General features: G+C 66.3%; 4 protein-coding genes across 10 annotated transcripts in view; 2 read left to right on the plus strand and 2 right to left on the minus strand.

Moving 5' to 3' along the window:
• The first annotated feature begins 243 nt into the window (after positions 1–243).
• Positions 244–20,066, plus strand: PCGF3 (polycomb group ring finger 3). Of its 2 annotated transcripts, none has more exons than XM_037529409.2 (10): positions 244–268; positions 4,047–4,368; positions 5,798–5,915; positions 6,589–6,685; positions 7,118–7,173; positions 10,253–10,363; positions 10,867–10,955; positions 13,001–13,138; positions 16,626–16,706; positions 16,835–20,066. In XM_037529409.2, the coding sequence occupies exons 3-10, from the start codon at positions 5,807–5,809 to the stop codon at positions 16,880–16,882; spliced, it is 729 nt and encodes a 242-aa protein (XP_037385306.1). In that variant the 5' UTR covers positions 244–268; positions 4,047–4,368; positions 5,798–5,806; the 3' UTR covers positions 16,883–20,066. The 2 variants fall into 2 exon arrangements, with proteins under 2 accessions (XP_037385306.1, XP_037385305.1); XM_037529408.2 differs by lacking the exon at positions 244–268 and adding an exon at positions 1,051–3,183.
• A 2,161-nt stretch (positions 20,067–22,227) lies between these two features.
• Positions 22,228–31,043, minus strand: CPLX1 (complexin 1). 3 transcript variants are annotated; one of them, XM_037530267.2, is made up of 4 exons: positions 31,012–31,043; positions 29,936–30,023; positions 24,646–24,821; positions 22,228–23,679 (listed from the first exon to the last, which is right to left on the minus strand). In XM_037530267.2, exons 2-4 carry the CDS (start codon positions 29,964–29,966, stop codon positions 23,482–23,484), a joined length of 405 nt encoding a protein of 134 aa, XP_037386164.1. In that variant the 5' UTR covers positions 29,967–30,023; positions 31,012–31,043; the 3' UTR covers positions 22,228–23,481. The 3 variants fall into 3 exon arrangements, with proteins under 3 accessions (XP_037386164.1, XP_054544181.1, XP_037386165.1); XM_054688206.1 differs by having other exon boundaries at positions 29,936–30,020; positions 31,012–31,038; XM_037530268.2 differs by lacking the exons at positions 29,936–30,023; positions 31,012–31,043 and adding an exon at positions 25,521–25,597.
• Positions 31,044–35,192: 4,149 nt separating this feature from the next.
• GAK (cyclin G associated kinase) lies at positions 35,193–55,355 on the minus strand. Its single transcript, XM_037529485.2, is given in 29 exon segments — positions 35,193–35,365; positions 35,463–35,639; positions 36,017–36,165; positions 36,339–36,425; positions 36,428–36,565; positions 38,476–38,622; positions 39,141–39,233; positions 39,382–39,552; positions 39,771–40,259; positions 40,431–40,577; positions 40,838–41,031; positions 41,946–42,025; positions 42,100–42,217; positions 42,371–42,565; positions 42,905–43,038; positions 43,568–43,690; positions 43,848–43,996; positions 44,271–44,320; positions 44,829–44,952; positions 45,468–45,534; positions 45,939–46,051; positions 46,184–46,319; positions 47,089–47,178; positions 47,830–47,955; positions 48,432–48,574; positions 49,263–49,377; positions 50,019–50,078; positions 50,464–50,525; positions 55,211–55,355. Coding segments are annotated over 29 exon segments (3,924 nt in total). The 3' UTR covers positions 35,193–35,263.
• A 259-nt stretch (positions 55,356–55,614) lies between these two features.
• The window catches only part of TMEM175 (transmembrane protein 175), a 14,775-nt gene continuing 5,080 nt past the window's right edge, over positions 55,615–65,309 (plus strand). Inside the window, exons 1-5 of one of the 4 annotated variants that reach the window (XM_054687970.1) lie at positions 55,615–55,669; positions 61,772–62,146; positions 63,845–63,978; positions 64,191–64,229; positions 64,593–64,690. In XM_054687970.1, the coding sequence (XP_054543945.1) occupies positions 63,853–63,978; positions 64,191–64,229; positions 64,593–64,690 (263 nt within the window). In that variant the 5' untranslated portion in view covers positions 55,615–55,669; positions 61,772–62,146; positions 63,845–63,852. Of the gene's footprint in view, positions 55,670–60,736; positions 62,147–63,844; positions 63,979–64,190; positions 64,230–64,592; positions 64,691–64,902; positions 65,287–65,309 lie in introns of those variants that run through there. The other 3 variants (XM_037529172.2, XM_037529173.2, XM_037529176.2) reach the window with 3 other exon arrangements.

The raw sequence follows: 65,309 nt of genomic DNA on the forward strand, positions 1-65,309 counted from the left end.
GCCCGCCCCGGCCGCCCGCCCCGCCCCCGGCCGCCCGCCCCGCCCCCGACCCGGCGGCGAGGTGGGAGCGGGTCGCGCAGCGCGCATGCTCCTAGCGCGGCGCCCCCGACTCGCCGCTCGGCTCCGCTCGGGCATTTCCGCCTCTTTGTTTTAAACTCCGGACGGGTTTTTTTCTCCGGCTCGTGGGGGGGACCCGGCGGAGCGGCGCCCCCTCCCCCTCCCGGCGCGGCCCCCGCGTGCGCCCCGCTCGCCGCAGCCCACACGGCAGGTCAGTGCGTCCGCGCCCGCCGCGGCCCGCCGCGCCCGCTCCCCGGCCGGGCCTCGGCCCCGCGCCCGCCGGCGCCCGCACCCCCGCGCCGGGCCGGCCGCCCGCCCGCCCGCCCGCCCGCCCGACCGACCGGCCGGGGCCGCGGAGCCCGGGCCGCCACCCGGGAGAGCCGGCGCCCGGGAGTCGGGACCCGGGGAGGCCGGGCCGGGAGTCTGGGCCAAGGGAGGCCGGGCCGGGGAGTCGGGACCCGGGGAGTCTGGGCCAAGGGAGGCCGGGCCGGGGAGTCGGGACCCGGGGAGGCCGGGCCGGGAGTCTGGGCCAAGGGAGGCCGGGCCGGGGAGTCGGGACCCGGGGAGTCTGGGCCAAGGGAGGCCGGGCCGGGGAGTCGGGACCCGGGGAGGCCGGGCCGGGAGTCTGGGCCAAGGGAGGCCGGGCCGGGGAGTCGGGACCCGGGGAGTCTGGGCCAAGGGAGGCCGGGCCGGGGAGTCGGGACCCGGGGAGGCCGGGCCGGGAGTCTGGGCCAAGGGAGACTGGGAGGGGAGGGTCGGGACCTGGGCCGGGACCTGGGGAGGATGAGATGGGGGAGTCAGGACCTGGGCCAGGATGGGGAGGCCGCGTCGGGGAGTCAGGACCTGGGGAGTCCGGGAGGGGGAGTCTGGACCAAGGGAGGCCAGGACGGGAGGGTCGGGACCTGGGCCAGGACCTGGGGAGGCCGGGATGGGGGAGCCGGCCCTGGGGAGGTCGGGACCCTGGCTGGGACCAGGGAGTCTGGGCAAGGGGAGCTCGGACCCGGAGTCAGGGCTGGGGAGGCTGGGACCCTGGGCCCTTGGCAGCCTGGGGAGTCAGGCCGGGGAGGCTGGGGCCCTCCACTGGCAGCGGGGGAGGCTGCGTCCCTCAGCCAGGACTGGGGAGTCAGGACCCAGGTTGCCAGGACTCTTGGGGAGACTGGGACCCTCTGTGACAGGACCTGGGGACTCTGGGCAGGTAGGACCAGGGCAGCTGGACGCAGAGTGGGCCCTGAGGTGCCCCAGGACCCAACTCAGGATTAGCCCAGTAAGGAGACCTGGAACCCCAGAGTGGCCCCAGAGCAGCGGGTTCTGGAGCAGCCTTGGGAGCACTCCTGGGCCCCCAGACAGCGCCCACCTCAGGACCCCGGAACTGCTAGAGGAAGTCTCATGGGGCCAGGGCAACCAGGACCCCGGACTAGAGCTGGGGGTCAGGCTGCTATGGCTGGACTAGGGAAGCTAGACTCAAGGGGAGACTGGCACTCCCCAGAAGCCACTGGGGTCACCTGGACCCAGCAAGTGGCCTGCCAGGGGTGCTGGGGCCCAAGGTAGGCCCCAAGGGGTTGGGCCCTGCGGCAGGACCCCGAGGTGCCCTGAATCCGCCCAGTTGCTCAGCTGGGTCTCGCTGGAATGTGTGGCCCACGTGTCCCGGGTGGGCCCGCAGGTAGCAGCCCCCACCCCCTGCGGCTCTGTCCTCAGGCATCAGGCCAGCGCCACCAGCCCCTTGAGCAGGTGCTGCGGACTGGCGCCCTGGCTGCCAGGCTGACTGCCCATCACGTGGTGTCCAGCCCCGGGCCCGGCCTGCGCCTCGGCCACTGTCACCGCCTCCTTCCGTGGCGTGGGCACAGGCTGCCTCATCCCGAGCTCGAGGTGTTGCGGCAGCCAGGAGGCTGGGGCGGCCCAGTGCTGGGAGCGGGAGCAGGCAGGAGCACTCTGGGGTGTGTGTGGGGTCCTGCCCTGGGCCAGGAGAGTGTGGCAGGATCTGGGGGTGCTTCCACTGGGGCCCTGGGGTGTGCTTCTCCCTGGAGGACAGGCAGGTGGCCTTGGAGCCCTGTTGACTCTCAGATATCAGCTGGTGGCACAAGCTGGCTGTGGAGGAGGCCACTGGGGCTCCCTGCTGGGCTGCGGTCACTCCTTGACGCTTAGGAGAAAGCCTTCCCCCCACCCCCTCCCTATACCCACCCCCCTCCCCCTGCCGGGCCTGGGTGCAGGGCTGAGTCCGGCCTTTGAGAGGCTCTTGCTGTCATGCATCGCCCAGGACCTCCCTGCCTCACAGCCACCGTTTCCCACGTGCTTCTCAGCCTGCGCCTCGCTCCTTAAGGGGCTTAACCTGCCCCGTGGCGGCGCGGAAGATGCCCGTGCCTTGCCTCCAGGCTGTGGGGTCTGGGCCAGTGCCGGCTCTCAGAGGCTAGGGTGCCAGTGCCCGTGCGTGGAGTCTGGGCAGTGCTGGGGCCTCTGCCCCATGGCCCAGGGGCGAGAGGGGACGGGGGCGCACGGGGAGCAGGCAGTGGCCCCCACCCCTACTGAGTGACACTCCTCGCCCCCACCAGTTTTGCTGCAGCCATTGTGAATGGTCCGGGACGTCCCGGGTCCTGGCTCATTTCTGTTTGATTTCATTAGTTTTGTTTTTAAAAAAAACGCTCGCTGTGCGGTTCCCAGTCGCCTCATCCTGGCCCTGGTGGAGCCCGGCACCTGCGTCTGCCTGAGCTGGAGGGGCCGTGCGGGCGCCTGCACCAGCACTGGCTGTGGCCGGCCTCTTCTCTTTGGCCCGGGTCGTGCATCCGAGGTGGCCTGCGTGGGTGTCTGCCCAGGGCCTCGCCATGTGGACACTGGGCCCAGCCATGCGTGCGCGAGCGTGGCTGCCTCTGGGACGACCGGCGCACCCGGCTAGGTGGGTCAGGCAGAGGTCCCGTAGGGCCAAGGGTGACCCTGCTGCCTGTGTGCTGGGTTCAGTCCCGAGCAATGGCGGCCTCGCTTTCCCTTGGTGCTGCGGGGCTGTCCAGGGGCATCCTTGGTCCCTTCTGGGCCTGGGCTGCTGGCTGCAGTGGCTCTCGGCAGAGCTCAGCTCCCGCTCCTCTTTCTGCCGTCCCTGTCCTGGGGCTTCTCTTCCTGGAGACGCGTCTGTCTTGCGTGAGTATCCAGCCTTGCGGCCAGCGCCTCGGTCTCAGGTCACCAGTCGTCCTCTCAGAGCCACAGCCTGGCCCCCGTTGCCCGGAGGGGCTGTGGGAGCCTGTCCTTGGCCCGGTGGTCACGGCCCCACAGCTGAGCCCCGTGCACTGCCTGCACCGGGGACCCCGCGGGTGGGCTGGATGGTAGGGGCCAGGGCACCTGCCTGCCTCTCCCTGTATGGGGCGCAGACCCCTGGAACCCCACCCGGGGCCCACCCTGTTTTCTTCCCTCCCTCTGTTTTTTGGAAAAGGCAGGTTGAGTGTCAAGTCCTAGAACCGTAGGACAGGGAAAGGGTGGGCGGCCAGGCTGCCCTCAGACTGGGATCGGGCCATGTCTGGCTGTCTCAGGGTCTCCCTCCTGAAGCTCCCAGTCGCCCACAGTGGAAACCCCAGAGCCTCTGGGCCTTCCCCCCTTACCGCTGCCTCTTGTGTGCTGGGCCTGCCTGCCACTGCCCTCACCTGAGCTGACTCACCTGAGCACCCTCATCTGAGGTGTTTTCCTGGGCAGAGCCCGGAGGGCTCTCCTGGCCCCAGCAGGTGCCTGCGTGGTGGTGCCCACCCTGCTGGACGCCGCCCCACCCTGCTGCGAGCGCTCCCCTCTGGGACGGGCATCCGCATGGGTCACAGAAAGCGAGTGATTCTGTCCAGCTTAACCTCCAGTTTGCTGCTCGCTGTTCTATGACGCCCCATCCTCTCACATGTCACCTTAGAGCCCCCCTCCTTGGGGGCCGGCACAGACCTGCCTTTGGGGCCCAGAGCCTGCCGCGCCCGCGTCCTGAGGCTGGCCCAGGGAACACAGGTGACGCTCCTTCCTTGTCTCCACAGAGTCCAAGATGTAGCCACGTGGCCGCTGCCCTATCCAGGAAACGCGGAGGCCGCCCGGCTCCTGGCTCCGCGGGCCGGCGCTGCACCCGCTCCTGTACCACACCCGCTCCCACTGCTCCCGCCGCTGCTGCTCCCACACCCGGCCTGCGGGGTGACCGTGCGCGCATTTCTGTGCTGGAGGATGGCCGTGGGGCCCGGGCCAGAGAGGTGCTCGCCCGCGGAGCCCGCGCGCCTGAGCCCGCCCGCCCGCAGCAGCCGCCCTGGGACTGGGGCCTGAGGTCCATGCCGGCGCCGACGCGGGGTCAGCAGACGTCTGGAGGAGGTGAGGCACAGGGCCCCGCTTGGTCCCCGTGTGGCAGCTGAGCCTCACTGCTCTCCTGTGCTCGTGAGACGGTGCAGGCACGGCTGGGCGACTGTCGCCCCGACGCCTCCGCTGGGTGGTCAGCAGCCGAGGGCCTTCCCTGGCCGGGCTGCCACAGTGACCTGTTGGGGTCCCCTGCAGCATGGTTTCGGGGTGCTCTGGCCACACTGTCTTTCGAGCTGCATCTTTGTTGCCAGGAGCTTGTCACCGCCGAGTCCCCACTCTGCCGCCCTTGGTCCCCAGCCCGGGGGGCTCCGGCTGCCTGGGCCCTGCGCCCGGCTGCCCGGCCTTGGCGGGCGCCCTCTGGGTTCTGCATTTAAGTGCTGGTGACCCTATCTGTTCTCTTTGCAACTTTTTAAATTTTTTTTTTTTTTTTTTTATAGAGGCATGTTTTCTTTCTTTCTTTCTTTCTTTTCTTTCTTTCTTTTCTTTCTTTTCTTTTCTTTTCTTTCCTTTCCTTTCCTTTCCTTCCCTTTCCCTTTCCCTTTCCCTTTCCCTTTCCCTTTCCCTTTCCTTTCCCTTTCCCTTTCCCTTTCCCTTTCCCTTTCCCTTTCCCTTTCCCTTCCCTTTCCTTTCCCTTTCCTTTCCCTTTCCTTTCTTTCGTTTATACATGCGCTGGGTACAGTCAGAAGCGCGGGAGGGTGAGAGGATTCACCAGAGCCAGAGCGGGGAGCAGAGCAGGCAGAAGGACCGAAGGACACTGCTGAGGGGAGCAGCGGGCGGCAGGAGAGGTCTGCGCGCCATGTGGGACCCTCCTCCGGTGGCCGGGGAGCAGCCGGGGATCGAACCAGTGCTGCAGAGGCTGCGGGCAGCTTCGCAGCCCAGCGCTCAACCGCTGCGCCACCGGGGAGGCCCGCAACTTTTTAATTTTTAAAGATTGATTTACTTAAGAGCTGGGGTACAGGGCAGAGGCACGGGAGGGTGAGAGGATTCACCAGAAACAGTGGGGAACAGAACAGGCAGATGGACCAAAAGCACCGCTGAGGGGAGCAGCGGGGAGACAGGGGAGGTCTGTTGCGCCATGTGGGCATCTCCCTGGCCGGCCGGGAATTGACTCGCACTGCAGAGGCTGCAGGCAGCTTCACAGCACTGCGATCAACCGCCTACACCACCAGGAAGGCCGTGACCCTGTCTTTGAGCCTGTCTGGCATCAGGCTGGTCTCTGGACACCAGGTTGCGGTGCCCGGGCCTGCGGCCACGTGTCCAGCGTCCTTCTGCCCCAGAGCAGCTGAGCTGTGTACGGCGCAGCACCCAACCTCCCAGCCTCGCGCCCCTGACCACACCAGCTGCCCACCCCGTCCCAGGCAGGAGAGGGCGGGTGCCTCCTGGGGCTGCCGCGGGTCACCTGGGGCGTTGCAGGTCTTGATCCTCATGTGTTTTGTTCTTACAGAAGCCAAAGATGTTGACCAGAAAGATTAAACTCTGGGACATAAACGCCCATATCACCTGCCGCCTGTGCAGCGGGTACCTCATTGACGCCACCACGGTGACCGAGTGTCTGCACACGTGTGCGTGCCGGGGCCAGGGCGGGTGGGTGGGGCGGGGGCCGGGGCGTCCATCTGGGGCACCCGTGTCCCCTACATGGTCTGAAACATGCCTTTGACCGTTCCTAGCCCTGTGCTCTCATTCTGAGGCTTTTTTCTTCGCCCCCCAAAAAACTCTTAATTCTGGCAGGAAGCAGACGTAGGAACTGGGCTAAAGATTGTGGGATAAGCTGGAAGTTATGTCAAATGAGAAGTGCCAGGGGTGGCTCCAGCAGAGAGGAGGCATCACTTAAGGGGGCTGGGCTTGGGGAACCCCACGGCCAGGGGGAGCCCCAGCAGGAGCCCTATGGCCAGGCCCTGTTGCTGGGGCAGGGTGCAGCCCCAGGTGAGCCCCGTGCTTGCGGTTTGGCTCCAGCAACCACGGCGTCTTTGGGGCACAGCCTGGCCCTGGTGAGGGGTCGGGTGTCTGCCCTGCGGGAGGTTCTTGACTCGCGTCTTTCATTTTAGAGATAAGGTATCGGCTAGAGTTGATAGACTTCGTGTAAGGTAACGGCTGTGCGTGCCGTGGTCTCGGTGGGCATAGTTCTGTGTCTTTTTTGTTGTATTCCATCCAACTTGGTAGCACAGAGAAAGCCTTGATCTGGGTGGCCGGAGGGGCGCCACGCCCAGGCTGGCCCTCTGCCTCTCTCCCGCACAGTCTGCCGCAGCTGCCTGGTCAAGTACCTGGAGGAGAACAACACCTGCCCCACCTGCAGGATCGTCATCCACCAGAGCCACCCACTGCAGTACATCGGGTGAGCCCCCGCCCCGGCCTCCTGCCCCCGCCTGCCCCCCACGGGTGTGGCTCTAGGGTCAGCGCTGCATGCGGTGTTCAGATGCCACCGACTTGGGCCATGTGGCCTTGACATCTTCACAGATGGCGTTTGAGAAATAAAATTGACTTAAAAGTTAAGAAAGCTTAAAAAATTCTTATTCTCGAAGGAAATGTATCTTAAACATACTCGTAATTTATCATTTGAAAAGTCGAACCTGAAGTCTCTGGGCCCCGGGCTTTGGGACCTTTCAGAAGCCGCCCCCAGACCTGGGAGGGCCTGGCTGCAGGGCCTTGCTCTGCCTCCCTGAGAGGGGGAGCACAGTGGGGGCTCCCGGCACCAGTTCCTGCCACATCCCTCACGGGGTGAGGAGATCAGCCCAGCAGCCTCTCCTGACCCCCATCCTTCTCACAGCCATGACAGGACCATGCAGGACATTGTTTACAAGCTGGTTCCAGGCCTCCAGGAAGGTGAGTGTCCCCCACGGCTGGGGCTGCCCAGGCGGGGCGTCTGCAGACCTGATGCCCACTGAGAGTGGGGCATGGGTGCCAACAGGCTGCCCCTAGGCGCAGAGACGGCCGCTGCCTGTGCATGGCGCTGGGAACAGGTGCGAGGGCTCCGCCTGTTAGCCCCTAGCGAGGACTTGGGCCGCTCAAGCCCTGTCACTGCCCAGAGTTGCTGCACCTCCCCAGAGTGACGGTGGTTCGGGCCCCGTCTGCATCCGCAGGGACAGACCAAGAACGGACATGCTATGCACGTTCCCCGTCAGACGCGCTGCGGGGGCCTCAGACATGCCAGAGCAGCAGGTCGGGCCCTGGACTGCGCGGTGCCTCCTCTGTCACCGGGGCTGCTCAGGTGCTGCGCTGGCCCGAGCCCTGGGGGCGAAGCTGGCTAGGGCCTCAGGGCCCCACAGCCACTGGCCGACAGCCCTCCAGCCCGTGAGGAGGGGCTTCCTGGGGGAGCCGGCTCTGGTCTGTGTTGGGTCCCTTCTCGTTACTGCCGAGGCCTGTCTCCTCCGTCCTCGCCCTCCCCAGTGCCCCCCACATGATGCCCCCCCTTTGCGCAACATTCCTCGGCCCAGATACCCCATCTTCTGTAGAAGGGGCACAGCCCACCCCGTCTCCAGTGGCCTCTAGTGGCTGTCCCTGCTGCGCAGACTCGCCACACCGCTGAGGGAGGGGCTGCGCTGCAGCCGTGGAGCGTGGGACCAGTGGACGCCATGGCCTGCCCCTTTGTCAGCCGGCAGTTCTGGGTCTTGTTGGGGCTGGAGGCTTCTGCTCGCTCTGGGCCATGCCCGTGCAGCAGTCAGCCCTGGGCGTCCTGCATGGGTTGCGTTGTTGCTCAGGCTTTGGACTAGGGCAAGGTCATGGAGCTTCTGCATGAGGAGAAGCACCTTTAGCCCGTCGAGCCCTGAGAGGCTTTGGAATTGACTTTGTCCAGGAGCAGAAGACGCGTCCGCTGTGCCCCGCCGGCGCCCAGCACACACTGCCGGCACCTGCCCAGGCCCTTGCCTGGGTCCTTGGGTGGCTCCGCCCGGGGGGGTGCGTGAGGGAGAGCTCCTGTATGTCAAGGAGTGCACCCCTCGGCTTTTGGGCAGGGGTGCCTCTCCCTGCCCAGGCCGAGGCCTGCCAGGGCACTGTTCCCTGGGGATGGACGCCTGAGTCGGGCCACAGGTAGCCCGCCTCCATGCAGACGCCTGTGGGCTACGACCCTTTTCCCTGACTCAGTGTCCACACACCAAGAAACAACCACAGGGTTCCCAGAGGCAGGACACAGCTGCGAGACCTTGAGGCCTGAACCGGCCCAGGCTCCCCCAGCCGTGGTGCCCAGGTGGGGCTGGGAAGGCCCAGAAAGAGCAGGAGGTAATGGCAGGAGTGGCTCCGGGTGGCCGGCAGGCGGGGGGGGTGGGGTGGGGGTGGGGGGGGGTGTGGGGAGGAGAGGGTAGAAGGGCAGACCTCTGCCCAGAGCAGAACATCCAGTATTGGGGACCCCAATGCATGTGCCCTACAGGCAGCAGCCCAGGGAGGAGAGAGCAGGGAGGGGGAGCTGGAGGCACAGTGACTGAGTGCAGCCCCCGCAGAGCCTTCCCGGGCTGGGTGCACTCAGGCTGAGCAGTCGGGCGGCCGAGGGCGATGCTGGGGAAGCCAGAGAGGAGCCCACCCGGCTGAGCACTGAGGGCTCCCGTGCCAGGGCCTCTTCCTGCTCATGTGGGGGACACGTGGACAGGCAGGGGGAGGGGGTTGCCAGAGGCCCAGCCTGGGGGACCACACCGAGGGCGGGTGCTGGGCAGGAAGGAGGGGGGCACTGTGTGGGGGGAGCACAGGGCCAGACTATCTCCCTGCCCACCTGCTCCTTCCCCTGGACCAGCTTGTTCAGAACAGCAGTGGGATCTGTTGTCTGCAGGGTCCCTGGGTGTTGCCCCTGAAAGCCCCTGGAAGTGGTTTCTCCTGTCTTGCAAAGGCTGTGGACTCTCCGCTGTGTCACTTGACTCCACACCCTGGGGTCACTGCCTGCCCCACCCCGGCTCTGCTGTGCCCTGCCTTTGGGCAGGGTCCCCTGCTCTCCCTGGTTCGGGGCAGGGCGCCCATGTGGGCAACCCTGCCCTCTGAGTTCTCCACTTGTCAGTGTGGAGAAGGTCCTGGGGGTCACTGTGCAGGGGCTTTTGTAAGCCTCTCCCACTGCCCTGGCCACCCTGGCCCCGTTGGTGCTGCTCCTGGGGGATCGTATCCCGGCCCTAAAGCTGCACAGTGTCTCGGTGCCGTGGCCTGCACCCTCGGCCTGGGCAAGACTGCCCTGTGGGCACCTGGTTTCTGCTGCCGCGGGGCCTGGTCCCAGGTCCTGTCCACTCCCTGCGGACCCCCAGGGCCACTGCCCTGTCTCGGGTGCACCCGGCCCTGAGCATGCTGGCCTGGCCCTGGCATCCATGTGCTGCTGCCGCCCTTTCCATGGCGGGGTAGGGGGCAACTCAGCGGGGTGCTGGAGATGCAAGGGCAGAGGCCTGCGGGGAGCTGGGTCCCAGAGCCACTGCTGGCACTTTGGGGGCGTCCCTGTGCCCTCAACGCGCCTTTCCTTGCAAATCCACAGCTTCCGGACCCCTGGTCTGGTGGGTGCTCTGCCACCCTGGGCCTCACGTTCTCTCTTCTGGCTGCCCACGCACCCTCCAGGCTGAGCCCGAGCGGCTGTTCTACCGGCCGAGCTCCCATGTGTCACTTGCCCTGTGCGCCCCCGCCCCCATGCGCCCCTTACCTTATGTACCCCTCCCGCCCTCACCCTGTGCGGGTCCCCCTGGGCCCCTGAGATTCGGCAAGCTGTGGTGACGCAGGCACCGGGCGCTCTGCCCACCCAGGCCCAGCTCTGAGCAGCAGTTGTGGGGGCTGCCCTTGGTGGCAGGCCAGTGGGTGTCGTCCCTGCACATTGGGGTGGCGGCCAGCTGCCCGGCTCTTGTGGCCCTGGGGGGTGAAGGGCAGGCCAGGGTGGGGGCACCGCGCTGGGTGGAGGGCGCGGGGTTGGCGGGCGGGGCTGCAGAGTCAGGCCGCGTTGCTCTCGCAGCGGAGATGAGGAAGCAGCGGGAATTCTACCACCAGCTGGGCCTGGAGGTGCCTGGGGACGTCAAAGGGGACATCGGCTCTGCCAAACAGCACCTTGACTCCCACCGGAACGGTGAGTGGCGGGCTTGGGCCCACAGGGCCCTGGGGGGCAAGGGCGGGCGCAGGCCCCAGGACACACCTTGGGGCCTCCCTCCGTCCTGCGGCTTCGCTGCAGAAGGGCAGACGGCCACAGCTCTGGGGGGACTCGTGCTGTTTCCAAGTCTGCATTTCCCAGGACTCACGCCGCTCATTCGCACGCGCTGCCCTGGGGGAGGCGAAACGTGAGAGACGTCCCCGCCACGCGCGGCCTCGTGGCCTCCACTACTGGGGGCTTGACTGCTCGGCAGCCTGGCCGAGGGGGCACAGGGGCCAGGCCAGTGCCCGGTGTGGGGGAGTGGGGGCGTTGGGTGCTGGCCAGTGCTTGGCAGGGGTGCTGCTGCCTAGGCAGCTGTCTGGCTCTTAGGTCTCCACGGCACATGCGCACCCGGGGAGCACCTTTAGCATTCCAAGTGTCACGCAGGGTGTAGAGAATGATGTCAGGCCCTTGACTTGGTGACGTGGCGCTTCTGCCTGCAGGTGAAACCAAAGCAGATGACAGCGCGAACAAGGAGGCGGCAGAGGAGAAGCAGGAGGAGGACAACGATTACCACCGCAGCGACGAGCAGGTGGGCTGGCAGTGCTCGGTCCTGTCCTCCACTCACCGCCCCAGCACCCCCACCTCACGTTCCCAAACTGCTGCCGTGGCCCGTGGCCCCGAGGTGCACCTTCCCCACCCGTCCCCCCAAGCCAGGCAGCGGTGGCGTCTGGCCAGGGCCCGGCTGTAGGCAGCCATGTAGTGGTGACCAGCCGCGTGGCATTGGCTGTGTCGTCAGAAGTGGAAGCAGTGGAGCCCTTCGGCCCTGGCCAGAGCCCCTTCACCTGAATCCCAGAACACAACAGCCTCCAGGGGTGGTGGACAGACGGCCGGCTTCAGCTCCAGAAACGAGAAAATGCCCAGATGCCTCTTGGAACATTCAGTCAGTAGGGCAGGAGGCCAGATGGGGGGATAGAACGGCTGCCTACCTGCCTGGGCCCTGGGACGAGAGCCGCCAGAAAGCCCCAAAGGCCAAAAATGCAAGGCAAGGGCTGTAGCAATACAACACGACACCCATAGGGGTCTGTGGCTGCAGCCAGGCAAGGGATATGCCCCAGCAGGGGACAGGGCAGTATCTAGGTCTCACCCGCTAGCAACGGCAAGAGGCCTTGGGCTCCAGGAACAACCACTGCGGGGTTTATACCTCACCTGGATAGTGTCAGGGATGGTCGCCACCAGCCACCAGGAGTCTGGGGAGCAGTGGCCAGTGCGATGGGCACCACTGGCCCCCAGAGGCAGGTCAGAGACCCAGGGTCACAGCTCCTGGGAATTGTCGGGTGACTCCGGCAACAACAGCCCTTAAAGATGCCGGGCTGGGGCCTTGTCGGGATGGAGAGGCAGGATGGAGGCCCGTCCCCACAAGGGTCTTAGGTCCTCTCCCTCCGGGGGGTTGGCGACTGCATGGGTCTTTCTTCTTTGGAGAGGGGAACAGAGTTCTGCCCTCTTCCTTTCTTTGGAGACGGGAACTCTGCTCCCTCTGGCCCTGGCTTCTAGCCTTCAGGGAGCCCCACCCACAAGTCTGATTGGACCATTTTCCAATTCTGTGGCTGCTTGGACCATTTAGCACCAATGAGCTCATAGTTCGCACCTGATTGGTCCATTCCATGATCCAGGCAGCACACAGTTGCATAAAAGGGCTCAGAGGAGCACCTGCCTCAACAGATTTGTGGAGTGGGGAGACACCAGCACCGGTGGTGCTGCTGCCGCCGGTTCCAAAAGTGGTTCCGCAGCTCCAAGGCCCGGCTCCTGAGTCTCTGCAGGCAGAGTCCTGGCGTGGGCAGGCGTTCCCCATTGCTTTTAAACTTCCGATCTGGAGGCTCATTTTTGCCTTTTCTTTTTATCCAAACGTGCTTAAGGTGCATCGGTCAGGGCCAGCCAACAGCTTCCACCAGTCAGTGCCTGAACTCTGCCCGTGGCCCCCAGGGCCCTGTGGCCAGAGCCTTTGCTCCCCCTTTGGCACTTCGCCAGCATCGCTGTCTCTTGCTCATGCAGGAGCAGCTTTTGGGGGTTGGAGCACATGTGGGTCTGTGCTGGGGCTGGCCCGCGGGCCCCGCGTCTGACCCCAGGTGTGGTCTGGTGTGCGGTTGGCTCGGCCTCTGCTCGCTGGGGCGGTGGGTATCCCAGCCCTTGGGCCTCGTGGCTCCAGAACCCGGGCCTGTGCCTGCCGCTCCTCAGGCAGGTGGCTGGGGGCCTTCGCCTCCGCAGGGTCCTGTGCCCCGCCCTTGCTCGCGGCTCCCCCAGCGCCACCCTCTTCCAGAGCCAGTGTCTTGCTGTGTCCTGTGGGAGGCGTGTCCCACAGGGCGGGTGTCTGCTACCATGGTGCCCGGGGCCCGACCCGGCCGCACACAGTGGGCATGGGAGAGGAGCCGCCAGAGCCACTCGGGTCCGTCACATGCCCCTTCAAAGAAACAAACACGTTTTAAAATAACGTGTGTAAAATTGGCTCAAAAAATTGTTTCCCATGTTGAGGTCAAAGCAGGTTTCTCACCCCAAAAGCGCCAAGGCGCTCAGACTCGCGGGCCGGCAGGTCTCCGGGCGCCTGAGGCCGCGCCGCCCGCTGACGCGCGCCGCCCCCAGGTGAGCATCTGCCTGGAGTGCAACAGCAGCAAGCTGCGGGGGCTCAAGCGCAAGTGGATCCGCTGCTCCGCCCAGGCCACCGTTTTGCACCTCAAGAAGTTCATCGCCAAGAAGCTGAACCTGGCCTCCTTCAACGAGGTGAGCTGGCTGCGGTCCTTCCCGCCATGGGGGCGCTTGGGAAGTTCTTGGGGGTGTTGTGTTTTTTTTGTTTGTTTGTTTTTGGTTTTTTTGGTTTTTTTTTTTTTTTTTTTTGACAACTCTGGTCAGAAATTCTTTTTTTTTTTTTAAAGATTATTTATTTATACGAGCACTGGGTACAGTCAGAAGCACGGGAGGGTGAGAGAATCCACCAGAGCCAGAGCGGGGAGCAGAACAGACAGACTGACGAAATACACTGCTGAGGGGAGCAGCGGGCAGCAGGAGGGGTCTTTCGCACCATGTGGGACCCTTACCCTGTGGCCGGGGATTGAACTGGTGCTGCAGAGGCTGCAGGCAGCTTCGCAGCCCAGTGCTCAACCACTGCGCCACCAGGGGAGGCCCTGGTTGGAAATTCTTTATCAGAAAAACCTCGGTTTGTTTTGACTCTCCAAATATCGCGCCAGGAGGTGACAGTGCGGCTGACGGAAGCCCCCGCCCTTGCACTGTGGCCCCCCCCAGCTCCCCCTCAGCAGTGGACTAAGGGGGAGGTATGGAGGCCACGGGGCAGGCCATCGTGGAGGCTCTCTGGGAGACAGGCAGGGGGTGGAGGGGCCGAGACAGGCGTGCAAGCTGCAGGTACGTCAGAGCAGCAGTCTCCCCAGGCACCTGGCACACGCCAGCCCCGGCCCTGGAGAGAGAATCTCTGGACTCCTCATGGGGCACAGGCGGTGGGACCTGAGACCCCTGGAGGGCAGAGGCAGAGGCTGCAGCACGGGGCAAGGACTGCCTGGACACAGGACAGATGGCCCTGGACACAGGATGGACGGATGAGCTTGAACATCTGACCCGGGTGGTATCTTGCACCCTCAGTATTGGAGCCCTGAGCTGCTGCTCACAGCAGGATATGCGAGGGCAGCCTTGTTGCTGCTCGCTCGGGCGTGGGACAGCCTAGATGTCCCTCGACGACGGCTGGGCCCAGAGGTGTGGTCCCCACATACACCCCAGGGAACTACGTTGCTCTAGGGAAGGGTGAAATGCAGCTGTAGTCAGCAGATGGGGGGATTTGAGAGAATTATGTGCAGCAGAGTCAGTCAGAATGATAAAAACATGCTGGACTATAACACGGGCATTTTGATGACGTAAAACACTCATAAAATGAAGCCAGTGGACATCAGTAAACACCCTGAGGGCACTGATATGCTGGGGATGTAGAGATGAAAATTAACATACCCCTCAAACCCAAAATAACCCTCAAGAAAGTGAAAGAATTTGATTGGCAGCAAAAAGCAAGAGAAAAACAAGCTGTGAGAGGGGGCCCAGGAAGAAACTGCTGGGCGGGGGGCTGGTGCTTGCTCTGCAGGACCTGCGGGAATAGCTGACCAGTATGGGGCCAGGGAATGGCCAGGCTTCTCGTCCAGCGGGCACCCAGAGCATGGGCAGCGCAGCTAGACAGCAAGGGCCAGTCAGCAAGGGGCTCAGGACCCCGCAGCTGTGGGCAGACCCACAGCAGAATAAAGGAGGAGCAGCAGCCTCCCGTGGCACGCCAAGTCAGGGCCCGCCATTCAGGAAGCCTCTGCCAGACGCTGCCGAATTTACCTTTTTCTCAAGAGCACACGGAACAGTCTCAAAGACAGATCATATGTTGGGACAAATCAAGTGTCAGTAAATTTATGAATATTAAAATGCCAAGTATTTTTATCTGATTGAAATGCTATTACCCTAGAAATGAACCACAAAAAGAAAACTGGACAAACCTCAGACACATGGAGATTAAAATGCTTGCTTCTCAGAAATCTCTGGTCAACAAGGGAAATAAAGCAAACGCAATACTAGGTCATGAAGGGAAAGGGAAACGCAAGTTTTCAGACCCATGTGAGGGAGCAGGAGCGGCACAGGACAACCGAGAACGACCCCCAGCACCTTGGAAAAGGACAAAGCCAAGGTTAATAGAAGGAAACGGAAAATCAGTGAGACCAGAAAGTGGGAAGACAATGTAGAAGATTGAGGACACCAGGAGTTGGTGTTTCTAAAAACACACATTGAGAAAACTTCAGGCTCACCAAGGAGAGAATGAGTAGGATCAGGATCAGAAGACGGGGACATCAGTGGGTCCCACAGAACCCCAGAGGACATCCCAGACCACGGGTGAGCCCTGCCCACCTGGCTGGCCAGGGACATCAATCAAATAAAGCCTGACCAGCCCAGGACCAGATGGCTTCCAGGTGGGCCCTGCCAAGCCTTCGGCGGGGTGCCTAGGCCTGCGGGGCTCCCTGGGTGGCGCTTTCGGGGAAGCGGGGGCTGCCGGCCTCACCCAGGAGGGGACGTCACAGAACAGGCTGCAGCCAAACGCTGGCGAGCACAGGCACAGGACTCCACAACAGAACGCCACACAGCAGCCCGCGGCCTGCGCAGAAGAGCAAGGGAGGTTCGGCATCCGGCTGGGTTGGAAGCACTGAGGCACGGGAGCACAGAAACCCCGTTGGGAGGTGCTGCTTTATTGAGGGAGACTCAGCCGTGGGCATGGCCTCAGCCTGGCAGCAGGGGCCGAAAGCCTTCTAGGCTCAGGGACTGGGCAGGGCCCTCGGGCCCACAGCTGTGAGACTCGGGGCCGGATGTCCCAGCCATGGCAGTCGGGCAGTAGTGGGAGCCAGGAAGGGTCTAACGGAAGGAGGCTGCGTCGGCCGCGCAGGTGTCTGGTTGCGGTGTGGCGCACCACGTGCGTGCTGCAGGACGCAGGCTCCCTAAGGTCTCGGGACAGATGCAGAAACCTCGTGGACTCTGCCAGAAATCTATTGGAAAGAAAGAATTTGAGCAGTGAGGTGGCAGCTGCAAAATTCTGTCTGTTCCTGTGTACACGTGACCCCACGAGGAGAGGCAAGGAAGCGATTCAGTTCACAGCAGGGTGGTTCGGGCCCAGGGACAAAGCCCAAGGAGGTGGGGGTCTGGACAGCGAGGGCTGTCCCAGTGCAGTGCAGGGGGTTGGAGGCGCAGCGCCGGCCAGGAGAGGTCACCTGGACTGGAGCTGCGAGGACTGGCCACGGGGAGGACTGACTGGCTGCGCGCCGCAGACCCTGGAGCACCGGAGAGACCAGCGTCGGGCGAGGTGTGAAGTGCCGAGGTGTTGAGACGCGGAGTGAGGCGCCGAAGCGGAGTGCAGGCGGGGGTTGCCGTCCCGGAGTGCAGGAACCCGGTGCAGCGGGGCGGGCGGTTGAGGCCCTCGAGGGATGCGCCGGGGGCGCCTCAGCGCTGCAGGCCCGAGGGTGGGAGCCGACCCTGCGCAGGGGAGGGGGCGGCGGCTTGGGCCGGCCCGGTGGGGCCGTTGGGGGGTGCATCCGAGCGGGCCTGGCCGGCTGGGCCCCAAGCTCAGCATGGGGCTGGACACTGCGTTAGACGGGGCTCCTGGCGGCCTCGCGTGCGCGCGGGCGGGAAGGGGCCGCGGGAGCCCGGGCCGGGCGCGCCGGGCCTGACCGAAGCCCCTGTCCGCCAGCTGGACATCCTGTGCAACGAGGAGATCCTGGGCAAAGACCACACGCTCAAGTTCGTGGTGGTCACGAGGTGGAGGTTCAAGGTGAGGTGCAGCGGCTCCGGGATCCGCGGTACCCGCTCTTGGCGGGTGGAGGGGCAGGGAGGGGGCCGGAGTGGGGGGGAGGGGGCATCTGGCCACCCGTGCACCTGCTGAGCCGCGCGCGCCTGCAGAAGGCGCCGCTACTGCTGCACTACAGGCCCAAGATGGACTTGCTGTGAGCACGTCGGCTGGCCCCGGCCTCGGCCTGCGAGGACCGCGTGTCTGAGGAGAACATTCGCGATTCGCCCGCGGCGCCCACGCGGACTCGGCGCCAGCGCTGGAGACAGGAGCCGCCGCGGACGCCCCGCTGTGCCTGGGCCCTGGGGCCGTGCTGCCGGGGAAGCAGGGCCTGGGCGCCCGGGACGCTTGCACGCCCGTTGAGTCCTTCTAAGTTACTGAGAACAGCCCGCGGCGGTGAGTGTTGCCTTTAGACCCCGCAGACCGGGCAGGAGCCGGGCCTGGCACAGCCTGCGGGCTCAGCCGCACGCCAGCCGGGCCTGGTCTCCACGCTGGGAGCGCGCGGGACAACAGGCCCGGCCAGCAGGGTGGCCCCGGCCCAGGGCAGAGGGCCCTGTGCACTGCAGGTGCAGAACCCTGCACCCCCGTGTCTGACGTCTCCCTCCAACCTCGCTTTGCTCAGAAGCGAGAGGGTGGCGGCCACGTTGGGCCTTTCCCGTGAAGGTGCCCTCGGATGGGGCTGAGCCACGGTGTGGACCAGGCAGGCCCCGAGTGCCCGGAGTCACCCAGGGATGGAGGCCCGATCCCAGGCCATGGCTGATGGGCGGGACAGCATGCTGCTCACCTGCCTCCAGGCTGCCCCCTCCTCCCAAATGCTCACATTTTGGTGGAATCAGAGGGAAAACCAGCCCCACCCAGGTCTGTGCTCCGTCAGAACAAGCCCGGGCAGGTGTGGCACTGGCAGGAGGGCCTGGCTCAGGCCGCCTGTCTGCCGTCCCTCCGAGTGAGACGCGGAGCTGGCCGGCATGTGCAGCAGCCAGGGGCGCCGGCCGCTGGGGTCCATGCAGCGGGGCAGGCCTTTGGGGTGTAACAAGGCTTTGCTAGAAACGGGTCTGAACCGTTCCTGCTCAAAGCCCGCGGACTCCCGGTGCCGCCCAAGCCTGCTGTACGCCTGCGGGGCCACGGGCAGACACGGGAGCAAACATTACCTGTCTACCTCAAACGCACGGGCCACCACAGGCCCTCTCTGCGGCCCGAGTCTGTCGGCGCGTCGGTGCCTGTGGGGGGGATAGGGTGCAGCCGGCGGGCGTCCAGACCAGGCGCGGCGTCGCGGTCACTTGGACCGCGTGGTGCTAAGCCGACATGGGCCAGGGCCTGGCTGCCGTGGGCGGAGCTCAGCGCAGAAGTTCCTATTTTTCTAAGACTCCGTCGTCAGACGGGCGCCCGCCCGGCCCGACCAGCCTTACGGCCAGCAGCTACGCGTCCAGCCTGCCCAGCCCGGCCAGCCTTCACTTACCATCGAGGGGCTGACGTGTGTTTTCCTGGCGTGGGAGCAGGGCCAGGCCTGACCAGCCTGCAGAGTCTGGGCCTGTGTCTCCAGCACGGACCCGCTGCCCCGTGGTCTCTCTGGGCACCGTTTTCATGAAAATGGAAATTCAGATAGAATATATAATATTGAATTTAAGATTTGGGGGGGTTAAAAAACTTTATAAGATTATTTATTCTATTTTAAGCTTCTACCATGTTCCCGGCCGGTGGCTGGGCTGGCACCATCACAGGCGAGAGGGGCCGTGGGGCCCGCGGGCGTCTCCGCTTGCCCGGCCAAGTCTGCAGGGGCCCGTGGTCAGGCTGGGCTACGGCCTTCGCCCGCTGCCGGAGCAACGGGGCGCACTTGCAGCTTCTGGTTTGGCTTTCCTGGGCAGTTGTGAGGCGGTGGCTGCCGGGCTGTGGATGCGCCTGCGGCAGCACCTGAACACACGTGCTGGCAGGGCGGGCGGGTGCCCCCGGCGCGGAGTCGTGCGTCAAGCCCCGGAGTGAGCGTCCGGGCAAGGGGCTGGTGTCTGCGTTGTACGTTGATGTCTGATGTGCGCTCAAAACGCAAAATAAACCCAGTGCAGGTGGCTACATCCCAGACGCCGGTTTGTCTATTTCCTCAGGAAGCACGCACCCCCGGCACATGTGCCCTTAGCGTGGTAAGCCCGTGTGTCTGCCTGGAACGTGTAGGTCAGAGCCCAGCACCCAAAGCACACCTGCCCCGCGGCGCTGGTCCCCCGCTCCCTGCCCTGCACGGCAGGCCCCTGGCGAGCGGCCGTGGCTGTGCCGGGCGTTTACACTTCGTGCTTTGTGTTGGTGTGTACTTTTGTACCATTGGTGGCTGGTTTTTGTCTAAACTATTTTTTTGAAAATTGCTTAAATGTTTTGATTTCATAATGGTGGAGCTTGTACTCGGTGTTTTGCCAATTATATGCTTGTAAGAAAAGCAAAAGACAGACGTCGCTGGAATTCTTCCAGGTGCTGCCACAGCTGCCCGGGTCTCACTACCCGCGAGAGCCTCAGCCTGACCTGCTGCCCCGGGTGGACAGCACCGCCAGCAGTGGTGTGGCTGCTGCACACATTGCCACACACGAGCTCCCACATGCACACTCCCACATGCTTGCACACACGCCCCCACATGCATATTCATACACACACACACACACACACACAGAGGCGCCACCCACTGTGCCGTTCCCCCCAGGACCAGCAGTGCGTGGCACACAGACCCCAACTGCAATTCTCGGGGCTGTACCCGAACAGACTTGTTCTGCTGGGAGATGGGCGGCTCCATCTGAGCCCTAGGTCAGCTCAGGTGAGAGAGGCCACCGGCCCCGCCCACCCGGCCCTCGTGAGTCCTGACCTGCCTGGACACTGGAGGTCAGGCCGGGCATGGCAGCCTGGTCTCCGTGGGAGTGAACAGGTCACTGCAAGGACTGGGCCGGGCTCTTGCAGGGATAGCCGTGTCAGCCTAAAGCCCCTGCACACAGCCTGCCCAGCCAAGCTTGCCCCCCAGCACTGTGGGCAGCTGAGCCCACACACGTCCTCCCATGTTACAGTTGCTGGCCGGCATCCCGGGCTGGCATCACCGGGGGTTAAAATCTCCCCTTTGCAAAGTAAGATTCTCGGATCAGCCACGCCCTGAGCTCTGCCCACTAGACCCACCTCGCTGTCCCTGGACTGCGGCCAACAGGGAAGATCTGGGAGCTTTCTGAAAGGACTGGCCCCTCCCAGTCCCCCTGGCCAGGAGGGACCCGCGGAGCCGGTTCCCTGCCCGCCACCAGACTGCAAAGGGCCCTGAGAGCCTGCCCCAGCCCAGGCCCCTCACCTCTGTCACCAGACCCTGGCCCGAGGAGCCCTCAGCCCCCACCCCTGCTCGCTCCCGCATGCACAGCATTCTCCAGGGAGCCTGCGTGGGCCCCGCTTCCCTGCCCGCCCCGGGCAGACCCGCAGTTGGTAGGAACCGCCACCACGAGGGTGATGGACGCCGCCGCCACCAAGAAGACTGAGGCCCAGGCCCCTCAGCCCTCCCCCTTGGGGCACAGCAGGGCGAGGCTGCCTCCTCGAAACTGCTGCCTCGCCTGTTTGGAAAAGCGCCTCCTGCGGGGCTGTGTTTCCTCTGGGCGCGCTTGCCCGGGGAGCCCACGCCCGGGGCCACAGGTCTTCTCGGAGGAGGCTCTGGGCCCTGCAGACAGTGGCCGCCCCCCAGCCTGAGTGCCTGCGGCCCTGCTCCGATGCTGGGCACCCCTCCGCACCTCGTCTGCACGGTGACCCCCTGGGCTGAGAAGCCGGCCCACGAGGTGGAGCCCCCCTTGTGCAGAGCCCGGAGAGTCTTACTCGGGGCAGAAACGAGTCACTGTCTTTAATGGACAGTTAAATGAAGCCTCCAGCTGCGTTTCCAGTTTTCAGGCCCCGTTGGCTCCCGGAACCCTGGGGCGAGGGCTGGGCTGCTGTGGCCCTGCAGCAGCCGTTGCCCCTGTCAGGAGCCCGCAGTGGGCGCGGCACCTCTGCACGTGGGCAGGCCCCTGGCCGCCGCCCCCAGCCAGGCCGTGCGCGCCTCCGCGGCCAGTGCCCCATGACATGCCAGGGCCCGCTCCTCCCTGAGCAGCACAAGGGCCTGCGTGGAGCATCCCTGGTCTCGGGGCGGCGTCCCGGCCTGCCTCAGCTGTCTACCTGCCCAGACCACGGGACTGCGGGGAGAGGCTGGTCCATGCGCAGTCGTTCGGGGCGAGCAGAGCGGCGGAAACAAACCTGAGACAACACGCGCCGCTATCCTGCTCAGACGGCCGAGGGCCGGCAGCCCAGAGCCCTGGCAGGACCCCCTCAGGCAGCCGGGGTCAAGACAACTGACCACCACCAGAGGCGGCGGGAGGGCAAGGCTGGGGGCTGATGCTGCCTGCCTGACCTCAGGGCTAAAGCCGGCGCCAGGTGGGGCCGCAGAGGCAGCTGGGAAAGACGGGCTGGGGCGCCGGAGCAGCGGGTGAGAGACCTGGCTCGGACACAGTCCCCTCGAACGGGGTCAGAGGCCCACGCATGAAAAGCAGAGTTTCTAGAAGGTAACAGCAGCCTGCCTGGTGAGGGATGGCGGCTCAGACACACCCGGGAAGGTGACTGGGGTTTATTACTGGGGGAGACCTGGGGATGCAGCGGCCCCACCTGGGCTTGTCCTGCGGTGACCTGGGCGGGGGGGGGGGGGGCGCGGGCAGGGAGCGCACCATGGGGGGAATGGGCCTGGGGGCTGAGGAGGGGCGCAGGCCCTGGGGCACAGCCTCAAACGTGGCGATTGGCTCAGTGGTAGGGCCTTGAAGGACATCCCGCCCGGCCCATCCTGGGCCCCCCAGTCCATCCCCGCCGCAGCACCGCCCCGAGTCCAGCCAGCTTCTGCTGCCCCCCACCCAAACCTCCTCCAGCCCAGTCCCTCAGCCCAGTCGGACCCCCCACCCTGTGCCCAACCACCTTCATGGCTGCGAGAGGCCTGCCCCCAAGCCCTCCTCCCGGCCTCCCCAGACTGAATGGCCGTGGGATGGGCCTGAACTCTGCGCCTTTGCCCATTTGTCCTGGCAGCGTGAGCCGTGCAGGCACTGGGGGCGGCCAGCAGCCGGGCAGGCCCGCCAGGGCGCGGAGGACGCGCAGGACTGCCCTGCGGGAGTGTGCTCTGCTTTCAGAAGCCACAGTGGTGCCGATACTGGTGGGGGCAAGCGCCGTGGACGGCCGATTGCCCCAGGTGCTTGGCACCAGGCCCCTTCGGCCAAGCTAGCGGGACCCTGCCAGGCCGCAGCCAGGTCCGCGGGGCAGAGGCCTCTGTAGGGCTCCGAGGAGAGCCGCCCCATGGGCCCCAAGGGCTGCCCCCGGAGTGGCCCGCCTGGCGTGCGCAGGTTTGGGCCAGGCGCAGGGGCAGCGGGTCTGGCCTGGACGGCGGCCTTGGGAAAACAGGGCAGGGGCTGAATGTGGGTCAGGACGGAGTTGGGGCGGGCAGCTGCCCCAGCGGGGGCAGGGCAAGTGAGGGGCCCTCCCTCCGGCCCTGCGCCCCCAGCGGGCCCGCAGTGAAGACACCGGGTGAAACCACTGTTTTTATTGGCTGTGATTCCAGGGGGAGACGCACGCGGTGGCCCCCGACATGCAGGGGGGGCATGGGCCAAGGACAGACGGACAGACAGCCACAGCGACGCTGAGCTGGGCGGCAGGCGCCCGAGGCGGGTGGGGGGCAGCCGGAGCTGCGGGCGCGCGGGGCGCGGGCAGGCATGCTCCGCGCGGGGACGGCGTATTGCAGGCTAATCGTATGGCTTCTCTGCAGAGCAGGGGCCGCGCCCTGGCCCGCGACACGTGGGTACAATGAGGGGTGGACAGGGGCTTTCTGTCCAGCTAAAACCCGAGAATACAGAAGACCTCATTTACCTGAGATTCAACATATCGGGACACAAATGAGCCAGATGGAGGAAGCAGGGGTGCAGAGGCCCAGGGGCGTCCCTCAAGCTGGCCTGGGCTCCCCCACAACACCAATCCCGCCTCCAGGGCCCCTGTGGGCCTCTGGCTCCCTGCACTGGAGGCCGGGTCTCTGGCGGCTCAGGCCTCCCCAGCTCTTGTGAAAGGTGTGGGTGTTTAGGGGTGAGGGTAGGCACCCCCAGAGCAGCCTCAGGTGGGGGAGGACAGGAGGTGCCGACCAGGGGGAGCGGGCTGGGCCCACAGACTCAGGAGCAGGGCTGGGTGGGGCTGTGACAGGGTGTCTCAGACGCCCAGCCTATTGCTTGTGTCCCCGGCATTCCCCCCACCTGAGCCCCCAGGGAGTAGTGCTGCGGGAAGACCTGGCAGGGCCGGGGGAGGGGCAGCCGGCGCCCTGGAAGCCGCAATGGCCACGGAGGAGCTTGGGGGTCCAGGCTGGCCCGGAGGGGGCGCCAGGCACCAGCTGCTGCCACTCCCAGCCCCCATCCCAGCCCCCCACTATGGCTGTGCTCCTGGGCTCGGCGGCGCAGCGCCCACCGCGCAGGGCCGCACCAGGGGTGGTCGAGGGGCTGGCCCTTGGGTGGCCCTGGCCTCAGACGCTGCTGGGTGGGCGGTGAGCGCGGGAGCAGTAAGGGGCGTCCCGGGCTGTGGGGGGGGGTCCGGTTAAAGCAGCAGGTGGGGGGTCCCCGCCTCCAGCAGGAGCACAGCGTGACAGCGGGGGAAGGGAGGGGCTCCCGAGGCCGGGGGCGGGGGGACACCTAGGGCTATGGCTTATATTGGGGTGACCCTGCGCTGACATCCCTTGGGGCCTGGGGTGCGGGGAGGGCGAGGGGGGCCCGCACGGGCGTTACTTCTTGAACATGTCCTGCAGCGGCCCGGGCAGGAACTTGATGACCGTGTCCAGGATGCTCTCGTCCTCCTCCTCCGGCTCGTCCCCGCAGCCCGGCGGGATGGCCTTCTTGGGCCGGGTCAGGCTGCCCTCTGAGTTGGCCTCCATGGCGGCCTGGGCCTCTGCCTCCCGCTCCTCCTTCTTCTTGATGCCGTACTGAGGGGCGGGGTGGGGCGGGTCAGGGCAGCGCCCCCGTCCCGCCCCCGGCCGCCAGGCCCCTTGAGGCAGCCCCGCCCGCGCAGGGGGCACCCTGAGAGCTGGGGCACGAGTGGGCCTGGCGTGACTTTAGGAATGGGGGGAGCAGGGGGCGCGGAGCACTGCCAGGCCTGCGCGCAGGGGGGCAGGCCCAGGTCACCCCTGTTGCCCGCAGGAGCAAACCCCGCACTGCAGTAGCGGATCCCCTGGTGGCCCTTGCTGCTGCCCCCCACGCACCCCCTGCCACATCCTAGAGCCCCTCCCCTGGCCGAGCACTGCTCCCGAACCTCGGGGGTGTGGTCGGAGAAGGGGCGCCGCCTGCGCAACAGGAGGCGGTTGCCTGGGCATGTCCCGATGGAAGAGACGGCAGGAACGTGGGTGTCCTGCGGACCTCGCGGGGTACACCACCCGAGGTGGGGGCGCAGCGGGGCAGGTGCCGGGCACTGCGCTCCCCGCGCCCGCCCACAGCGCGGCCTGCACCCCACAACCCTGGGCCCGGGGGTCGCTCCTCCCTTGCGGGCTCTGCGCCGGGGGCCCCGGGCAGCCCGGCACCGTCCGCTGAGCTGGGAGGTCCTCAGAGGGGGCAGGACGAAATAATGGCGGCCGTAGTGACCCCCCGCGCGGCCCCGTCCTGCAGGGCAGCTGTGGGGACACCGCGACCCCGCCCTGCCTGCACCCCTACTGACCCCGGCCTCACGGAGCCCAGCAGCCCCCAGAGAGACCCCGCCCAGCGGACTCGGGGACCCCGGGGCCCGCCGGCCTCTCGGCGGCCGCCCCGGGGTGCGCGGCGGGGCTGGGCTCTCGGCCCACAGCCTCGGCGTCCCCCGGGGGGGCGGGAGGGACCCCTGTGCGCCCCCACCCAAGGCGCCGCCGGAAGCCTGCACCGGGGGCCGCGCCTCGCCCGAGGAGCCCGCGACGCCCGCGCACCTTGTCGCGGATGCCCTGGCGCATGGCCTCGCGCTCCGCCTCCATCTTGGCGTACTTGGCCTTGCGCTCCTCCTCCTCCTGCCGCAGGGCCTCCTGGCGCTCCTCCTCCTTCTTGGCGGCGTCGGGGTCCTTCTCCTCGTCGCCCCCCAGCATCTTCCCCATGTCCTTGGTGGCCCCTGCGCGCCACAGCGGCGGGTCAGCGCGCCCAGCCCGGCTGCGCCTTCCGCCCGCCCGTCGAGGCGCCCGTGCGTGCGGGGTGGGGGCCGCGCCGGAGCAGAGGCCGCGCCCCGCCTGCCGCCGGCCCCTGCTCGGGGGCGCCCGGCTGGGGGGGCCGCCTCCGCGCCCGCGGCCTGACCGGCCTCCCCGCGCGCCCGCCCGAGCGGCGCCTCCAGCCAGACTCCGGGGCCCGGAGGGCCTGGCCGGGCCGCCCCTCCGCGAGACGGGGCTCCAGGAAAGGGCCGGGGGGGCACCCGAGGTCAGGGGCTGCGCTGGGCCGGCCGCCGGCCGCTGGGGGCTCGGCGGCCGCGGCCATCCGCAAGGGCCCTGGGCGCGCCGCCCGCCCGCGCCCGCAGGCCAGACTCGACCCGCGCCGCCGGCTCCCCAAGGCTGGGCCCCGGCGCCCCGGCGGGCGGGCGGGCGGGCGGCCGGTGGAGAGAGGCCGGCGCCGGGGGCGCCAGCGCCGCCCGCCGCCGCGGCCCTGCTGCGAGCTCGGCGGCCGCTCAGCGGGGCCCCGGGGGCGCCCCCGACAGTCCGCGACGGCCCCGCGGGCAGGTGCTGGTGCGGCAGCCGGGCGGGCGCTCCGCGGGGTCCCGGCGTCTTCCCGGGGGCCTCCCGGCCTGGCGCCCCCCGCACCCCCCCCCGCCCTGAAGCCTCGCCTGGGGCGTCTGCGAAGCGTCTGTCAACCGCGGAAAATGCGCTTTTATCTCAGGGCTGGAGACCAGCGCCGCCCCCGCCCGCGCCCGCCCGCCCGCGCCCGCGCCCGCGCCCCCCTGGGTGCCCGCCCCGCCCCCTGGGTGCCCGCCCCGCCCCAGTCGCCCCGCCCCCTGGGTGCCCCGCCCCGCCCTAGTCGCTCCGCCCCTTGGGTGCCCGCCCCGCCCCAGTCGCCCCGCCCCCCTGGGTGCCCGCCCCGCCCAGTCGCCCCGCCCCCTGGGTGCCCCGCCCTAGTCGCCCCGCCCCAGTCGCCCCGCCCCACCCTAGTCGCCCCGCCCCTTGGGTGCCCGCCCCGCCCTAGTCGCCCCGCCCCCAGGGTGCCCCGCCCCGCCCCGGGGTGCCCCGCCCCTTGGGTGCCCGCCCCTGGATGCCCCGCCCCATCGCTCCCGGGTCGCCCCGCCCCCGCCCCGCCTGACCTCCGCCGGGTCAGCCGTGTGAGCTCCCCTTGAGCTGATAGTTTCTCGGACTTTCCTTGATTTGGATGGTCTTGAAAGTTTTGGTACTTTTTAGGAATTTTGCGTGTCTCTCCATTAGGATCGTCCGGTGTTTTTCTCCTTAGGCCGAGGTGGTGGGTTTTGGGGAGGAAGGCCAGAGGCCGCTGACGGACACTGGGGTGCTGACCTTGGCCACCGGCCAGCCCAGCCGCCCAGTCTCACTGGGGTTGCGGGCCACTGGCCACGCGCCTTCTCAGGGTCCAGCCCCAGCCCCGGCCACACCCCGGGGAAGAGACGCTCCACACGGGGCGCCCAGTCTCAAGCAAGTAGGAGCCAGAGGCCCTGGCCCATGGGGCCCCCAGAGCAGCCGCCAGCCACCCGCAGCCCAGCAGGCCGCACACCTGCCCGCCAGCCCCCAGGACGGCCCCTGCGCCTCCCGCCTCACCACGCCGCGCCCGGCGAGCCAGCCCCAGCACCAGGCACAGAGGGTCAGTCTGGGTGGACCACGCGTGCCAGCCGCGGGCGGGAATGGGCCGGCCTCCTTGCCATGCCAGGGACCCCCGGCGTCCCCCAAGCACCCCTGAGCGTCCTGCCACAGGGCTGCCAGGGGCGGGTTCTTGGCACACGCCCAGCCTGGTGCTGACCCGCCAGCCGGCCTGGGTCCCAGCACAGGGCCGGGGACACAGCACAGAGACGGAGTGGCCCGAAGCCGTCCCGGGGAAAGCGTGGCCGCGCAGGCCGCAGCTGTCCCACTCCTGTTAGGGATAACATGGTAGACGCCACAGGCGGTCCATGCACCAGGCCGGGCCAGGCCGTGGGCAGGCACCCAGAGGCTACCCCCAGACGGGCGCTGCCCCTGCGCGCTCCGGCCGCCAGGAAGGCAAGGCCAGCGGCTCCCGGCCCGCGGCCACAGCCTGTGGACCAGGGCGCATGCGGCAGGGCCAGCTTTCCAGAGAGAAGGTCGTTCCTCTGAACCGGGCCCCGGGCCCCCAGGACACGTGGGGCAGCGTCTCCGCCGAGCCCAACGCGGTGAGTGCACGCGCCGTCCAGCTCCACGTCACTGAGGCCCCTGGGCAAAGCGGGCCGCAGCCTGGGGAGGCTGAGCCGTGGGGGCACCTTGCCCTTGGGGCTTAGGTCAGGGCCTCGAGCACCTGAGAGTCAAGACCCTGTGGGGTGAGCCAGGCACATCCCGCAGGCCCTGGGGCGTGTGCCCGCTGACCGCACACCTGCCTGCAACACCTGCGAGGGCAGCTCCGCGAGACCAGGTGTGTCTCCCGCACAGCAGAGGCTGGTTCTCTGCTCCGCCCCCATGCCGGCCCACTGGCCGTGAGGACAGGCTGAGCGCAGGGCGCAGAGGACAGCAGCGCCCAGGACGGGCTGCCTCCAGCCCCGCCTGGAGCCCTTGTCAAAGGCTCCTTCCCCAGCGCCACCCGGATCCGCCTCCCCGAAGCCTAGCTCAGTCCTCGCCGTCAGAGAAGCTGCCGTGCATGTCGGCATCCCAGAGGGCAGGGCTGGTGGCACCTGCACGCCTGGAGCCCCCAGCACCGGGGAGAGAGCCAGCTGGCCCCAAGAAGACCGGGCAGGATGCCCTCAGGCCCAGCTGGCGAGGGCAGGGTGCCTGGCCTCACCCCGGGGGCACTACTGTGGGAGGGCATGGGGCTGGAGCAGACCATCAGGCCGCTGCCCTGGCCGAGGCCCGCGGAGGAGAGGAGCGAGGGAGGGCTGGGCAGAGGCCGACACGCCTGGGCCAGGAGGACACAGGAGCCGTGGGTGGCCTGGGGCTCCCTGACAGCCCGGGCACCCACCCGGCGGGAGACAGCCCAGCCTTGCCACCGTCCTGCAGAGCTCTGTTGGGGACGCTGCCCCTTCTCCAGGACGACTCACACCTGGGCAGGACCCTACCCGCTGACCCTCAGGGGCCCATCGGCCCTGGAGTCCCACACCCCGGCTGTCCCCCAGACCTGCGGGCCTCGGGGCAGTGGCTGTGCAGCCCAGGTCTCGCCCTGCCCAGGGACAGCACAGCCGCCTGGGGATGGCCTCCCAGCCCCCGGCCCAGGATGAGGTCGCTGCCCACTTGGATCTCAGACCCCAGGATCCCTCAGGGTGAGACTGGGCCTGGGAGAGGCCCCTGGGGAGGCCAGTTCTCCCTGGACTCTTGGCTGCTTCCGAGCCTGCCCGCCCCTGCTGCCCTGGGCTTTTGCAGGGCCCTGTCCATTTGCGCCTGTGACCCACCCCCCAGCACCGCCTGCAGGGCCGCATCTGTGCAGGGACCTGCCCCCCGAGGTGTGGAGGGCCGGCCGTGAACCCAGCTGTTGAGGCGAAATGGCCACGGTGTCCTGATCGGCCTCTGAGTGTCCACACCCAGCTGGTGACCCGCAGGCCAGACGCTCGCGCTGTGCAGACACAGCCCTGCCACCCACATTTCCTGCCTTGGGAGACAGGTTTTCAGATTATGCCCTTGAGGCCGAGCCGCAGGCCTGAGCCAGCGCCCGGCCCAGCAGCTCAAGGCCGCTCTGCAGCAGCCGCGCCGGCCAGGTCACTCCAGGCAGGGGGCGCTGGCGGAACAGTCGGGGGTCAATGCCTGTCGAGGCCTTGGGGACGCTGGGCTGTGAGAAGCAGCCGACACGTTCCTCCCCGCCGCCCTTCATGCTGGTCACCTGGGGCCGCCTGCCCCTTCCTCTGTGGTCCAAGAAACCGCCGGGGCCAGGGCCCGCGCAGGGGGCAGGGTGGGGGGGCGGGGGCAGCGAGGAGCCTTCAGGCCCAGACCAGCACAGGGGCCCGGCCCTGGCCACACTCTCCGGAGCCCACCGTGGACAGGGCCCGGCGGGGGTCCAGGGACCCGCTGCCTGCCTGCCTGCCTGTGAGGCTCGGGACTCCTGGGTCTGGAAGCGCTGCCCCAGCAAGGTCTGCCTGAGAAGCTAGCGCCAGCGGCCAGGATCGAACGGGGCGCAAGGCTCAGGTGGCCCGGCGGCAGGGTCGGGGCCCAGGCCCTGCTGTCTGGCGGGTGCGCGTGTGGGACGCGGCTCCGGGCTCCTGGCCGTGAGCGCTTTGGCTGTTTGTTGCTGCGGTTTCTGTCTTCGTCTCCGCCTCCGCGCCTGCCCCCGGCGCCCTCACTGGCTCCCTCTCCCCTGTCCCTCGGGTCCCTTGGCCCGCCGGTCACCCGTCTTCCCTGCAGTGCTTCTGCTCTGGGCGTCTCCCGCCTCCTGGCTGGGCCTGCCCCCACCTTGCTCTGGGCTAGCCCCAGCTGCGCCCCAGCCCCCGGCCCCTCACTGGGCTCTGGGGTGTCTCAGGTTTCCCCCGGGGCGTCCGTCTGTCACCACCCTGTCCACCCCCGCACGGGCCCAGGGGCGCTGTCGCGCTGCAGGAGAAACTCCGGGTGACAGGGAACAAAGGAAGCCAGACTGGCAATTACCCAGCTAATTTCAGCCGTGTAGACAGCCAAATCCGCGCTGCGCTCTGCTGAGAGCTGCTCCGCGGCTGGAATTAGCGCGGGACTGACTGACTGCAGAGGCTGGCTGGGCGCAGGCCAGGGTGCAGCCTGAGGAGCTCCCGGGACGGAGCCCTAAGCCCTGCTGGGCGGGACGGTCTGTGCCGGGCCACCCCTCAGCCTGGCCCGGCGGGCAGGAGTGCGGCAGGCTGGGTCCCAGCGCCCACACACACGTGCACTGGCACGCCCTGGCCCGGCCTCTGGGGGGCCTCTGGCTGCTCGCCCCGCCCCGCCCGCCAGCCCCCGGTCAGCTCTGTCCCCTGCCCGCTCCCCTGGGGTGGCCTCGGCAGCCCACAGCTCTGCCCTTGGGGAGCCGCCGGCCAGGATGGGCCGGGGTGCCTGGGGTGCCCCTCAGGCCAAGTGGGGGTGTGACTGCCCGGCCTGGACCCCGCCTCAGGGCCACGGCTGGTCCGTCACCCTCGGGCCCGGCCCCGCCTACCTCCCAGGGCCTGCTTCATCACGAACTCCATGGCGAAGGCCTCGGCTCCTCAGCGGCGGTGGCTCCACGTGCGGCGTGTGGCTCCCTGCTGGGGACAGAGAGGTGGCCTCAGGCCGGGCCCGCGTCCCCCCCGCGCGGGCCGGGGGCAGTCAGGGGCACACACCGGAGGCAGGACGGGACTCTGCAAGGGGGCGCCCCTCCCTGGCCAGGACGAGCCAACCCCACTGGCGCAGAGGGAGCCGCAGCGAGGCCTCCTGTCCCCGGCTCCGGGGGCACGTCCAGGCTGCGTCCAGGCTGCGTCCAGGCTGCGTCTGCGGGGCCTCGCCTCGGGGGGTGCGGCCCGGAGGAGCGGCCCTGGGGAGCGGGGCAGGCTCAGGGGCATTTGAAGGTGACTCCCTCTCCTTGCCTCCCTGGTGGGAGGCAGGGGCTGGGCCCACCTGAGGGGTGGGCGGGCCTGAGTGGGTCCCCCTCAGGGGAGATGACTTTGGCTGCTGGTGGAGGAGCCTGGAGACCACCCAGGGGAACCCCAGCCCCCCCCGGCCCGCCCCCCCCAGGATTGGCACGGAAGAGAAGACGCGGGATCACAGCACTTGGGAAACAAGCAGAAGTGGGGTGCAAAGCGCCCCCCTTGCATCTGCATGGGGCTCGGGGTCCGGGCTGCTGGGCCTGGGTGCAAAGCACCCCCTCCCTGGGCATGGGGCTCGCGGTCCAGGCGGCGGGGCTCCGGCGGGCGCCCCTGCTGGAGTCGCACTGCAGCGGCGCCCCCTCCCCGCAGCCCCTCCCCGCACCCCCCACCCCCCGCCGGCGGGTCCCTCGCGGCAGGGCAGCGTCGGGGTTCCCCGCGGAGACCCGAGTGCGGGCGGGGCTCCGCCTCCCGCGAGCCCTGGGGGGCGCCCCGCCGCGCAGCCGGCCTCCTCCGAACTTCTCCCGGCTCGGCGGCCGCGGCGCCGGCTCCGGGCCGGGGGCAGCGGGGGCAGCGGGCGGCGGCCTCGGCCAGGACGGCGCCGGGCGGGGCGGGCGGGGCGGGCGGGGCGGGCCGGCCGGGCGGCGCCGCGCGTGGACAGCGCCCGGGTTACCTGCGGCGGGTCAGCGGCGGGGCGCGGGCCGGCCGGGTCCACGCGGCGCTGCGGCGGCTGAAGGGCAGGCGAGGAGGGCGCGTCACCGCGGCTCCCGCCCCCCGCGTCCCGGCGTGACGAGCGGCGGGGGAGGGGCGGCCGGGGCGGGGCCGCGCGGGGCGGGCGCGGGGCGGGCGCGGGGCGGGCGCGGGGCGGGCGGGACCCCGCGGCCGGGACCCCGCGGCCCGAGACCCCGCGGCCCCGGGCCCCGCCCGCCGGCGCCCCCTGGGGCCCCGCAGCGCGGTCGCCGCGGTCGGGGCGCCCCTCGCAGGGCGGGCGCGAAGGTCACTGCGGCGGAGCCGCCCGCCCGCCGCGGCCTCCGGGGCTCCCCGCCTGCGGAGGAAGCTGCTCTGCGCGGAGGGCGCGGCGCCGGGGTCCGCAGCCCACGCTGGGGGCGCCTGGCAGGGGCTGGGCTCGCGGGGGCAGGGGGGCCTCGCCGGCGGGCGCGCGCATCCCTGGGGCCAGCGCCTGACTTGTCACGCGCCCCCCTGCTGACCGTCAGGGTCGAGGGCCAAGCGGAGGGCCCGAGCTGGAGCTGCCTCTGCCCCGGCTCCTGCTGCTCCTGCCTGGCCTGGCCAGCACCCCACCCGGGACTCGGCCCCACTCGGGACTGAGCCCTGGCCACTCCCCCCACCTCCGCGGCGCCTCCCCCCAGCTCCCACTCCGTGCCCATCTCTGGTGAGCTGTGCAGGGACCCCCGAGAGGAGTGAGGGGAGGATGAGGGCAGCGGAGGGGCAGGAGCAGGGCTTCCCCAGGGAGGCCCGCAGCCGTGGACGCATGTCCCAGGATGCACGGGCCCTCCTGGGATGCCAGGGCTTGGGGGCTGGCCCCAGCACCGTCCACTCCTGCTGACTGCTCCTGCCACCTGAACGGTGGCCAGTCCGAGGGACAGCAGGGCCACCCTTGTCTGTAGGCCTCTGGCAGGTGTGCAGGCAGATGAGGATCGTCACCTGTTTCCAGGTGTCTGAGGCTCCAGTCTGGCCTGCTCACCCCGGTGTGGAGGGGAGAGGCCTGGGCCTGGAGAGAGGTCACTCCCAGGGGGCAGCTCACAGCTGGTCTCCTGCCAGCAATCCCACAAGGCAGCAGAGGTGACCCCAGCCAAGCCCAGAGCAGGCTTCACAACCACGGCCAAAGCTGCCCTCACAGGGACCTGCAATGAGACGCTGTGACCCCTGGGCCAGGTGGATGCCACTCACGGGGAGCCGGGCTGGTCAGGCAAGGGCAGGCCCGCATGGAGGGCCAGCCTGGGCACTGAGCAGCTCCTGGCTCGCCGGATACTGTGTCCTCGTCTTAGTCCTCCCTGCCTGTGGGTCACCGCCTCTCTCTGCCTCCCCGCCCTTGCAGCGGCCCCTCAGCCCCAGGTCAGAGTGGCCCGAGCCACGGCCGGGAAGGTGGGCAGCTGGCGCTGAGGCCTGTGCCCAGACTGCAGCTGGTCCTGGCAAGCAGCCTCCAGAGGCACCTCGGTAGGATGCAGCAGGCAGGGCGGAGGGCTGGTGGCCACAAAGACCCAGGAAGCCTCGGGGAGGGCGGGCTTGTCTCCGGGGCGGGTGCTGGAGGAGCGTGTGTTCAGCCGGCATGAGCCCTGCAGTGGGACCTGGACAGCGGGCAGGACGGGGCGGGGGGGGCTGGGGAGCAGGCGTGGGTGGTAGAGCCCTGCCCAGGGGTCACCTGGATAGAGGGGGCTCTGGGCACACCGGGTCAGCCCCGGCTTCAGAGGCCCCATAGGAACCGGACACGCGGCATGACCCAGCCCGGGCGTCGCCGCTGTGCAGCTCCTTGTGACTTGAAAGGTGCTAACCCAGGGACGGCCAAGTGAGGTGGGAAATCTGCGAGGCCAGAGCGGGCAGGAGCCGTTGGGCGAGCACCTCGCTGAGGCCGTGGCAAGGAAGTCCGGGCCTGGCCAGTGACGGGAGGCGGGCCTGGGACTCATCCCGGGGCAGGAACAAAGAGGCTGCCCGCAGGGGTCTGCTTGCCCCTCAGAGCCCCGCCCAGTCCCAGGGCACACGGGCCCTGCCCAGTCACCCCCCAGCCACTGCCCACCCTGGCACTCCTCACCCGGGCCAGCCCCTCCTGCGGTCTCCTGCTTCACCTCGCCCACACAGGGGCCCGGCAGGGCTGGGGACTGAGCCCCGAGGGCGGCCCCTTTCCCGCTTGCTGGGGTCTGGCGCGCAGGGTCGGAGCAGTGTGAGGGCCGAGGGAGCACCCCTAGGCACTGGGGCAGAAATAGCGGCCACCCTGAAAAGAGCCCCCTCCTCCTGGCTGGGGCAGCGGCCGCGAGGCTGGGGCTCCCCCCGTGGCCCTGGGTCACGGGCAGGGTGAGCCCCGAAAACGACGGCTGGCCAGGGCAGGGGCGCTGGGGGCCCCGGTCTGGGGACCAGGGCCCGGGCCTCTGCTGGGGTCTGGGGACCAGGGCCCGGGCCTCTGCTGGGGTCTGGTGCTCACACACCGGGGCCCATGGGGGCTCTGGGTCCTGACTCCATGAAGGACCCCCGGGCCCCTGCACTCCCCTCCTCGGGTCGCGGCCCCCAGAGATCTGCCCACCTGCCAGGAAGCCCCACGGCCCCCAGTGGCCCTTCAGAGGGCACCGCTCAACCAGAACCGCGAGGAGGCCGCTTCGCAGCCAACCCCTGCGAGCTGCAGAGACCGGGCGGGGGCGGGGCGGGCGCACACCCAAAGCTCCTTGCTGTGGCGGGCGAGGGGGGCGGGGAGGGGGGAGCGCCAGGACACGGGGCCGGGAGGGCCACACTCAGCTGCTCCCCAGCTGCTGAGCAGACTCTGGCCCCGCCCACAGGCTGACAGGGGCATCCTGACAAAACCACATTCGGAGTCCAAAGGAGCCGAGGCCCCCTCCCCTCCCTGGTGGGGTCCTGCTGAGGACTGCCCCGTGGGTGGGGCCTGCAGCCAGGAGGGGCTGCTGGGGGTCTCACCCCAGCCCCCCCAGCTCTTGGGGCCCCTTGTATCCGAGGCTTCAGGAAGAGGGCCCAGATCAGCGGCCTCACCCCACAGAGGCACTGCCCGGCGGCACGAGCAGTCCAGCCCCAAGAGGCGGTCCACAGCTGGCGAGAAAGGACGGGAGGCTCCGCGGTGCTGGGGCTGCCCTGGGCGGTGGGGCAGAGCCCCAGACGGGGTCCCTAGGGCCGGGGGCCAGGGCAGAGGCTGTGCCCGGCTGGCTGCCCACCCTGGCTGGGCCAGATCCAGACCCACGTTGACAAGACAATCTCTGTACCTATTTAGGTCGCTCATTATTTTTTAAAAGCTCTAAAAGCTAAAAATAGTGGCCATGCTGACAAGCTGGTCTCACCTCCGGAGGGCAGCTCCGGGCGTGGGGCCCAGGGCTGTGTCTGCTACTGCCCGGGAGGGTGGGCTGGGCAGGGCCAAGGGCGCAGCAGTGCTGGGCGACAGGCTCCGTGGGCCGCAGGGGCACTCCCTCGCGCCCAGGCGGCTGGCACCCGCTCCCCCCAACTCCCCTTGCTTCCTGCACAAGCAGAAGGGGTCTTTGCCGGGGGAGCTGGGCTGCCTGCACAGTGGCTCACAGGCAGCGTGGCCCCGCGCTCACCCTGGGCTCAGCACCCGCTACCGGGTGGGGCCAGCTCTGGCCCGCGGTGGGGCGGGGTCAGGCTAAGGGCCTCAGGTCTGCACGCACGCCGGGCGTGCAGGGAAGCCAGGGTCACCGCCGCCGCACCGCCTGGCGCCTGAGGGCTCCTTCAAAGCACGGGCTGCGGGCACCTGGGCCGGGCTGCGGACAAGGGCTGCCTTTTGGACGGAGTGGCCGGCGCCCAGGGGTCAAGGCGCTGCCCTCCCACGAGAAGGGGCGGGGCCCTGGGAGGACGGTGTGCGGGGAGACGGCGTCATCAGAAAATAGTTTAATTCTGTACAGGCGTCACCAGGCTGATTAACACGGGGGACAGACGGTCGCGACGGGGCTGGAGAAGGGACGGGGGCAGCGCGCTCGACCTGAGGCGACGCCCCGGGTGGAGGGAGCCGCGCTGCCCACCAGGGGCGCGAACCAACACTTCTCCTTTGGAACCAAGAAAGAAAAACGCGGAGGCTTTGGAATGCTTTCTCTGCTCGCGCCTGGAATGGCGTTTGCTCCAGACCCACCCCGGGGGTGGGGGGGCGGGGGCCGGGCGGGAGGGTCCGGTGGTGGGGGCGGGGGTCGCCTGCCAGGCGGCCACCTGCGGCCGGCCAGCCGGCCAGCTCTACCCCACGGCGCTCAGAAGAGGGGCCGGGAGCCCTGGCTCTCGAACTCTGCCCAGGCCTCGCTGAGCTCCATGAAGATCATCCTGGCCTGCTGCTCGTAGGGCTGCCCGGCGGCCTGCGGGGGTGGGGGGAGGGCGGGCGTTGGGGCTGCTCTCCTGGCCCCGCCTGCGGCCCCGCCTCCGCCCCAGCCCTGGCCCCGGCCTGCGCCCCACCTTGTCGGGGTGCACCACCAGCACGGCGCGGCGGTACTGCTTCTTCACCTGCGCGGGCGTCACCAGGTCGGCCATGCCCACGGGCGTCCAGCGGCTCTCGCCGTCCCACAGCACGGTGTGCAGCGTGGACAGCAGGGCGCGCAGGTTCCTCTCCTTGCCCTCGGTCCAGTCCAGGAGCTGAGGGCACAAGGGCACTGCAGAGCCAACCCCGCAGCCCTCACCGCTCCCTGGGTGCCGCCAGGAGAGACCAGGGGGCTGGCGCCACAGCCCGGGTCTGGCAGGACAGGCAGCGGGTGCCCCAGCCACCCCGCACACCGCGTCTTGCGACGGCTGGACGGCAGCCGGCTGCCGCCCTGCTCTCTGGACGGACGCGGAGGGCCGAAGGGCCGGGCCGGCTCTCAGGTGGGTGGCCAGGCCAGCATGGGTGACCCGCCAGGCCGTCAAGCTGTCCCGTGGGCTCCATCCAGGGAGACCGCAGGTAACTGGCCCGAGGGGAACCAAGCCCCCCACAGGGCAGGCCCAGGCACTGGCTGAGCCCCCACGCGCCCACCCACCTTCAGCTTGAGCGGGTCCGTGTCCCTCGCCTGGCCCTGCCTCCGCATCTCAGCCATGGTCCTCGGGCCCCTCTTGTCAGACTTGGAGGAGAAGCCCTGGTCGGACAGCAGGTCCTCGAAGTCGCTCTCGGACACTCTGGGCTTCTGGGCTGGGAGAGAGCAGGGCTGTGGGCGCGGGAGCTGCCCTGGGGCGGGGCGCGGGAGCTGTGCGCTGAGGGGCCAGGCCCAGGGACGGGGACGCAGCCGTTCACTGAGGGGCTCCCGTCCGGGCCCAGTGAGCACGTGTGGAGCCCCTCACCCCCGAGAGAGGCGGAGGACTCACCGAAGCTGGGGGCGCGGACCCCCCTCTCCTCTCGGCCCCCGATCACACTGAAGGTAGCAGCGTAGTTAGGCCGTGGCTGTGCGCAGGCTTTGGGGGTGGCTTGGGCTGGGGGGGCCGCAGGGGGCCCTGGCCTGGGGGTTGACCCATCTGCCAGGAGCCACCACCCTTGGCGGGGGGTGTTGCCTTGGGAACGAAGCCCCCAGGAGCAAATCGAGCAGCCGGCGAGCCTGGGGAGGGCGGAGGGCAGCAGTGTTGGTGCCAGCGAGGCCACTAAGTCCTTCTGCAGACCGGACACCGGGCCCGGGAGCCTGGGTTCGGCCCCCACCCCAAGCAGGGCTGCTTCTGGGGTGCAGAGGCCAAGCCTGGCCTCCTCGGGACCCCGGGGCCGGGCGAGGCTCCACAGGGCACAGGCATGGCATGGTGGCGCCTCTCGCCAAAGGGACACCGGCTCGCCTGCCTGCTTTCCACTGTGCTGACTCCTTTCCGAACATTCTGGGAACGGACTGACTGGGGGGGTGGCCTTCGGGGCGCTCTGTGCCAGGACTCAGGGCGCCACCGGGGGCACCAGCTCCCCGCCAAGCCCATGCTTCCGAGACCCCTCTCTCGGCAGGACCGTCTCCGCGCTGACAGCACTGCTACCGGCAGCCCTGACGCAGCTCCTGTCCCCGCCCTGGACCCGGGGCCCTCTGGCTGCCCATGCCCTGGCCCCGCCAGCACCTCACCAGCAGCTACCCCAGCCCTGGACCTCGGCCTGCATCCCCCAGTGTGGCCAGTCCTGCCACTGGCTCTGCAGGTCTTCGTGGACTCCTGCGGCAACTTGATCGCTTCTGTCCTGCTCCTGCTGGTCCCCTGCCTTCACGGGGGCCGCTCTCCCTCACCTGGAGGTCAGCTGGGGGCTCCAGGTGCCTGGTAAGGAGCTAACGGCTAGCGTGCACCACAACGGGCATCCATGCTGGCCACACGCTGCGTCCCCCTCCCCGCCATTCTGGCCCGGGGGCCTGCGTGCGTCCATGAAGCGCCGCCTCGGCCAGCTCCAACGTCTGCTGTGGTGGGAGGTGGGCCTCACGGGTCAGAGCTGCGGTGGCCGCGGCTTCTGTTCTGGTCGGAGGCGGCGTGGCGCTGCCTGAATGCACTTACGAGCCGGGAAAGTGCTCCAAGGAAACCCGGGGACCTGCAGTCCCGCCGGGCACCTCACGATGGGCTCAGGGCTCGCAGCCCTGGGGCGTCCAGCCACCCTTGCTGCCGGCCTCTTGCTCGCGTCTGCAGCAGAGACTTGTCCTTTCCCCTTCCCTGAAAACCGAGCTTCTCCTTGATGCTTCTGTTGTGCTGACCTGAGGCTGTTTCCTGTGGTTCTGTGGTTATTCTGCTTTCCTGGCCCTTCGTCCCCCCATGCCCCGGCTGCCGAGCTGTGCAGAGTGTGGGCCGTCCCCGTCCCCGGAGGCTGGTCAGCCCCGACCTCACACCGCAGCTGCGGCATGCACGCCGCTGTGACTTCTCTCCAGGTCCAGCAGCCTCGGTCTCGGGTCCTACCGGGGCGTGCAGAGCAGTGGGCCCTGTTTGGGCCCGGAAGGTGCGGATGCCACCGCCGTCTGAGAGCAGAAAGGACGGGCAAGCCAGTCCCCGGGCCTCCATACCACGAGGGAGTGCAGCGGGAGCACCGGGGCCAGGCACTGTCCTGACCACGACAGGCCATGCGAAGCAGAGCCCAGATGAGGGAGGCCACAGCCCTGCGTTGCAGGAAAGCCCCAGTGCCACCCCCAGCCAGGCAGTGCCAGACCCGGCCTCCAGCCCGGGACCCAGGCCCTCCACCGGGGACCGCCGCTGAGCCAAGCACTGCCGGGAAAGGCCGGCCTGGGCAGGGCGGTAGATGGAGAGCTGGGGAGGCCAGCTGCAGCCACGTGCCCCGCTGCCAACCCAGCCCCACATGAAGCCCTTGGGCCCCCAACCCTGTTCCAGGCGGTCCAGCTGCAGCTCTGCCCACGGGCCCCAGCCTGCTGCCAGGTGCGGCGGTGAGGACAGAGGGGCACTTCCTGACAGCTGGGTAGGGAGGCGGAGCCAGCCTCGGGTTCAGGGAGTAGCCACTTCCCTCCCAACTAGCCGACCTGGCTCTGCGCACCCCAAGTGGCCCACATGATACCTGGGAGGCCGGAGCTGAGGTCCCCGAGGTCCGAGAATGGGTCCAGGCTCTGGGACTTGGTCCGGCCAGCCGGGGGGGCGGGAGGGCCCGGCTGGCCTCCAGGAGAGGACGAGGGGCCTGGACAGGGCGGAGGCGTGAGCACGAGGTCTCAGCATGACCCCACAGTGCCCTCCTCGCTCTGTGGACCAGACTTGGGGTCACCCAGCATGAGCCAGGCCCTGCAGCAGGTGGCACAGGGCCCGTGGGCACTGAGCAGCCATCACCGCGACAGGCACTCGTGATGCTTCCTGGCGGGGAAGATGGCCGGGCGGAGAGCAGTGATCCAGAAAGCCTCGGCCACCAGAGACGACGTCTTAAGTCACGCTTGTGCATAACGAGACTGTACAAGTCAGAGCAGCCAATGGCTGTCACCCCACAAAAGTCCGAGTTTTCCCCCCAACCCTGGGACTTGGCTCATGCAGGTGCTGACGCCGGCAGCTGAGCTCTGGGGCCAGGCGGGCGAGAGCCTCTTGGGGCCAGCACAGGCCCTGGAGACAGGATGGACCGGGAGGCTCCCCCAGACGGTGCCTGGGTGGGCCTGGCTGCGACCCTGCTGGGGCAGGAAGCACCCGCCAGAGCCCGGGGGCTCAGAATGGGGGGACAGGGGCTCCGGCTGCGAGGTGTACCTGTGGGGGTGGGGGCCCAGCCGTCCCAGCCGCCCAGCAGGTCTGGGTGGCTGGTGGAGGCTGTCATCCTGCTGGGCTCTGCCGGCAGATCCCCTGCGAGAAGGTGGGAAGAAGGCGCTGCTGGGGTGTCCCCGTGGGCTGGGCATGGCCCCACCTGCGGGGCTCCCTGCTCGCTGTGCCTGGCGGGGAGCCCACCAGGGCAAGGACCCATCTGCAGTCAGGCGCCCCCAGCACCCCTTACCCAGGTGCAGGAGGGCGCTGCTGGCAGGGGGCGGGGCGCTGTGCGTGGCGGGGAAGGCCGACGGTGGGGCGGCCGCAGAGTCCGGGTTCAGAAACTCGCCGAAAAGGTCGGGCTTGGAGCCGGGCTGGGGGTCTGGGTCAGACGACAGCAGGAGAGCGTCGAAGGGCTCAGCTGGGGAGATGCAGGGCGGCTTCGTGGGCTGCTTCCCGGGGCCCTCGTGACCCCAAAGGAGGCGCCGGGTGAGACAGTGCCCATTGGGTGAAGCCACAGGGACCTTCCCCAGAGCCTGCGGCCTTCGGAGCTGGGGAGGGGGCACATGAGGCCGGGATGGGCATTGGCCGCCCCCCCCCCACCCCCCGAAGCCCTCAGGACCAGCCTTCATCACTCACCCATGGGCAGGGAGGGGCCGCTGGCTGCGGCAGGCCCTTCCTGGAGGGTGCTCCTGGCACCCAGGGGTGGGGCTGGGCTTGTGAAGAGCAGGGGTGCCTCCCCGCCCAGCAGGTCGCAGGGGGAGCTCTCTGGGGCCACCGTCGGGGCCCCCAGGAGGCAGCTGAGCAGGTCGGCGTTGCTGGTGGGTGCGCCATGTGCCTGCGTTGGGGGTGCCGGCTGGGCCTCCGAGTGCAACCCCAGAAGGTCCACGCCCTCCTCCTGCAGGGGGCACTCCCGTGGGGCAGCTGGGGTGTCCACGTCCAGGATGGTGCCCCTCTCTGGGGCCCAGGCCCCAGGGCCCGGCGTGTCCTCATCTGCTGCAGCGTCCCTGCTGCTGCCCGATGTGGCTGCATCCTCGTCCGAGGGCTCGGCCTCGGCTCCGCACTCAGCTGCAGTGGGCGGGCCCCCTGCGTGGACGGGGCCATTGGGGCCCACCGCGGGCGCCTCCTCTGGAAGAGCAGAGGCCGGGAGGTTCTGAGCGTGGGCTGGGCTCCCCCCGCCAGGTGGACAGGAGTAGGGGCCGGCGCTGGGACGGGCCCCAGAGGAGGCACCCGGCTGGGCCTCAGGGACCGCAAACGGAGGGCAGAGCAGCGAGGGCCCGGCGCAGGGCAGACCCCTACCATGCCAGTCCAGGGAGCGAAGGAAGTGGCCGGAGTCCGGGCCACTGCTCGACGGTGAGTCTGACTCTGTGGCCTCAGCATCCGGAGACCCCGCCGCAGCGTCGTACTGGGCGCTGGAGCCCGGCTGCCGGGGCAGCTCCGGCTTCCCTGAGGGAGCGGAGAACTCAGCCACGGTGGACACTGTGACAATGCCGAGAGGCACCAGGCTGTGGTGCGACCCGACCCAACACAACACCCAGGGACAAGGCCTGGGCAGAGCTCGGTGGCTGTGCAGCCTCGCCCCCCGCCCCCCTCCCCCCTCCCAGCTAGCACAGGAGCGCTCGGGGCGCCCTGGGGGTGCGCCCAGGGGTGGGGGCGGAGGGCGCTGGCCTGGGCCGCGCAGCTGCATCCAGACACAAGGCTCTCACCGAATTTGGCCAGGACATCCTGCTGCTCCTCCCGGCTGGAGAACAGGATCTTGGGGTTGAGGCCCCGCATGCTCGCGCGTTCCCAGGGCGGGGGCTCCCGGCCGGGCCGGTCCCTGGGCCCCACCTCTACCTCCAGGTTCACCTGGAACAGGTCCGGGTACTTTTCCTGGATGTCGCAGGCGTCCAGGTCGTACCTGCAGGGCAGGCGCAGTCAGGAGGCACCAGGCTGCCGGCCTGCAGACCGCCACGGGCACCGGCCGCGACAAGGGCATGCGGCCCAGGACCGCAAGACCACCCGAGCCACGGGCCGGACTGAGGGCAGAGGCGCTGCTGTCCACCTGCCATCCACACGCCTGCGCAGACCACAGCCATGAACGAGGGCTGGGGAGGGCCACGAAGACGCGGCCGTCGGCGGTCACTGCCGCTTTGGAGGTCTGCTCTGGGCTAGGGACCGTGGGTGCCGGCAGGGGTGGGAGCAGGGCCAGGCGCGCAGGCCAGCTGGGGGCGCCACCACTCTCGCTGGGGGCAGTAGAGGGCAGCCTGAGCAACCTGGCTCCGCCAGGGGGCCACGGTGCTTCTGGTGCTGCGGGCGCCCAGAGGTGGCGGCGGCTGAGCCTACTCGGCCTGGGAGGAGCAGCCAGCGCAGATGGCCAGGGCCTCCAGAAGGCAGGAGCAGGGGCTCCAGGGGGCAACCATGCGCAGACGAACCTGCAGGCTGGGCTTGGGCAGCAGCAGCAGGGCCTCCCACCCGCCTCGTGGGCCTCCCACCTGCCTCGTGGGCCTCCAGGGCCAGCCTGGCCCCACTGGTGAGAGCACAATGAGGGTCTGTGAGTGGGCGGCCCTGCAGCCTGCCTGCAGGAGGGAGGGTCCAGCCAGCAGGGCTCCAGACAGGCCTCGGGTCACGCCAGTCCTGCCCACAGACATGGGGCATCCCCTGGCACGGGGGCCTCTGGGCCTTTTGGTCAATGCCCCGCCTTGCAGGGTGTCCTGAATGCCTGGGGTGGCCGCTAGTCCCCAGAGGGAGGAGGTGCCTCGCCCCCGGCCTGAGACGTGTCTGGCGCGGCACCTGCTCCAGGCAGGGGCCGGACCGGCAGCACCGCCCACGTACTTGGCAAAGCGCACAGTGGTGGCATTGCGGGGCACGAAGCCCGTGTGGAACTGGATCTGGAACATCTTCATGGAGGCCACCTACAGGGAGAGGTGTGCTGAGGCACTGGGCCTCTGGAAGCCCAGTCCCGCCGCCCAGGGCCTGGGGCACCCACCTTGGCCTGCAGCCGCCCTCCCAGCGTGGAGCGGGCGTGGTAGATGACCAGCAGCACGTCCCCTTGCACCGTGACGCCCAGGGGGATGACGGCCTTGCCGTCCTCGACTTTAAAGTCCCTGAACAGAAGGAAGAGGAACTGTCAGCTCAGCTAAAGCCATGGTCGCACAGCACCCCAGTCCGTGCCCACGGCCTGGCCACCCACCGTCCAGCAGTACGGCGCAGCCAAAAGGGCAGCGCTGCAGCCCAGGGCCAGCCAGCCAGCCGCTTACCGCATCTTGTCGTACTCCTGGGACGTGGTGGCCACGCGCTCGTCCCCCACGTAGACTTCGCAGAAGGGCCGGCAGCCGCCCCGCTGCTTGCTGAATAGCGGCACGGGGGCCAGCACCACAGCCCGCACCAACAGGGGCTTGCAGTGGGGCGTGATGGGCTCCTCGGCCACCATGTCGCACACGTACTCGATGTACCTGCGGGACGGCGTGGCCCATCAGGTGGGAGGGCTTTGGCTCCAGGCGACCTCCTCAGTCGGCAACCCAAAGCCCACCTCAGGCCCCAGCTCGGGGGCCGTGCAGAAGCAGGTCCCGCAGCAACAGTCAGCACCTGCCCTCTAGGTGCCTGGTGGGGACACTGCTGCTCACCACAGGCGCCCCAGCCCTGCCTCCCTCCAAGCATCAGCGCTGGCTGGTCCCAGACACGCCCACCCAGGACCCCCGCCGAGCCCACTGAGAGGCTTCCAGCAGCTCCCGCCACTCTGGAAGGGCAGATGCAGGGCAAGGGCCTGCCCAGGGATGCCCCTGTCCCCGTACCTCTTGTGGGACGGCCAGATGCCCGGTGGGCAGCGCTTCATGCTGAACATGTACACGGCGGCCTCGGCGGTGCTGAAGAGCCGGCAGAAGCACAGGAAGGCACACACGGCCACGGCGGAGGCCGCTCGCCCGTCCTACGGCAGGCACAAGCACCCAGCTCGCGCCGCCGCTCCAGGGCAGACCCACCCAGCACCCAGGGTTGGCCCCGGGCACCCTGGCTGTGGGCAGCGGGGAGGGGTCTGGGCCAGCTGCGTGGAGGAAGGCTGAGAGGCCTCAAACGGGGCTGGCAGGATGGGCCTGGTTGCAGCCTTGGGGAGCAGACAGCTGCCACATGGGGCCCCATGGGCCCAGAGAGGCCAGAGCCCCATGCAGAGCAGGGCACGGGCAGCAGTGCCCAGGGGCTTGGGAGCAGCCACCTGACAGGGTCCAAGGCCCTGCCCACGTCCGAGGCCCCGCAGCGCTCACGTCAGCATCAACCCTCCAGCCCGCCTGCACCTGGGCCCGTAGCCCTGCCCACTGTCCTGAGCAGCCTGGGCGCCCGGCGGGGATTGGTTGGGGGGAGGGGGCGTTTGCTCACCATTCCTGCCCAGCTTGCCCATGGGGGAGGCCTCACTTAACACACAGCACACTCCCAGACCACACCCCCAGCTGCGCGCCCCTCACCGTGCAGTGCACCACACAGATGTTCCTGGGGTCCTGCCGCAGCCACGCGTGCATGCTCCTGCAGACGCCGTATAGGCTGTGGAGGTGGGGGGCCCGCCTGGCCGCCCAGCCGCACTCGGACACCTGTGGGCACATGCTCAGCTGGGCCTGGGCAGCGTGAGGCCCTGACAGGCCCCTGGTTACAGCCTCCCATGGCGGCAGCCAGTCCTGCCCAGCCGGGTGGCAGCCCTGAGCTGGGGGTGGACCCGTCCCTGCACCTGTGAGCCCTGCAGTTGCTCACCCGACTGTGGAACCTGGAGGCCCGGTAGGTGCGGGGGCATAGGTTGTAGACAGCGTAGTGGCCGGCATGCCTGGCGTCCAGGAAGAGGCGCACGTCCTCAATGTTGTTCCTGATAGCCGACTCCACACCCTCCGCAGGGAAGGACATCACTGTGGAGAGCGCCGCTCAGCCGCCGAGTGGGACTGGGCCCGCCCCTGGCATGTCCTGGGGTGTGGTGCCTGAGCACGCGGATGTGGCCCAGGGCTCTGCTGGAAGGCCTTAGGCGCCCTCTCCGGGCCCAGAGCTCAGGAAAGGCGCAGACCAGAGAAGACCAGGTGGAGGACAATGGCACTGCCAACGGGGGTCTACAGGGGCGCCGGACAAGGGTCTGACCCCAGAGAGGCGGGGCCGAGGGGCACAGCCGAGAGACGGGGGTCGACATACCTGCAATCCTGGACGTGATGTAGGAGATGTCCAGGTCTCCCTTGGCATAGCTGGAACAAGAGTTGTGGGGTCACGCGGGAGCAGCTGGGTCGGCAGCGGGGAGCACGGCCATACCTCCACAGGAGCGCAGAGGACGCACCACACGCTGGGGGACATGGCCCACACGCCCCACGCCTGCTCGGCCCCCTTCCAGAAGCGTCACGGCCGCTTTGCCGGGAGAAGGGACAGAACAAGCCCTTCCACTCGAAGCACCAGCGACCAGGCGACCCCCCCATGTCCCCCAGAGGGTGCAGGCCAGTGCCTGCAGAGTGCGCAGAGCTGGTGCGAGGGCCTTCACTGGGCCAGGCGCACTCAGGCTGAGCAGTCAGGCGGTCGAAGACCACCCTGGGGGAGACAGACAGGAGCCCACCCAGCCAGGGCCTCTTCCTGCACAGGCCGTGCTGGCCGTGGGAGGCCACAGAGAACCCTGGACACACGGCAGGGCCCGGGAGCAGCACCTGGGAAGAGCCCAGGACATTTGAGCTCCGCCAAGGACACCTGCCCACACCCTGGACTCACTTGGCCACGGACTGGATGACCTTGGAGGAGGTGTCCTTGAGGTTGGTAAAGAGGCGCTCGGTGCCCCCCCGCAGAATGTCCAGCAGCCCGCTGTACGGCTGGTCGTACTCGGCGACCACTAGGCCTGCAAGCAGACAAGGCCTCAGTGCAGTGACCTCAGGGTCAGGCCCAAGCGGGCTGCGGTGAGCACCTGCCTGCCTAGCCCTGGGGCGCAGGGGCACCCTGAGGTCCTGGCCAGCATAGACCTGACCTTGCCGGCCTGGACCATCCCTCAAGGCAGGGCCTGGCACCCTCAACGAGCCCTGCCCCCGCCCGCCCCACCCAGTCAGAGGCATGTGGGGAGCCGGTAGAGGCAGAGGAACACGTGACAGCGAGGGGCGGACACGAGGTGGGCGGCTGCTGCGCAGACAGAGCTGCGGGAGGTGTGGTGAGGTCCCCAGCAGAAGTGCAGAGCGAGGCAGGCTCAGCACAGACACGCCCTAACACACTGGCGCACCGGCTCCTGGCCACAGCCTCCTGGCACCCCCCCACTTCCCAGAGACCCCGCCCAGCTGCTGCCCTCTACGTCATGCCCCGCTGCCACACGGGTGCCTGAGAGGCTGGGTTGGGCCAGCAGATGGGGGCCCCCCACGGTCTCACCTCCACTGTAGCCGCTGCTGGCCGGGCCCCCGGGAGTGTTCCCGTAGCCGCCGTTCTGCTCCAGGAGCTGGAAGGGTTCAGAGCAGGGTCCAAGGTGAGCCCCTGGGCCCCTGCCCCCGCCACTCTGTGCACACACGTCCCACGTCCGGCCCTGCCCTACCTCCCAGGCTCTGCCCTTTTCTGTTGTCGAGGTATCGTCAGATGCTGACCGAGGCTGCAGCGCCCAGGAGCCACTTGACTCAGAAAGGTGCCAGCCACAGGGGGCTTTGGTATACGGCCGGCCAGAACGCTGGCTCCCCACGAGCCCCCTGCCCCCGGGGGCATGCTCCTTGGCTCCCGGCCCCCACCTCCCTCGGGGGGCCCTCCCAGCTAGGCGCTGGGGTGGGGGCAATGACCCACCCGGGCCTTCCCACCGTGGGGAGTGCATCTCTTGCCGGGGCCGTGTGGGGAGCCGGGGAGCCGGGGACCCACCTCGGTGATGGGCGCCCGAGGGTTGACATCGCGGGCTGCAGCGATCTCCTGTAGCTGACTGACCATCTCCGAGATGGACAGCCGCTCCTCGGGGTTGACCTTCAGGGTGGCGCCTGTGGTGGGGAGCAGCAGAGTGACTTGCAGGCAGGGCAGGGTGTGGCAGGGGCGTGGCGTGGTATGGTGTGGGCTGGCCGGGGTCAGGATCCAGGTGGGGCAGGGTTGGGGTCTGCGCGGGGCAGACTCACGGATGAGGCCGTGGAAGACGGTGTAGCGCGTGTCATCGGCGGGGATGGCGTACTTCCCGTTGACGATGCGCAGCCGCGCGCCGTCCCCGAAGGGGTGCTGCCGGAAGCACAGCAGGTAGAGGATGCAGCCCAGGGCCTGTGGGACAGTGTGGGTGAGGCACGCTCTGCGGCAAAGCCGCATGGGTGGGAGGGGCCGGCACAGGGCTACGGCGTAGCTCGGGACAGACACGGCGGTGTCAAGTCAAGGCCTGGCCCAGGAAGGGGACTCACGAGGGGAGCCAGGGGCCAGCCAGAGTTGCTCTCGGTCACCACCTCAGGGGCGCCTGACTGCCCGCTTGCGGGCCCTGGAGGCCGCCCTGGCCTCGCCAGCGCCAGGCAGGGGAACACACCGCTTGTCCAGGGCCTGGGCTTGGTGCCTAGGGCATGGGGTAGCCGGTGCATGCGGCACCCCCGTCCTGAGGGACACTCCGGGGCTTCAGCTGTACTGCCCTCGCCTGTCACCCCTGCTAAACAAGGGGTGCGGCCAGGCCCAGCCCCATGCAGGATGCCTTCCTCTGAGGGACGCAGCCTGGACGGAAGGAGGGTCAGCAGGTCAGGCCCAGGCTCTGGCCCCCAGGTTGGCATGACACCACGGCCCGAGAGGCCGTGTCTGCTACAGGGTCCTGGCTCCCGAGGCCAGGCCTCCTGAGGAGACTGAGTGGCGACCTGCCACCCTGACCACCTGCAGTGCCTCTGCCGACTAGTCCCGACCCAGCCTCAGTGCCTGTCCCCAAGCAACCCCACGTGACAGCAGAGAAATGGAGGACAAACAGGACAGGAAGCCGCCACCACGGGCCCACAACTCCCAGCTGCACACGGCCGCCTGGGCAGTGCCCCCCAGTGTGGGCCAGGGAGACAGGGCTCACCCAGATGTCCTGCTTCTCCCCGATGGGGAGGTTGGAGTACAAATCCACGATCTCGGGCGTCCTGTACATGGGCGTGGTGTTGCGGGTGATCTGAAAGAAGCAGCCGCTGTGGGGGGCTGGCTCCTGCCGGCGCTGCCGCCTTCGAGTCACAGTTTAGAGCATCTCAGCTCTCCTTTCTGAAGGGCCGTCGGTGTCCACCCGTGTCTACCCTGTCCCCAGTCGCCTGTGGCCTCTGAAATGCCCGCCGCCTCCGGGTGCCTGTCTCAGTGTGAGGCGGCGGCCTCCCCGGAAGAGGCAGGGGCTGCTTGTGCTAAGTAGGCCTGGTAGGGGCGGTGCTGCTCCAGAGGCCCCTGGGTGTGCAGAGGCCTCCAAGCGCTCTCTCAGGCTGGAGAAACACCCAAGCCCACTTGCCCAGGGCGGGGTCCACTTTCAGGTGAAAGCACCCGGAGACCCGGGTACAGGGAGGCCCGGGGGTGCAGCCAGGGCTGGTCAGCCGCCAGCCAGGAGGCGGCAGGGTGGGACCTGACCTCCCAGCACCGGGAAGGGCAGACGCCCCAGGGCGATGGGCTCTGGGCCGAGCGCGGCACCTGGAAGGCACTGGGCCATGGGACCTCAGGCTTCTGCCAGCAGCAGCCTCTTCAGGGAAGGGCCCTCGAGGAGAACAGGCCAGGGGCGAGGCCGCCTCAGCACAGACCAGGGAGGATGCACAGGGAGCAGGCCCTGGGTCGCTGCAGGCCTCACCTCCTCCTCCACCAGCGCGCGCTTCTGGGCGCTCCAGCTGTAGTCGGGGTAGTGCGAGATGGTGGTGGCGCTGCCAAAGTCACACAGCTTGATGGTCCCCTGCTTACTGAGCAGCAGGTTCTCAACCTGCGGGAAATCAGGACCTGTCCTGGGGGGCAGGGGAGGGCCCCAGGGGCCCTGGCTCAGGCCCTCCTCAGACCAAGAGGCCACAGTAGTGCAGGTTCCTGGCCCACACCGTCAGAATGGGAGCCTCAGGAGAGACACGCTCACGGTCAGTCACACCCGGTGAGCAGGACCCACGTGCCCTTTAAATCTCTGGTCAGCCGAGCAAGCACCCAGGAGAAATCCACTGAGACACAAAAGGCTGCTCAAGAGGACCTGCAGGCAACCCAGGCCGCGCTTTAGGGCCCACACGAGGGCACAGCTACAGCCTCGCTGCCCCTGTGGAGCCTGGGGTCTGGCCTAGCAGTAGTAGGCAAGCGTCGGGGTTGATGTGGCCTGGCCAGGTGTGGGCGGGGCCGGGGCTGTGGCCGTAGGCCCGGCAAGGGGGAGGGTTATGTGAGGGGGGCTGGGCAGTTGTGGGCGGCACCCAGCGGGCACACCTTGAGGTCGCGGTGGATGATGGGCGGCTTCTGCTTGTGCATGTGCTGCACGGCCCTGCAGGTCTGGTAGAAGATCTTCAGGATCGCATCGCACGAGAGCGGGCCTTTGGATTCGTTTTTCTTTAAAAATTCCACCAGCTGCCCTAAAAGAGACAATCAAATTCCTACTACACGGTGCTAGAGAAGCAGCAGATAAAGCGCAAGCAGGAACCCAGGACGGGGCGGTACCAGGGAGGGGTGGGGTCCCAAGGGCCCCTCCAGAGGGCCTCCTTTTGGCAGCCTGCAGACCGGGTGCCTCTGTCCTCCCTACTCTAGGGCCCTGCGTCATCCATGCTGTGCCAGTCCAGCAACTGGCCCGCTGCCTGGAGGCCACCCCCAAGGTCACGCAGACCTTGGGACCCCACAGACTCTGAAACCACCTTCCCAGAGGCAGAGATGCGCCTGGGGCGCCCTCAGCAACAGAGCGCAAGTCCCACTGCCCGGAGGCCGGGCCTGGAGGCCGCCACAGCCCACAGGCATGTCAGAGATACCTGTCGGGGGCTGTGACCAAGCTGCTCAATGGCTCTTGGAAAGAGCCGCGTGGCCAGGAGAGGGGCTGGCTCGGCAGGTGCCCGCGAGCCCCGGCCACACAGCAGCAGGGCTCCGACAACGGTGCAGCCCTGAGTGTTGGTACTCACTTGGCCAGGCCCAGAAGGGCGGCACAGACACCCCAGGCCACATCTCTCAGGCAAGCCCACCTCTGTGGCCTCGCTGACCCTCCAGTGCTCATGGGAGGGCCCCCCTGGGGCTCACATCTGGGCGGGGTGGGAGTGGGGCCCGGTGCGGGGCTACCTCTGCAGAGCTCCGTGAGCAGCAGGAACTCAGCCTGCCCCGTATCCGATTCCTCCTTTCCTATCGACGCTGCAGAGCAAAACTGGACAATGTTGGGATGGCCAGAAAGTTTTTTCTGCAGGGCCTCGTTAAAGGAGAATTCATGGCGCTGCATGTCCAGAGCCAGACGCCTGTGTGACATGGTCACGGCGCCAAGGTGCCGGCTGCGTCGAGCTGCCCACAAGCCAGAGCCGGGCAGACAGGAGAGGGGGAGTAGCTGAGGGCAAGGACCACCACCCCGCCGGCCACAGTGGAGCAGGAGGCGGGCTGCGGGTGGCCCAGAGGGACCATGAGGAGGGAGAGTACCCGGGCCGGGTGAACAGCAGACGTGCAGCCGGGCCTCCTGCGCGGTAAAGCCGCCTGACAGCAGCGGGCATGTGGAACGAGCAGGGAAGCCCCGGGCCCCATCTAGGCATGCACGCACACATGCCGCAGAGAGCTGCCGGTCGCAGGTGTGGCCCTGAGGTACCTGCTGGGCTGGTCGCGACAGCCAACCCTGCTCCCGGCCACCAGGCACTGCGGGCCGGGCCGAAGGTCACAGGGGGGCTGGCGGGGCACGAGACTGGTGGGGAAGATCGAAGCCTGCGCTCGAGCGGAAGCAGCCATGCCAGCAGCATGGGGCAGACGGGGAAGGGAGCCCCGCAGCCCACTTGCATTATGGGCCTGGTGGCGGCTGCAGCCCTGGCAGATGGTGCAGGCCAGCCTAGAAAAGGATACCATGAAGCAGACCTCCTGGATGATGGCCCTATTCTGCTCCTCTTCGTTGGACAGCAGTCTCTGCAGCGGGAAGTGACACACACCAGAGTGAGCCCCATCTGCTCCCTGCCTTGCACCCGGGGGCCTAGGGCACACCAGCCGCCTGCTCGCGTCCGCTGGGCCGTGGGCCACAGACGTGGAAAGCGGTCTGTGGGACGCAGAGTGGCTAAAACGAAATGGCCGCCACTCTCCAGCAGGAAGGTGTAAAGTGCAACAGACTTAAAGCTGAGAGCGGGCGCGAGCCAGGGGCACGGAGCAGCGAGGAATACCCGCCAGCCACCAGGCCCCCCTCACAGATGTCACCCTGGGGCTCCTGGAGGCACTGTTGGGCTGGCCAGCACCAGCCCCAACAGGGCAGAGGGCAGCTCAGCTCAGTGCCTCCTGGGCCCGGCAGCCGCCGTGTTACCTTCAGCGCGTACTCTCGGCCGCTGCCCAGGTCTTGCGCCTCGTAGACAAAGGCAAACCCACCTGAAACAAGAACACACACGTCCTATCGGTGCCAGTGTCCAGCACGTTGGGCTTTAAAACATCTTTACTAAATACAAATTGGGTCGTGGCTCCCAGTTTGTTCCCCACAAAATTAACAACCCCAACTTATCCCACAATGCCTTCCAAAGACCCTGCTCCAAAGGCGAAAAGAGAGAAACATGAGAGCAGAGGTAACTGTCAAAGTAGATGAAAGAAAACCAAGGTCAGTTCGCTGGAAAGGGACGAAACGGACAGTTGCAGCGCAGTGGACAGAGGCCGGCCCAGCCAGGGGCTCCCATCGGGACTAACCAGGCTGCTCCAACCCCAGAAAGCCCCGTGACCGAGGGTCTGCGTGGTGAGCGCCTTTTAGCTTTTTGAGCGGAAAACTGCGTCACGCAATGAAAAGCAAACGACTCAGCAACTTCCCCGCGGGTGGCGTCTGTGCGGCCCAGAGGTGGGCTGGGGCCAGGCGTGTTCCCGGCCCAGCAGCCCAGTCAAGCCAGAGCGCTGCGAATGCCGCCAGGATCATGAGGGGCAGTGCTTTCCCCGGCAGAGGGCATGGCTTCCAGTGTGGGGACCCCAGGACCTCACCCCGAGGCACAGAACTGGACAGCAACGCTGTGCTTTGCACCCCAGGCTGCGATGGAGACAGGCATGGGAGCGTTGGCTTCGGGGCTCGCGGTCCACGCTGAGGGCAAGTTGATGGCCAGCGCCAAGGGCTGCACCCCCGACCAGGGGCTCCTGCCCAGAGGCTAAGGGGGCCTGAGGGCCAGGAGCAGGCTACGGGGGCCACGCCTGAGGACACGCCCAAAGCAGAGCCGAGCAGGCACCCGGGAAGCACTCGGTGCCATCCTGCTGCCGCCACACCTGGTCCCGCGAGACCCATGGCCCCTGTGCTGGCCGATGCTTGTGACCGGGAGGAGGGGCCGGCACTCTGGGTGTTAGGTGACCACGAGACGTCACGGCTGCCCGGCAAGGACTGCAGCGCTGCCATGCGCACCCCAGAGGAGCAAAGGCCCTGCCCATGGTCGCCACTGCTGCGCCCACACGCCGCGGGCGGGCACGACGCTCAGCGGCCTCGGCAGAGGGCGGGCACGTGTCCTCCCTGGACCCCGGGGACCAAGGAGACGGCCCACGTGCTCCAGTCCTGGAGGCCCGCTGATGGGGTGCCTGGGCTCGCTCTGACGGTCGGTGTATTTTGAATGATTTTAACAGTCTGGGGCGAAACAAGATTTTTAAAGAAGCGATGTTCATGTATCTGGGAGCAGTGAGCACGCAGCACGTGTCCTGCGCGCCCTCTACTCTCCTGCGGTTTTGAAACTGCCCACAACCAAGAGAGAAGACGGACCTCCAAGCTCGTCCCCGGGGCAGCGACCGCGGCGCTGAGGTCCTGGCGGGGGGTGCGCGCGCCCTCGCACGGGGTGGGGGGCAGGGACACCCCTCCACGGCGACAGAGCTGGGTGGGGGCGGCCGCTCGGAGGGAAGGCGCTGTTGGCCGGCACGGGAGGGGCCCGACACCCACGGGCAAGGGGCCGCGCCAGATGCTGGAACCCGCAGCACGTGCCGAGCTGGGCGTAGAGCCGCTTCGGGGCCCGCGCACTGGACCAATGGGGGCTACCGGCTGGCCGGTGAATGGGCCAATCCGCCCCAGGATTGAAAATGGCCCAATCCGACTTGTGGGCGGGGTGCCCCACAGAGGACACAAGCCAGGGTCTGCGGCGGGGGATAGACAGGGCCAGCCTGGAAGGGAGGACGGGCCGGCCGCAAGGGCGAAGGGGAGACTCCTGGGAGACTCCGCCCCGGCTCTTGGCAGGGGCGGCCTCGCACTCTGACGTCGCCTGAAGGGAGCCCAGGTCCCAGTGTCGCCGGACAACTCCCAGGAGCTGTGACCCTGGGTCTCTGACCCGCCTCTGGGGCTAGTGGTGCCCATCACACTGGTCAGTGCTGCCCAGACTCCTGGTGGCCGGTGGCGACACTCCCCGACGCTCTCTGGGTGAGGCGGCCCCGCTGTGGCTGCGTGAGCTCTTGTCTCCCTGTGTGACGAGCTACCGGTGGCTGGACCCGCGGCCCGAGAGCTCCGGCCCAGGGTTGTGTGCGTGGTGAGACCCTCGAGAGTGGCCCGTCCTCTGCGGCAGTGTCCTTTGTCAGGCTATAGCCCTTGGTTTGGTTTTTGATTTCTGGGGTTTTTTGGCGGCTCTCTGGTCTCAACCTGGGCAGGGGTGGCCGTTCCGTCCTTCCGTCCAGCCTCCTGCCTTGTTACCCTGTGCCCCCCCTTTCACAGGGACGTGAGAAGTACACAGATGGAGAGTCACGCAATGTCTGGCAAACCTGGGAGAAAAATTCTCCCGGTCCAAAGGCAGGCAGGGTTCTTGGACTTGACAGCAAAAACATGAATCACATAAGGAAAAACAGACGAAGCCGTGAAAACTGAAAATACTGTATCTTCAAAGGACAGCTGCCGCCTGAGCGCGCCCCCAGCCCACACCCTGCAAGGACACGCCACGGCAGGCTGGCTGAGCAGGTACTGGCGGCAGGTGCGCAATTCATCAGGCTTGGGTGGAACACGAGTTAGGCAGCACCCAGAGGAGGGGGCCAGACACGCTCCGTGGGAGGGTGGCAGGCCATAGAGCTCCCTGGCACACGCCTGGTGGCCCCTGAGCCCTGCAGACAGGAGCCTGCAGTTCTGCCACCTCCCACAAGTCCAGCCCGAGGCCCTCGCCCAGCCCAACACGGCACCAGCCAGGGGGTGGCAGTGGGCGGGGCCGTGCCCTCACAGTGCCTTGCACCAGCACAAACCTCAGAAAGCACAGGAATTCTCAGCAGGAAGTCCGCCAGGTCTCGATAGCATGTTCGGGGCAAAGAGCCGCTAACCAAAGGTATACCCGACACCTAGCCAGGTACACAGCAGCCACCGGACAGACTCACTCCCTCTCTTGAAGAGCTGCCCAGGTACCGCCCTGAGTGACCAGCCCGGAGAGGTGGACCCGAGCACAGGGAGGAAAGGACGCAGCAGCCGACCACCTGGGCGCCCCACTCGAAGGCAGGCCACGGCATGGCAGCAGGCGAAACCAGGGGCATCTGTGCCGACACCGGGACCTGCTTTAGAACAACTCAGAACAGACTTTGAAAAGGTCAGAGGGGCGCCTGCTCCCTACTCCTGCCCACAGCCCATCTGATGTTACAGGCCCAAGTAGCCCAGGAGACCAAAGTCTTTTCCCTAAATCATTTAACAGCAAGAACGTATCAACTGTGACCTCACCAGGGCACCAGCTAACAAAGCTAACGTGGCTACTTAGGGCTGAACATCCCCCATGGTGCTAACACCCTTCCACTCACTCACAGGACGAGCACTTACTGCGAGCATTTCCCAAGCCCTCTCAGCACCCCACGGCATGCGGGCCAGGACCCACTGCCCTAAAACCTGAAGAACCCTGATGCGGTGCAGGGCCCTGGCGAGGTCGCTATTTTGTGTGAGATACTTCAGGCAGGTCTCTTCCCTATTCTGCTGCATAAAGAGGCCTCCCGGACTGCAGGGGCTGCGGGGCCCTTACCTGGCCCCAAGGGAGGATCATCCCACCCAGCGGTGGTCAAGTGTCGAGGTTCCCCATCATGGGCATGAAGGTGCAGGCCTCGGGCTCCACCTCCCTCCTGCACCTGCAGCTGACTGGGGCGCACTCTTGCCCCCCTCCAACAGCGTGGTTCCCTGGGGCCCTCTAACTACCCCTCCTGCCCCACAATCTCCCCACCCTGCAGGGTGCCACAGCCATCAGAGGCTGAGTCTTTTTTCAAGTTCCACAAGACAAAAAACCACACGCTGCCCCAAATTCCTTTAATGACAAGGACACGAGGAAGGTCAGCCGGTTTCCTGCCTCGGATTGAACACCAGCAGTGGCAGGGTGGCCTTTGAGCTGCCATGGCCTGCTGAGGGCCTGGCCTCCCGCCCTCTGGCCAGCGCTGGTGCAAGGGAAAATGGTTCTGTTCAGGCACCAATGCCGACGACAGTTAGCTGTAAGTGTCACTGCCAACCCAGCCTGACAGCCCCGCGGGGACACAGGACAAAGTGCAAAGGAAACACAGAAGAGAATGGAGATGGGCTGCTCTGAGGCAGAGGCAGCCTCTGCCGGAAGAGAGAGGGCATCAAGGAAGCTGGAACTGGCAGGAGAACAAGCTGGCACCACTTCTGTGACTGACCGGTCAAACTGCAATGGTCCCGCGGGTCCCAGCTGTGGGCTCTGCTTGGCGCGACTTCCGCGGAATGGCCGAAGAGGCGGCGCGCCGGGCCAGGCCGGTGGACAGCAGGAAGCAGGGCCCGGGAATCGCCGTGCGCCCGCCCGGAGCCCAGGTGGGCAGGGCCCGGCCGCCCAGGGCGGCACTGTGCCCGCTCCCTGCTCCCCGGAACGCGGGGACCGGAGGTGCAGCCGCGTCCCGCCCACAACACACCTGCAGGACGCGACTTCCCCGCGGCCGCACCAGCTGCCGCGACGACCCGCCCCGGCCGCGGTCGGCCAGGAAGTGCCGGCCCGGGCGCCGGCCTCGCCCTCCGCGGTCACCGGGCCGGCCCCCGCCGCCCCGCGCCCGCCACCCCCGCCGCCCGGCCCCGCGCCGCCCCCGCGGCCGGCGCCCCGCGCGGCTCCCGCCCCCGCGGCCCCCGCGCCCCCCGCGCCCCGCGCGGCCCCGGGCCTCACCCTCGGCCAGGACCCGCCGCACCCGCAGCCGCAGCTCGCCCAGCTCCACCGTCTGCCCCACGAAGTCGGTCTGGTCGCGGCCGGCAGCGCCGCCCAGGGAGCCCGGGCCCGCCAGGAAGTCGAGCGCCGACTGCAGCAGCGACATGGCGGCGGCGGGCGCGGGGCGGCCGGCCCGGGTCCAGCTGCGTCCGGGTCCGCTCAGCAACCGCCGGCCCCGAGCCGCCCCATCTTCCGCCCCGGCGCGTGACGTCCGCGGGGCGCGCCGCGACCCGGAAGAGTCGCGCGCTTCACTTCCGCCGCGCCGGGCGCCCGGGCCGGCGCGGGACTGCGCGTGCGCGGCGCCCCTTCCGCTCGCGAGGCCCGAGACGCCGGCGGCGCGGAGGTGGGGGCGTGGCTCCCTCGCGGCTTCCGTAGGCAGCGGGCCCGGCCGCGCGCACCGGAGCCGCGGCGCCGCCTCAGGTAAGACGCCGCCCGCCGCCGCCCCGCGGGCCGCCCGGGACTCCGCGCCGCGGTCGCCTCGGGGAGGAGGCGGGACACGGCTGCGTCCGCGCGGCCCCGCCGGCCGCCCTCGGGCCCCGGCTGCGCGGAGGGCGGCCGCCCCGCGGGGCCCGCCGGGCAAGCGCGGTGAAGGCGCCCGGGGGCCGTCGGGGCGGGCCGCCGTCTGCGGGAGGGCGGCGGGAGGCGCCCGGAGGCCGGAGCTGCTCGGCGCCTGAGGGCAGGAGCCCGGGGGCCGCCGGGGCTCGGCCGCTCCGGCGGGAGCCCGCGGCCTGGGGCGCCGGCGGCCTGCAGCTGGGCCGACGCGGCCGCGGGGCCGGGGGCGCTCCCGCCCGGGGCGGCCCGCGAGAGGGCGGCGCCGCCGTCCTCGCCACACCGGTCTCCCCACACCACACAGGGGTCCTGGGTTCTCGTGCGCGTTTCTCTGTCTGAGACGGGAGTTGTCCCAGGTCTGCTCCCCTCACGCAGACCTCTTTGCGAAGAGTATCGCCAGAGACGGGGCTCCTGTGGCGCGGGGGTCAGCGCGGGCAGGCCAGCGGCGGCCCCTAAGGCCTGGGAGCGGCCCACCGGGCGCGGCGACTCTCCTGTCTCCCCGCCGCCCTCCGCCTGCCTGTTCTGCTCCCCGCTTCGTCCCCGGGGAGACCTCTCACCCCCACATAAGCTCTTGTGTGCATACATAAATAAATCTTTTTTTGAAAAAAGAACATTACCTGAAACGAAGGGGATCATTTCGTAGCGGTGATGGGATCGCGTCATCCAGAGACTTGACTGCCCTAAACCGTTCTGCGCCTCCTAGTAAAGCTGTACAACACGTGAAACAAAAACTAATAGAAGTGCAAGGGGAGACAGACAAGTCCACAGTCGCAGTCGGAGATGTCAATACTCCTTTCCCAACAAGGGACAAGAAAGTACACAAAATCACCAAAGATAAGTAACATGTGAAAACCACTATCAGCCAACTGGACCTAATGCATGTTTACAGAGCACGCAGCACAGTAACAACAGAACACACTTCTTCAAGTATATAAAGAACATTTATCAAGATAGAGCATATTCTGGATTCTGAGCCAAGTATGTTCTCTGACCACGATGAGATGAAGTTAGAAGTTAATAAAAGATAACCTAGAAAGTCAATTATTAAGAAACCAAATGACTCACTTTCAGTTACCCATGGGTCAAAGGGAAATCAAGTTTAAAGTGAAGGAAAATGGAAATGCAGTATTTCAAAAATTGTGGAACGTGACTAAGCACTCCTAGAAGTCTTAAATCAATCACCTTAGCTTTCATCTTAAGAACTTAGAAAAATAAGATTAGGTGAAATGCTAAGTAGGTGTAAAAAGGAAATAAGAAATATCAGAATGGTAGTCAATAAAATAGGTAACAAGGGCCTCCCCGGTGGTGCAGCGGCTGAGCACTGGGTTGCGAAGCTGCCCGCGGCCTCTGCGGCGCTGGTTCGATCCCTGGCTGCTCCCCGGCCACAGGAGGAGGGTCCCACATGGCGCGCAGACCTCTCCTGCCGCCCGCTGCTCCCCTCTGCAGTGTACTTCAGTCCTTCTGCCTGATCTGCTCCCCGCTCTGGCTCTGGTGAACTCTCTCACCCTCCCGCGCTTCTGACTGTACCCAGTGCTTGTATAAGTAAATAAATAAATCTTTAAAAAATAATAATAAAATAAAATAGATAACAAAAGTAGAATCATTAAAGCCAAAAGCTGATTCTTTGATTTCAATAATAGAATCTTGGCCAGATTGAACAACAACAAAAAAAGTATTCACAGTATCACAGATGAGAGCAATGGCATCACTGTTAAAAAAAGAAAAAAGGTGAATATGATCAACTTTGTGCCAGTAAATTCAACAACTTAGACTAAACAGATTTCTCAAGAGACACTATACAGCTCACTAAAGAAGACATAGACAACCTGAACTTCCCTGTGTTTTATAAAGCAGTGGGTTTGTAGTTATCAGCTTTCCCCCAAAGAAAACTTCGGGTTTGGGGCCTCCCTGGTGGCGCAGATGATTGAGTGCAGTGCTGTGAAGCTGTCTGCAGCCTCTGCAGTGCCATTCGATCTCTGCGGGCCTTGGAGCAACCCTCCTGGCCAGCAGACCTCTCCTGTCTCACCTGCTGCTCCCCTCAGCAGTGTCTTCAGTCTGTCTGCTTGTTCTGCTGCCGTTCTGTCTCTGGTGAATCTTCTCACCCTCCCGCACATGTGGCCTGTACCCCAGCTCTTGTATAAATAAATCTTTTTTAAAAGATTTATTATTTATACAAGCACTGGGTACAGTCAGAAGCGCGGGAGGGTGAGAGGATTCACCAGAGCCAGAGGGGACAGCAGAACAGGCAGACGGACGAAATACACTGCTGAGGGGAGCAGCGGGCGGCAGGAGAGGTCTGCGCGCCATGTGGGACCCTCGCCAGCGGCCGGGGATCAAACCGGCACTGCAGAGGCTGTGGGCAGCTTTGCAACCCAGTGCTCAACCGCTGTGCCACCGGGGAGACCCAAAATAAATAAATCTTTAAAAAAAATTTTTAAAGCATATAGATCGAGAAGTAGTAAGTAAAATTATTTGAAAATGACATCATCTGTATTAGAGTACCCAACGTTGGCTTTGTTGACTTTATAAGTCAGACACTCCTTTTTGGGCTGGAAAGGTGCTGCATGATAGGATGAGCAGCACCCCTACTTCTACCCCCTGGATACCTACAATACACTCCAGTTGTCACAACTAAAAATGTCTTTAGATATTGCCAAATATCTGCCGAGGGACAAAAATCTTTCTCATCTGAGAGCCTCCATTCTTTGTGGGAAACCAAATGGAGTTTCCAAAAACTAGCTACCAAAACTAGTTGTAGAAAATACGATTATGTACCAAAAAAAAAAGTGTTTATATGTAACAACAAATATCAAAAGCAAAATGACAAAAAAAAATTTTTTCAGGAACAAATAGTAAAATGGGGATAAATTATAAAAAGCTCCTTTTAACAAAGATGGCATTGAAAGTAAAGAAGGAAGCTCCTGAGAACGTTGGCTTCAGCATTGGAAGCACCTCCCAACACGAGCCAAAGCAAAATCTTTGAAGGCTAAGAAAGCTGCTGGAAGGCATCCACAGCCACCAGAAAAAAATACATCCACACTTCACCCACCTTTCGGAGGCCTAAGTTACTGTGACTCCAAAGGCAACCCAGATATCCTAGGAAGATGCTCCTAGGAGAAGCAAGGTTGGCCACTGTACCATCACCACGTTCTCCCCATCACTGAGTCAGCCGTGAAGAAGACAGAAGACAACAACGCGCTTGTGTTCGCTGTGAATGTCAAGGCAACAAGCACCAGATCACACAGGCTGTGAAGAAGCTCTGACATCAACATAGACAAGGTCATTGGTCTGATCACGTTTGATGGAGAGAAGGCCTATGTGCCCCTGACTGGTGCTTTGGATGCTGCCAACATTCCAATTATAATTTAGAATACATGTGTACAGGTATACATATATGTATGTATAGATTATATAAAATATGCAGACTATGCGTATATATAAAGCGTGTTCTGAGTATGATTTTTTTTTTTTTTACCACAAAAGAGAATGCACAAGGGCCTCCCTGGTGGCGCAGGCAGTTGAGCACTACACTGTGAAGCTGGCCACGGCCTCTGCAGTGCGGGTTTGATCGCGGCCTGCCAGCGAGGGTCCCACATGGCACAGCAGACCTCTCCTGTCTGGCCCGCTGCTCCCCTCAGCAGTGTATTTCAGTCAGTCTCCCTGTTCTGTTCCCCGCTCTGTCTCTGGTGAATCCTCTCACCCTCCTGCGCCTCTGGCCTGTACCCCGGTTCTTGTATAAATAAATAAATCTTTAAAAAAAAAAAGGGGGGGCGTGCACAAAACTTATACACTGAAAAAATTTTAAGGCGTTATTTAGAGAAATTAAAGTCCTTAATAAATGCAGATATATTCCACATTCATAAATTGGGGGATTTAGTATTGGTAACATAGTAATTCTATAGGGCCTCCCCCGTTGAGCACTGTGATGTGAAGCTGTCCACATCCTATGCAGTGTGGGTTCAATTCCCGGCCGCCCAGGGAGATTCCCACATGGCGCAGCAGACCTCTCCTGCCTTGCCTGCTGCTCCCCTCAGCAGTGTATTTCAGTCAGTCTGCCTGTTCTGCTCCCCGCTCTGTCTTTGGTGAATTCTCTCACCCTCCCATGCCTCTGGCCTGTACCCAGTTTCAATTCTCTAACTTCACCTGTAGATACAGTGCAGTTCTGATAAAAATCCCAACAGACTTTTTTATAAAAATTTACAGCTCTGATTCTGAAATTCATTTGGAAACACAAAACCGTACAGCCAAGAGAAAATCTATGAGTTGTTTTTCACATAATAACAAAGCGTAATTCATAAAAGTCTCGATAAACTGGACTTCACCAAAACCAAGAACTTCAAAATACATTGTTGAAGATGTCCTTCATTAGGTGAATGAGTAACTAGTACCTCCATAAAAAGGGGTATCATTCAGTGATAAAAAGAAATGTGCTATCTAGCCCCAGAAAGGGGCTTTCTAGCCCCAGAAAGTCATGGAGGACCCTCAAAAATACATATCTAAATGAGATAGACCAGTCTAAAAGGCTAAATACTGTATGATTCCGACTTTGACTTTCTGGAAAAGGGAAATTATGGTGACCAATTCTGGGTGAGGGAAGGAAGGATGAATAAGGGGGAACACAGGAGATATTTAGGCCTGTGAAGGTAACCCTCTATGATATAGTAATGGTGAAAACCAGTCATCACACGTTTGTCAAAACCTGTAGAAGTATTCAGCACAGAGAAGGGCCCAAAGTAAACTCTAAGCTGGAGTTGGTGATGTGTCAATATGGGCTCATCTCAAATGTGCCACTAATGCAAGATTTTTTTTTTTTTATTTAAAGCAGGGTTGCTTTTCTTTTTTTTAATTTATACAAGAACTGGGGTACAGGCCAGATGCGTGGGAGGGTGAGAGGATTCACCAGAGACAGAGCGGGGAACAGAACAGGCAGACTGACGAAATACACTGCTGAGGGGAGCAGCGGGCCAGACAGGCAAGATCTGCTCGCCATGTGGGTTGCTCCGAGGCCGGTGGGAATCGAACCGTTACTGCAGAGGCTGCGAACAGCTTCACAGCGCTGCGCTCAATCGCCTGCACCACCAGGAGGCCGTAATGCAAGATGTTAATAAAAGAAAACAAGGGTGGGGGGAAATGGTAAAGGAATTCCTGGGAACTTTACTTACCACTCAGTTTTCCTATAAAACTAAAGGTGCTCAAAAAAAAAAAAATCTACTAATTAAAAGAATGTGTGTGTGTATAATCTCTGTGTGTGTATTTACATACACATGCATACTGTTGAGAGGCTGAAAACTCAGACCTGGGAGGGTGATGTGCAAGTCACGTTTCTGATAGTGAGTTGTTCTGAGAGTGTATAAATAAGTATGTAAGTTATATATTTAACTAATTAGACTTTTTTTAAAATATTTGCATTAATTAACACTTTAGTAGGCGGGTGTATATAAACAAAAGTACTGGTGGGCTCTGCATAATCTTTGGAGTGATGTCCAAACTTGCCTAGCACATGCAGGGCTCTTTGAGATTTAGGCCTAGCCTTGTCAGGTGCGTTCAGTTTATCAAACCTCGTGTACTTCGTTGCACACCACGCTTTGCTTATTGTGTACATGCAGCCAATTCCTTTTTGTCTTTCAATAATCACATCATTGTTTAAGGATGAAGAGAGGTGCTCCATATAAACTTCCTGAAACAATGCTTGGTACTTGTAAATTCTTGATAAATGTCATGTGTTTTTTCTTTTATCATAAATATTTCCAGACTGGTCCCTGGCATCTCGCACTCTGATATTTCCCTGACTCAACTCAGGCCAGGTAAACACTGTTCCCACTACATGTAGGGCAGTACTCACGGCACTGCCGCGTGATTGTCCTGGCACAGTGTAGCCACCACAGGCCACGCAAGCCTTCAGTTATCTACTCTGCTAGGAGTTTCAGCCCCTTGTCTTTAGCCTCCCTCAACTCTGTGCTCTTCAACTTTCAGTCCCGCATTTTATTTTCCATTGCCACGAGCCTTAAAAACGTGCGTATAAAGAGCAAGCGCAATCCTGAGGAAAAGAGGCGTCCTCTTGCCTGACTGTAGTAAGCAGCAGCAGTGGGCCTCCCTGGTGGCGCCGGGGTTGAAGACTGCTGTGGAGCTATCGCCGTGGTGGCACCAGTTGGCAGCAGATCTGTGGAGACTCGAGATGTTTGCCCCAAGGCTGGCAAGATCGTGAAAGACAGGGTGCGGGGAACTCTGCAAGTCACAGTTCTGACAGACTTGTAGCTGGCCTGTCAGTTCCAGAAACTCCGCGAGGACACGGCAACCCACAAACAGCGCCGAGGATCCCAAGGACATTTTGCCACCAAAGATATTCAGGTAAAAAAGAGGCTCAATCAGCCAAAAGGAGATGCGAGCTCAACCATGCTGGGGTGCCCGCGATCGGGGCGGCACAGCAGAGCTCGTCATTCTGGTCATAGGGTTTCATGACCAGCCCCGCTGGGCCCGTGGGCGTGGGGTCCTCTGTCTGCGGTAGTGTCTGTGCCCCAGAGTCCCCATGGAAAGGCTGGGCAGACCTGGGGTCCCCGAGCTGCCTAGGGCCGCTCCACGCTTACTCCGTTGGCCTGGCCCACCCGCCCGGGGGTGCACACAGAGCACTGCATGGAGCCCCTGTGCCCCAGCAGCTGGGGTGAGGGTGCCAGTGGCAGGGCGGGCGGGGCCTCTGGAAAAGGCGGAAAGCCGGGCAGACATGTACTGGGGGGCGAAGCCTGGGCCGAGGGCTCTGACGGGACAGTCAGCCGCCCGCAGGGCTGGGGGGGCGCGGGCCTGTGCAGGTTTCAGTGGTCTGTTTTGGCCTGGGCGTTGGCCATGGCGCATGGCTCCTTTCTGTCTATTTTCTCTCATCGCAGACAGATGGGGGTGCACTTAAGCGGCAGGAGTCTGGACACTTGGGGTTCCCGGTGGAAGTGGCAGTGTTTGGGGGGGCCTATGAGGTCATCTCCTGCCTCAGTCTCTGTGGAGAGCTGAGGGGCCCTTTCCTGTCTTAGCGGGACCCCTAAGCCCGCCTTGGCACGAGCCCACCTGACCTGCTCCACTCCGCAGGGAGGCACCGCGGTGGGCTTGGGGTTCCAGACATCCCTCCCCCACACCCCAACTTTTCAGCACCACCTTCCTGCCTTTCCAGTCCCTGGGAATGTCTCAGCTCTTCTGCTGAGACGAGGCGCTTCCAGTTTCAGCAGCAAACTCCTCTCCCGCCAGTCCCCTGCTGCCCAGGCCCACCCAGATGACTTCCCCTCAGCCCCTAGACCCGCAGGCGTCCTGGGCAGCCCTGCCGTCCCGCGCCCCGCCTGTCTCCAGCCGAGGGGCTGGCCTGTGCCCACGGCCTGCCACCCTGTCAAGGCTCCAGGCCACGCGGGCTCCGCCTGGACTCGGTGTCCTCAGGCTGCCAGGCACCCTGCAGCCCGCCCCGGCAGCTGGAGCCTCGTGCCCCATGTCCCGCTGGTGCCAGGGTCTCCGGCCCAGAGGCCTATCTGCTGGCTCTGGCGTTCTGGCCAGACCACCGCGGTGGGCTGTCGGGGCCACACTGGGGACACTTGCTTCCGGGGCCGGCCCCCGGGACCCCCTCGCCAGCAAGAGGCGGCACCCCTCTGTGGTGCCTGCAGAGGTGCAGCCAGGGCCAGGCTGACCTGAAGGCAGGGCCTTGATTGGCCCAGAGGTCACAGACCCTGTGCCCCTTAAGAGAAGCACCCACCAGAGTCGCGTGGGGGGGGGGGGGCGGGGGCGGGCCGCCCAGGTTGCAGCGCAGCTTCATTTAGTGGCCAGCAGCATCCGGGGCTTAGGCCCTCCCTGGCGTGCCCACCACAAGTGCCGGGTGCCACCTCCTGCCACTGCCTTTTCTCCTGGGGAGGTTGAGGCGCAGACGCCAGGCTCTGCAGCAGCAGGACAGGCGGAGTAGGGTGCTGGCACTGCGCCTGGAGAAGAGCTGTGGGGAGCCTGGGAGAGGATGGCGGGGCCCGTCCTGTCACCCCGAGCCCCCGGCAGCCGCAGCCCACCTGCTAGACCCACCCTTCCTCCCAGGCCTCACCATGTCTGGGCCGCCGACCCCAGAGCCAGCCCTCGACAGGCAGGAGGACCCTGCCAGCGGGATCCAGCACTCGCACCGCATGCTCAGCTTCAGTGACGCCCTGCTGTCCATCATCGCCACCGTGATGGTCTGTGCGCCCCCAAGCCTCCCTCAGGCCCACACGCCCTCCAGAGACAGCCTTCTCTGGCGCCCGCCCAGCGGGGCACTGGCCAGACAGCTTCGGGCAGCAGCTAGGCTCCCCCTGGGGGTGGGCCCCGAGTGGGCCAGGTGGGAGGGGGCGCGGGCGCCTGGGCACAGGCCAGGGCACCCCCTAAGAGCAGCCTCGTGTCTGCTCTGCAGATCCTGCCTGTGACGCACACGGAGCTCTCCCCGGAGCAGGTACCTGGAGCCCGCGCTGCGGGGGGGCGGGGGACTGCTGGCCAGGTGGCAAGGGCAGTACAGCTGACCCTGGCCTGGAGGTGGGCGCCGGGGCTGTCTGGAGGTGCAGGACCTGAGCGGAAGCGGTCCCCAAAGCACCCCCAATCACCGACTTGGAGCGCCTGCTGCAGGGCGAGAGGCCGCCCCCGGCGTGGGAGTCACTTCAGAGACTGGGAGCCCGGGCGGTGGGCGGGTGCACGCGGACCTTGCCCCACACGGCACCTGCGGCGCTGGCCAGCGGCCGAGGCCCAGGTGGAGGCTGCAGCAGGGGTGTCCGTGTGTGGGCCGAGCGGGACGGCCTCTGACTGCTCTCTCGTTTCCCAGCAGTTTGACAAAAGCATACAGAAGCTTCTGGCAACCAGGATCGCCGTTTACCTGATGACGTTTCTCATCGTGACGGTGGCCTGGGCCGCACACACGAGGTAAGCCATTCCCTCCCCCGACTCACCCCAGCGGCCCGCTCCCTGTCTGCCCAGGCCTCGCTTCCAGGGGTGCTGCTGTCCTGGCTCCCCGAGGCCAGGGCAGGCAGCTGTGCCACCTCACCGCTCCCAGAACTGGGAGGGGCTGCCCTGCGGACAGGGTCGGGTCCAGAGCTCCTCTTAGTGTCCCCGGGAGACGCCAGGCCCAGGGTCTTGTAGCCGCCCCCCGCAGGAGCCCCATGGGGGCAGTGGGGTGGGCGGGAGGAGGCGCCCTCGGGGTCTGCAGCACGAGGCCCTTCAGCACGGCACTTGCGTTGGCAGTGTCTCTTCCAGCCAAGTGGCTGACTCGAGGCGCAGGTGGCCACCGGGGGGGCCCCACGAGGACTCTCCTGTGCCTCCCTGACAGGGCAAGGGCCGTAGCTGGCAGCAGCTCACTGACTGAGACGTCCCCTGCCCAGCCCTGCGGTAGCCCTGCCGGCTGGACACCCTGCCAGACGCGCAGCGAGGCCAGGGCCACAGGCCCTCACACCGCCAGGCTGGGCGCTCGCAGCACTCTGCCCTGGTCAGGAGGGCGCCCAGCGGGTTCCGGAGGGTTGTCTGTAAGCATCGGCTTTGGACCCCA

The sequence above is a fragment of the Talpa occidentalis genome, unplaced genomic scaffold, assembly GCF_014898055.3.
Source record: "Talpa occidentalis isolate TD23 unplaced genomic scaffold, MPIMG_talOcc4v2.1 talOcc4.6, whole genome shotgun sequence".
NCBI lineage: Eukaryota > Metazoa > Chordata > Mammalia > Eulipotyphla > Talpidae > Talpa > Talpa occidentalis.

Bases quoted from the DNA above. Each gene is read 5' to 3' on its own strand.
- CPLX1 (XM_037530267.2), bottom strand. From the start codon at position 29,966: ATGGAGTTCGTGATGAAGCAGGCCCTGGGAG. The intron at 24,822-29,935 runs GTAGGCGGGGCC...TGTGGCGCGCAG, and splicing joins GATGAAGCAGGCCCTGGGAG to GGGCCACCAAGGACATGGGG. The intron at 23,680-24,645 runs GTGCGCGGGCGT...CCCGCCCCTCAG, and splicing joins GCCAGGGCATCCGCGACAAG to TACGGCATCAAGAAGAAGGA.
- PCGF3 (XM_037529409.2), top strand. From the start codon at position 5,807: ATGTTGACCAGAAAGATTAAACTCTGGGACATAAACGCCCATATCACC. The intron at 6,686-7,117 runs GTGAGCCCCCGC...TCCTTCTCACAG, and splicing joins CACCCACTGCAGTACATCGG to CCATGACAGGACCATGCAGG. The intron at 10,364-10,866 runs GTGAGTGGCGGG...TTCTGCCTGCAG, and splicing joins CCTTGACTCCCACCGGAACG to GTGAAACCAAAGCAGATGAC.